Source organism: Dendropsophus ebraccatus, chromosome 2 (genome assembly GCF_027789765.1).
Source record: "Dendropsophus ebraccatus isolate aDenEbr1 chromosome 2, aDenEbr1.pat, whole genome shotgun sequence".
NCBI classification, from domain to species: domain Eukaryota; kingdom Metazoa; phylum Chordata; class Amphibia; order Anura; family Hylidae; genus Dendropsophus; species Dendropsophus ebraccatus.
The window spans coordinates 20,353,508-20,408,115 of record NC_091455.1 but is presented as its reverse complement, the minus strand read 5'-3'; the positions used below and the strand labels follow the sequence as shown (position 1 = coordinate 20,408,115).

Below are 54,608 nucleotides of genomic sequence, written 5' to 3'. Positions count from 1 at the left end.
GATAATGTTATTATTATTTATATATATATATATATATATATATGAGCGCCCTCTAGTGGTTGCTGCGGGAATGCTACTACTATGGCTCACAGAGCAAAGGTTAAAGGGATATTTCCATCACCTAAACTTTTGTTAGGTAATGGGAAATGGAGAAGAAAGCAAATTTGCAATTGCTTTACTTTAGCAAAATTGCTCTCTTTTGCCATTTGGCCCCTTTCTCTGGTTGCCATGTGGACAGTTGTTGCCTATGAGAGCAGCAACAGGACTGGTGGCCCGGAGCTGGTAAGTATTTTTTTATTCTTTTCTATGTACATCCCACATGTCTCCAGGCTTTGGATTGTCCCTGAAGACGTGTAATGTTAGATGGAGACATATCAATACTCATTCAGCTCAGCAGCTCTGCATCCCGTCCTTACTTTACTTACACCAAAACAGAAATTCCCCTATAAAGGTAGCTTCACACTTACCGGATCTGCAGCAGATTTGACTAAGTGAATAAACAAAAGCATTAAATCTGCACTGTAAAGTCTGCTGCGGATCTGCTGAAGATCCACAGCAGATTTGATGCTTTATTTATTCATTCAGTCAAATCTGCTGCAGATCCGCAGCAGAAAAATCAGCTGCCGATCCGGTAAGTGTGAACGTACCCTAATGGTGCGTTCACACCTACAGGATCTGCAGCTGATTTTCTGCTGTGGATCTGCAGCAGATTTGACTGAATGAATAAATAAAGCATCAAATCTGCACCATCAAATCTGCTGCAGATCCTGTAGGTGTGAACGCACCCTTAGTGTTTTTTTTTCCCTTTCGAATCAACGGGGGTCAGAAGATTACACAGATTTTTAATTTACTTTTATTTAAAAATCTCAAGTCTTCCCATACTGCTGCTGTATGTGCTGCAGGAAGTAGTGTATTATTTTGAGTCTGACACAGTGCTCTCTGCTGCCACCTCTGTCCATGTCAGGAACTGCCCAGAGCAGGAGAGGTTTTCTATGGGGATTTGCTCCTGCTCTGGACAATTCCTGACATGGACAGAGATGGCAGCACAGAGCACTGTGTCAGACTGGAAAGAATACACCACTTCCTGCAGGACATATGACATCTGAAGACTTACAGATTTGTAATTTACTTCTATTTACAAATCGTATCACTTTATACAGGAAAAAAAAATAAAAATCAGTGCAACACCAACAATCTTTTTGGCCTTTAGAAAAATGTTGACCTAGGATATAAGTGATAGATCTGGGTCCTATCTTGGAGCCCCCTCCAGTCTGGTTGCATCCATATAATTGTACAGGTCATCCACCAGACTGGACACCTTATTCAATTGCCCTGTACTGATGCACTTATGCATGTTGTAAGCGCTTTCAATGAGATATAAGGTAAGTATGGAACCTAGACATAAGTGATGTCCTGTGGGATGGGACTTTCTCCGTTTACTCTACAGCAGCTCTTCTGTGGGATCGGACCAGATGGGCCGCCCTTCACTCCCCATGAATGAGCCTTGAACGTGTGATCATTCACCAGTTTGCCTTCCTGGTACCAGTTTTGGTCGGTACTAACTACTTTATACAGGGCAAAACCCACAGGAACATACATTCTGGCGATGCTCTGACCCCGGCGTCTACACATCACAATTCGTCCCTCATCCGTCACTCACATTCTTATATTCCAAAGCTCAAGAACTGTCCGATTACTTGCCGTATACTATACCCCCACCCGACATGAGCGATTGCATTGATATACTGTTACATCACCGGCCATTGGTTGTAATGTTATGGCTGTCAGTACAAAGCTGATGGATTTATAGCAGCAGAATTCTAAATGCAGCTCCGGATGTGACAAAAGTAAAAGGACAGGATCGGTAGGTGACACCATCTGCAAGGTTCCTCATGCTCAGTAGATTTTTCTGCCATTGTACAGGACCAAATATAAACTACAATTTTTTAAACCAAAGAAGCGATAATCTGCAGAGTTGGAACAGATACCACATAAAGCGGCCAAACCAATATTCTTCCATCATAAACCAAACAAATAAAAATCCAATTAAATACATTTTAATAAACAAATTTCAGTTTTTTCCCTCCTTACAATGATGGAAGGAACATTGTTTATTCATCTGCAGTCCGTCCGATCTGCTGACACAGGATCCTGCAGAGCATCGCACCGGGGTGAGTCCGCCCTGTGCGTGAATGAGTGAGCCGAGCCCCATAACACTTGGTGGATCTCATTTGTGTTTTCGCTGTGGATGGAGGTGGCGTCCGGCCTGTGGAGGATGACGCTGCGCCCCCGGGGCTGGGTCCGCAGTCTCCTGTACTTCCTGCCTTCTTGCATAAGGTCTTTTACGGGTTAAGTTCAACAGTTCAGAAAGTTACAAAGAAAAGATTTATAAAAGAAAAGTTCTGGATGGTACAAGGCTGGAGGCGTCCTCACTGGTCTCCCAGCCGAAACCCTTGACCCCAGTTGTGCCGCCCGCCGCCTCCTGCCTGATCCTCTGCTGCTCGTCTGGCACTTGCTGGTGGGACACCAAATCCCGATACTCCTCCTCTTCGGCTTGGGAACCAACGATACCTGAGGAGAAGAGCAGATATTGAAGGAAATGATAATACAGAGAACCCTGTGTCTGTGCCGATCCAGTATTTCCATGACGTGATGTGACGTGATCATGCAGCATGGCTGTATACGGGGTCGGGGCTTCAGCTGTTGCAAAACTACAATTCCCATCATGCCTGGAAAGCCAAAGCTTTGGGTGTCCAGACATGATGAGAATTGTAGTTTTGCAACAGCTGAAGGGTCATAAGTCTGACACCTGATCTAGACAAAGCATTTTGCACTGATACATTGTTGCAGACCATCTGGATATCGCTGATGCAAATGTATTCACGTTTTCAGTGATTAAAGCCCCTTAGGCAGGATGGGAGCAGTCATTCCCATTGACGGACAGCATGCAGATATCCCGAACTGAACAGAACTGAAAAAAATACTCACAGAATCTGAGGTGTGGACAGAAAGCTCCGGCCCCCAAGGTCCATTGGATATTTGAACATTAGGAAGAAATAAAGATGTCCGACCAAATTCCCGATCAGCTCATTGACGATTCTGCAACGGAGGAGGATAAATGTCTTCTTGTATCAAGCGCTGCACTTCATCTACATTATTGTATTATATTCTGTATCATACTCCGAAGCTGCACTCACTATTCTGCTGGTGGGGTCACTGTGTACATACACTCACCGGCCACTTTATTAGGTACACCTGTCCAACTGCACGTTACCACTTAATTTCTAATCAGCCAATCACATGGCGGCAACTCAGTGCATTTAGGCATGTAGACATGGTCAAGACAATCTCCTGCAGTTCAAACCGAGCATCAGTATGGGGAAGAAAGGTGATTTGAGGCCTTTGAACGTGGCATGGTTGTTGGTGCCAGAAGGGCTGGTCTGAGTATTTCAGAAACTGCTGATCTACTGGGATTTTCACGCACAACCATCTCTAGGGTTTACAGAGAATGGTCCGAAAAAGAAAAAACATCCAGTGAGCGGCAGTTCTGTGGGCGGAAATGCCTTGTTGATGCCAGAGGTCAGAGGAGAATGGGCAGACTGGTTCGAGCTGATAGAAAGGCAACAGTGACTCAAATAGCCAACCGTTACAACCAAGGTAGGCAGAAGAGCATCTCTGAACGCACAGTACGTCCAACTTTGAGGCAGATGGGCTACAGCAGCAGAAGACCACCCGTTACTAGCATGGTGTACCTAATAAAGTGGCCGGTGAGTGTACATTACTGATCCTGAGTTACATCCTGTATTATACTCCAGAGCTGCACTCACTATTCTGCTGGTGGGGTCACTGTGTACATACATTACTGATCCTGAGTTGCATCCTGTATTATACTCCAGAGCTGCACTCACTATTCTGCTGGTGGGGTCACTGTGTACATACATTACTGATCCTGAGTTACATCCTGTATTATACTCCAGAGCTGCACTCACTATTCTGCTGGTGGGGTCACTGTGTATATACATTACTGATCCTGAGTTGCATCCTGTATTATACTCCAGAGCTGCACTCACTATTCTGCTGGTGGGGTCACTGTGGCCACTGCATTTTACTATAATATATTACTCCATATCAGGTTATAATAAACTATACTACATCATGGAAAACCACACTGCAGACTTGGCACTGATTTGATGTGGAGTTTCCAGCATGGTTGGAGTCTGTGTGAACACTCCCTTATAGGTAACCTGGGTCTGTCTACTATCCACTTACATAACAGACAAGGAAAGTGCGATACTTACGATCCTCCAATGATGTAGTTGAATCCAAGTATGACCCAGGGTAGATAGCAGGCCTGATGTATGGAAGAGAAGAGACTGTGAGGCTGCGGAGGGGAGAAGCCTCCAGGTACAGAACACAACCGGCACTTGTCTCACTATTGTTATCTGTTCAGTCCATGTGATAGAAACCACTATGCACAACACACACACTCTATCGGCTGCAAGCGTCCTTTATTTTCTGACAATAAAGCGCTACTGTCATTTTCAGTAACTTTTTCCAGATAATAGGATTGCTGATAATCAGCCCGTGTGAAGGAGCCTTAAAGGGGCACTGTTGCAAAAGTTTAAGAAATCAACTTTAACAACTTTTCTATGTTTAAATCAATGTTATACATATGGCCACTATGTGTCTCCTTTCACTGTGCATGTGTACAGCTGCTGTGCAGCCACATTCAGTAGCAGAGAATCCTGGGGGGTGCTCGCATTGTATGGTCAGCTCTCCTGTCGCTCAGCATCAAAACCTCTATAACCACACAGTGACATTATGCTGACTGAATTGTTACATAACAAAGAGCTTTGTCTCCTGGTAAGCTGCATAGCTAATAGAATTAGTAAAAGTTAATAATATTATTAGTTTAGGTTTGCCCTGAGTTGATATACAACCTGCATGATGGACAGGTGGCTTCCCTTGTGTGAGCGCTGGGGCGGGGACTTCCTGTGTTTAGTCTCTTTTTTTGAGCAGAGAAAAGACCAATTAGCTCAGAGGGAGCATGGAGGCATGGAGCACAGTTTGGCCGTATTTATAATGTTGATTTAAGCAAAACTGCTTGTGATCACCGGATAACTTCTTTTAAAATAACTGATTTGGGCCGCTATAACTGGTGAACCACAAACACTTCATGTACTTGCTATTCCTATGTTTGGAGTCTCCCTGGTGTCCCTTCCCAAAGTATGGCAGGTTTCACATATTATAATCATCTACCATAAATGTCATCATTGAAAACCCACCAGGTTTTTTTTACTACTTTTCTTTGGCCTCTCATGCACTTCTTCTATTCCTGATGCAACCTGTCTATTGATGTCGTCATTAGCCCAACGTCCTATCTGGTGTACTTCCTGTAAAGGGCTTTTTGTTCCTGCTGTACACTGTAACCAGAAACTCAGCCTACTTTATCTCCCTCTTACTATACCTTGTTGACTACATGCCCTCCCACTACACCCACAGAAACCTCTCACACAGTGAGGCCAAATTGCAAGCTACAGTGTACAGCAGGAACAGGAATTCCATTACAGAAAGTACACTAGACAGGGTGGCTAATTAGGACTCATACACTGATCTCACCCAGTATGACCATATTTACAGCTAGCCGACCTTCCGGCAGCAGGAGTGACAGAAAGCCAACGGGGTAAAGTTGCCTAATGACAGATACACTTACCTATTCACTGAAGTGTTTCTATTTGATGAAGTCAGAAGCACCTATATCATGCTTTAACCACCATCAATACATCTATGGTTGCCTTAAAGGAGAAGACCGGTGCAAATTTTTATTTAAGTATTGTATTGCCCCCCAAAAAGTTATACAAATCACCAATATACACTTATTACTAGAAATGCACATAAAGTGCTTTTTCCCTGGACTAACTACTGCACCAAGGCTTCACTTCCTGGATAACATGGTGATGTCACTTCCTGGATAACATGGTGATGTCACTTCCTGGATAACATGGTGATGTCACTTCCTGGATAACATGGTGATGTCATCATGTTATCCAGGAAGTGGCATCCCTATGTTATCCAGGAAGTGACGTCACGACCCGACTCCCAGAGCTGTGCGGGCTGTGGTTGCTGGAGGGGATGATGGCGGGGGGACACTGAGGGACACAGGGCACTGGAGGGACACTGAGCATCCCTCTGCCATCATCCTCTCCAGCAGCCACAGCCCGCACAGCTCTGGGAGTCGGGTCGTGACATCACCATGTTATCCAGGAAGTGACATCACCATGTTATCCAGGAAGTGAAGCCTTGATTCAGTAGTAAGTCCAGGGAAAAAAGCACTTTATAGGCATTTCCCGTAATAAGTGTATATTGGGGATTTGTATACCTTTTGGGGTCAATACAATACTGTAATTTCACTGGACTTCTCCTTTAATATAGATGATCTATGACCCACGTACCTTAAATCTTGTCCCGAACCAGAATGACACAATCATATCCCTGTTCAGCTGGGACCAGACATACAGAACGGACATGATCAGCGGGATCATCAGCAGCTGGAAGACACAAATGTCACCAAACATGAGATCCTGAACGGAGACGCAGCATGAGCACTAAGTCTTATCATCATGGCACCTAAGTGAGAACTTAAAGGGGTTATCCAGTGCTACAAAAACATGGCCACTTTTCCCCCTACAGTTGTCTCCAGTTTGGGTGGGGTTTTGAAACTCAGTTCCATTGAAGTAAATAGAGCTTAATTGCAAACTGCACCTGAACTGGAGACAACAGTAGGGGGAAAAGTGGCCATGTTTTTGTAGCGCTGGTTAACCCCTTTAAGGGTGCGTTCACACCTACAGGATCTGCAGCTGATTTTCTGCAGCAGATTTCATTTAAATAACTGAACACAGCATCAAATCTGCTGCAGATCTGCTGCAGATCCTGTAGGTGTGAACGCACCCTTAAAAGTGTTTTTTCCCTCTCAAGGCATTATTGGCGTCACTAGACGACACCACTGTGTGAATGGAAACCTTCTCCTCTCCTGCCCCCAGTGCGCCAATACTCCTCAATAGCATAGGAGATCACGGAAACACCGCTGAGGATGACGGTAAGAAACTTACCTTCACCCTCAGCATCCTGTGCACTATAGGGATATATCAGCAGGTTACATATTCCTGACCTGCTGATGGTTTCCCTTTAAATTCTGTAAGACTTGGGTGGGATCAGCGGCAGTGGGTTCACCTGTAGAGATCACAGCTTTTCCAATACATTGATCTTACCTGCATGTCCATTATGACTCCAGTTATCTACCAGGTCAATGTTAAGGAGATTCTGCTACGAGAAAGATTCGATCATGTCCTTAAAGGGAATGTGTCACCTAAATTTTCTTTTACTGTGTACAGTCAGATACTAAAATGTGTTCTGTTATTCTAATCTGTTTCTATTTTCTGACTGTAATTTGTTTTATTTCACTTTTTGTACATTGTTATGGGGGCAGCCATCTTGCCTGGGCTGTTCATAACAGCATTTATTGACATGCTTTACAGCAAGACTCATGGACATAGACGACAATAGAGAGACACTGTAACCTTGGGATGAATGTGAAACATTACTGAGCGCGCTCTGTGACCTGTTAAAAGGTTATTCCACAGGGAGCTGCTATTGTCTCCTCTATCTACTGGTGTCACATGAAGCTGCAATGCTGTATAGATCACTTTACAGCAGCCTCCTCTTATCACCACAGACACAACAGGAAGTCTCAGCTTAGTTTTAGCCCCAGTGGTGAGAATGAGAACTGCAAGATCTCAGGATTATTTTATAATATAGATAGAAAATGGAAAATTTGAAAAAAGGTCACCAAAAATTCTTTAAACAATATGTTTAACATAAAAATTCTTTAAATTCTATTGCAATATGCAAGAACCTAGTGGTCGGACCATCATGGCTCACTCATATGTATTCCGTTATGAACAGATGGGCAATTGCCACAAGTGACGTCTGTTTCCACGCTTCCTACCCGAGCCTGCCTGGCTGCCTCTCCTTCCCCATAACCCCCTGCCTGTAGGCATCTCTGTAGTTTTTCCCCATCAGTAATTTATGACATGTATCAGGCCGAGCGCCATCACACAATCGATGTACTGTGCCTTTAAAGGATACAACAATGCAGATCCAGTTGAAGAGGAGCATGAACATATAATCTGCGGGTCGTCCATCAAATGCACCTGGAAGACACAAGGAAAAGCGGAGAGATGTACATTGCATGAAGGAAACCAATAACAGGCTCGTCAATACGGAGGAAGAGTACACACAGCAACCACCTATACGAATGGGACACGTCATGGGGGAATCACTCAAGTTTACCCCACAGATCCCCCCCCAGCCTGTATCTGGTATATGGAGCGGCTGCCCTCATCTCATACAGATTACAGGGATAGAAAGCAACCTGGGAGTAAGGAGCTCCGCACCCCTATATTGCAATACTACTGTGCCCATCTGTGCAGTGCAAAACCTCACAAGACTGCAGAACGTCCAGCAGAGCATTATGGGAAACCTATATAAAAATTCCTCAAAGCTGTCACACGCACAAAGGCTGGTCTCACAGGGCTGCAACATGACAGCGTTTAAAGGGGAACTCCGGAGGGGAAAAAATGTTTTCAATTGACTGGTGTCAGAAAGTTATAAAGATTTGAAAATTAGTTTATTTAAAATCTCCAGTCTTCCAGTACTTATTAGCTGCTGTATGCCCTGCAGGAAGTGGTGTATTATTTCCAGTCTGACATAGTGCTCTCTGCTGCCACCTCTGCCCATGTCAGGAACTGTCCAGAGTTGTAGCAAATCCCCATAGAAAACCTCTCCTGCTCTGGACAGTTCCTGACATGGACAGAGGTGGCAGCAGAGAGCACTGTGTCAGACAGGAAAGAATACACCACTTCCTGCAGAACATACAGCAGCTGATAAGTACTGAAAACCTTGAGAATTCTCAATAGAAGTAAATTTAAACTAGCAGCCCTGTGTCAAATTGGCATGGCCCCAGGACAGATCTTTGATTAAAAGCAGATATCTGATATTACAAGCAGTTTGGAGTGGGCAAATTGTGGGTACAGAGTGACTTTAAGAGGTTTTTCCAAATAAAATTATTTTCTGTATAAAGTTATAAAAATTTGTAATTTACTTCTATTTAAAAATCTCCAGTCTTCCAGTACTTATCAGGTGCTGTATGTACTGTAGGAAGTGGTGTATTCTTTCCTCTGACACAGTGCTCTCTGCTGCCACCTCTGTCCATGTCAGGAACTGTCCAGAGCAGCAGCAAATCCCCATAGAAAACCTCTCCTGCTCTGGACAGTTCCTGACATGGACAGATGTGGCAGCAGAGAGCACGGTGTCAGATTGGAAAGATTACACCTCTTCCTGCAGGACATACAGCAGCTGATAAGGACTGGAAGACTGGAGATTTTTTAAATGGAAGTACATTACAAATCTGTATAACTTTCTGACACCAATTGGTTTAAAACCATATTTTTCCTCTGGAGTACCCCTTTAAGAATCTATATTACAGCCACAAGGAGCCTCCATGACTCTGTAGAGCTCTGTGTACGATGGGTCTGGATGATGCAGCAATCACACAGTTTTGCTGCGGTTATGGTGCCAAGTGTGAATCCTCATTCCAGTTACTTACCTGTTTCCAGTCTTGATGAATACTGATACAGGAAATAAAGGTTCACCATGTAGAGGAACCCCGAGCCGGGGCCAACCGGGAAATAGAAGGTGGAGGTGACTGGTCTCCATATCTGTACAATAAAGAAGAGAACATTACACAGTGGTTAGTGTGACAGCAGTTCTTTCCTTACACTGCCCCAATAGTCACAGCAGCGTCAGCATCAACGCAGACACTCCCTACCAGTCCCACCAGTACACTCCTAAGCCCACCCATCCCCTCTTAGTGGTTGCAGGAGGGTCTCCCACTGCTGGAAGGTACTTGCATTACCAGCTGCTGTATGTCGCTTCCTGCATTACTTTCCACTATCCAAAAACAAAGGAGAAACCCCCGATGCCACGTGTGGGTCTGCCGGCAGGTGGGCTCTGTGACTACTTCTGCTGGGTAAGACGGATCTTGTTGGGGACCAGCATCCTTTGCAATGGCAGCACCTCACATAGGGTCAGTATTTTCTTATTTCTTGCACTATACAGAGCAGGGTCTTGTACCCCCCCCCCATACATACAGTAGAGGAGGGGGAATCTGTCCAATACAATCGCAGCCTCTACACAGCAAGTCATAAAGCAAGTCAGTGCACCGCTCCTCATCTGTCACACTGCCATCTAATGGCCGATATGAACACTGCAGTGCAGATCACAAAAATGTTAAAGAATATATGTTGTCCCCCCCCCCCCCACTTATCTTGCTGTCACTTTGAGGTGATTCATTCCCCTTAAAGGTGGTATAAAAGTCCCTACTCCTCGCCGCGTTCTGTAATTGTATAGTAAGTGCTGGATCACCTGCTGCTCTTTGCCCCCCGGGGAGCTATATGAAGTAACGCAGGTGCTGCGGTGACGGCCCGATGTAACAGTTTCAGGTTATACATCTGCTTCCTGATATGTAAATCACCGGCCGGAGGGTTTCGTATGTAATGAGGGGAGAATACAACCAAAACTGGTTGTATGGTGGCACCTGCTTACACCAAGGACGGCAGCGGGGCGCTATAATGTTACCATGAGAAGCTGGCTATGTGTGACACCATACTGGCTGGTGACTAGTCGGGTACTGGCCACTGCATATAGGGTTAGTACTGCTGCTCTGTCATTGGGTTACATCAGCCATGGGGGCATGGAAACAACTGGGGCCCCTGCACCCCACCAGGCACTGCAATGGTCCATACTGGTAACGCACGGGTCTTAAAGCGAATATATCATCAGATACACCACTGTGCCTTTCTTTACATTAATTGATCGGCAGTGGCGCGGGGATGCCGGTGGCACGGTCCTCTTTTTGAATTGCCTCCCAGTTCCTGATCTTTTCCCGAGCACCGGCCCACCCCGGAGCACTGAGGGAAGGAGGGAAGGCCCGCAAGGAAGCTCTATCCCCACTTTGATGCAGCTCCATTAATTCTAATGGATCTGTGTCACAGACGGGAGAAGATATCACCACACTGGGGGGCAGCAGGCCTGCCTCCAGTGCTCCGGGGTGGGACGGTGCTCGAGAAAAGATCAGGAACTGGGAGGCAATTCAAAAAGACGACCGTGCCACCGGCATCCCTGCACCACTGCTGTGAAAAAAAGGCCCAGCGGTGTTCCATATTGGTGAAGCGCCGGTCTTAAAGTGACTGTACCACCAGGCCCATCAGAAGCACTGGAGGCAGCCGACTCACCCTTAGTGGGAGGAAACCCTAGCCCCTCTATGATAGGGTTCCATTGATTCTAATGGAGTCATGTCATGGAGGGGCTGGGGTTTCTTCCCACTAAGGGTGAGTCGGCCGCCTCCAGTGCTTCAGCCTGGGCCTGGTGGTACAGTCACTTTAAAGGGGTAGTGCGGCGCTAAAAAGTTATTCACAGAATAACGCACTCTACAAAGTTATACAACTTTGTAATGTATGTTATGTCTGTGAATCGCCCCCTTCCCCGTGTCCCACCACCCCCACCCGTGTACTCAGAAGTGTGGTGCATTATACATTACCTGATCCGTGTCGAGCCCGGCCGCTATCTTGTGCCAATCGCGGCTGAGCGTTTGGCACAAGATGGCGGACGGGCTCGACACGGATCAGGTAATGTATAATGCACCACACACTTCCGGGTACACGGGTGGGGGTGGTGGGACACGAGGAAGGGGGCGATTCAGACATAACATACATTACAAAGTTGTATAACTTTGTAAAGTGTGTTATTATGTGAATAATTTTTTAGCGCCGCACTACCCCTTTAAGGCGCTATTATACTAAATGATTAGCTTACTTGGCCAGTTACCGTCCGTTCAGGCCAATGATCGGTTAGTGTAATAGCACCTGTTGATAAATGATCAGCCGGCACGCACAAAGATGGTGGTCTTTCAACATGCTAAAAAGCACAGTTTGTGTAGTTACAGTCTGCTACGCATTGCTGACTTCAATGGGCCACACAAACAATCTAGGGATTGTTTGGGTGCCCCCTATGGTTGCTCCCCGCTCACTGTCTATGTATGTAAGAGCTTAGGCAGCAAGCAGGGAAAGAGGAAGAAGTGAGCAGGTGTAAATGATGATAAATGAGGCACGGGAGGAGGCCACGCCTCATCACGCCCCCGTAAGCTCCGCCAACCCGCCCATCGGGCGAGCGGGGCGTACGGGAGGCGTACACCAGGGAGAAGGGGCGAATCTGCACCTTCTCCCTGACCTACGCTTTGTAAATCCCCCCCTCAGAGTCCAAACCAGGCTGCTTAACCCCTTAGATGCCACAGGACCCCCCCTCCATGATAGGATGGCAGCATGCGGATAGAGTCATGGTCCATACTGATAACACCCTGATATATAGGGCAGGATACGCTGGGGTAAGTCTATGAGATGAAAAGAATTAAAGAATGAAGCTTGCGTTTCCCATAGTAACCAATCACAGCACAGCTTTCACTTTACTGCTGCAGGGGACAACTTACCTGAGACTGTGGGGGCAAAGCAAGTCATGTGACCTAGGTTTCCATGGGAACCACAGACGTGTCAAATAGAGGGGGGGGGGCTATATTAATATACAGTAACACAGGGTAAGCTGAGGGTGTGTGCTCCCCTATACAGTGTGGGGTGATGGTTGCATCCAGTGACTGCCAAGGCTTGCTGGGAGTTGTAGTTTCCATAGACTCCCGTCAGGCTGTGAGACGTTACCTGGAACTTGTGCAGGAAGTACTCAGGCCACAGGATCAGGTACATGGGGTTGATAAGGCCCAGCTTCCCCAGTAACGGGACGGCAATGGAGCTGGCGAACCAGTACCGGGTGATGAGCGGGATGCTCCGGAACCAGTCCCCGAGGTCCGACATGGTGAGAACGGCGGCGACACCGAGCACCGGCACCTGCGCCCAGCACTGACGTGTCCGCTCAGAATTCGACTGCCGTGATACGTCACCGCCGCTTCCGGTCAGCTGTCATCGTCAGTCCCCGCCCATACCGGATGGACGCTTCTAGGACGGGGGCGTGACTGTGACGTGGTGTAACAGGCGTAAGCGCATCACGTGACGCTATAGCGCTTGTGAGGCCTGCCGGGAGTTGTAGTTTTCCTTTAGGGTAAATTTACGCGTACCGGATCCGCAGCGAAATTTCTGCTGCGGATATGCAGCAAGTTTCATCTAAATAACTGAACACATCAAATCAAATCTGCTGCGGATCCTATACGTGTGAACGCACCCTAAGATAAACTTGTTGTCCCTTCTAATCTGAATTGCTGGACAAAACGGCAGCAGGGGTCGCCTATGTGCGATATTTGTGCGATTTGACGATTAGTTGTCTATAGTAGGGGTAGGAAACCTTGTCTCTCCAGCTGTTGCAAAACTACAACTCCCATCATGCCTGGACAGCCAAAGCTAAAGCTTTGGCTGTCCAGGCATGATGGGAGTTTTAGTTTTGCAACAGCTGGAGGGCCGCAGAGTCCTCATGCCTGATCGAGGACTAGGCTTAGGGCCCTATTACACAGAACGATTATTGTGAAAAATCGTTAAATCGTTCAAATCTAAACAATAATCGTTTTGTGTAATTGCAGGCAACGATCGAAAAATTGTTCGTATGTCGTTGATTTAGATCTGAATCTAAAATTATCGTTAATTGTTTGTTGTAATTCAAGTTCCGCTTTTTTTACTAATCGTTCAGTGTAATTGCGCATTGTCCGTTGTTTTGCTGCGATCAGAAGGAATAAACGATCATAGTAACGAACGTAACTAAAGATTATCGTTCTGTGTAATATGGTAATCGATTTCAGGTTAACGATAAACAATCTCGTTTGCCGTTAATTGTTAAACATCGCTCTGTGTAATAGGGCCCTTAAGAGTCCTATTACACTGAGCGATTTTTAACGATTAACAATCGCAAACGAGATTGTTTATCGTTAACCTGAAATCGTTCACCATATTACACAGAACGATAATCGTTAGTTACGTTCGTTACTATGATCGTTTATTCCGTCTGATCCCAGCAAAACGGACAATGCGCAATTACACTGAACGATTAGTAAAAAAAACGCGGAACTTGAGTGAACGAATGTGGAATTACAGCGAACGATTAACGATAATTTTAGGTTCAGATCTAAGGGCCTTACTCCACGAGACTGTTATCATTCGCATAATCATTAACGATAAACGACACAAACGACCTTTATTGCGAAAGACCTGAAATCCTTCACCCATTTACATGGAACGATAATTGTTACTTATGATCGTTCTTGCGGTCGTCTTGTCGTTGCTATCGCGTTCGTCACTACTGCGAACGACGTCCTATTCAATGCAAACGATTTGCGAACGAGCAACGCTAAAAATAGGTCCAGATCTTATTAAACGATCAACGATTTCTCGTTCGGTTGTTAATCGTTAACTGCTAATCAACCGAACAGTTATCGTTTAGATTCAAACGGCTTAACGATAATCTGAACGATAATTGTCCCGTGGAATAGGGCCCTAAATCAACGATCAACAACATATGAACGATTTTTCAATCGTTACCTGCAATTCCACAGGACGATTATCGTTTAAATTCAAGCGATATAGCGATTTTTCGCACGATAATCGTCCCATGTAATAGGGCCCTTAGGGAGCGGCCGCTAAATAATATAATGTGTCCATACTGTTAGAATACAACCATTTTCCCACTTCATAATAGGATTTAAAGGGATACTGCTACAATTTTATTTTCGATCAAGTTACCTGTTATGTAGATTTGTAATTTACTTCTAAATTAAATTCCAGTCTTCCAGTACTTATCAGCTGCTGTATGTCCTACAGGAAGTGCTGTATTTTTTCCAGTCTGACACAGTGCTCTCTGCTGCCACCTCTGTCCACGTCAGGAACTGCCCAGAGCAGGAAAGGTTTTCTATAGGGATTTGCTGCTGCTCTGGACAGTTCCTGACATGGACAGAGGTTTCAGCAGAGAGCACTATATCAGACTAGAAAGGATACACCACTTCCTGCAGAGCATACAGAAGCTGATAAGTACTGGAAGACTGAAGATTTAAAAAAAAAAAGTAAATTTAAAATCTGTATCTTTCTTACACCAGTTGATTTGAAAGAAAAAAAAATATTCTAAAGTACCCCCAGAACTCCCAGTCTGCTAGGTCCCATCCACTGACAGCAAAATGCAGCTTCTGATTTATGGGGTGATACAAGTCACTCTAAAACAGTCGTGTAACTAAAACAGTTTTTCCACATATTGATGGACTATCCCAGGGGTAGGGAACCTTGGCTCTCCAGCTGTTGCAAAACTACAACTCCCATCATGAATGGACAGCCTAAGCTTTAGCATGATGGGAGTTGTAGTTTTGCAGCAGCTGAAGGGCCGAGGCTCCCTACCCCTGGACTATCCTATATCTGGTCAGAGGGGGGCTTATCAGAGCCACCATCAAGTATGTTTCTTTCCATTGAAAGTCTGGAAGATGGAGTGCTGTACTTGGCTTCTTTATCTCCATCAGAGCCATAGAGGTCAATTGGGCCAGCAACATGTATACTCAAGCCCAACTACATTCTATTGGGGGACTTGGGACCCTCTTCTCATGATCATCACTGCTGGCAGCAATCTGCCAGGGACTTGGTATTTCCCTATAGCACCCCCGCAGGGGAAATGAAGTATTACACCCTTCTCACACAAATCAATGGGCTGTATGTGCAATGTAAGTAGGCGCTGAGTCCTAAGTAGCCATTTTTCTCTCTTGTAAGTGAAGGATTTTTACAAACCACAAACACAACGTTCCTCCTTTATACAGGGTCAATTTAATAAACTATTACACTCTTCTTTTTTTTTTCAGATTTACATTGTTATTCAATAAAAAGAATGTGCCTTGTGTAATGTGATTCTCGGCCGCTCGCCCGCCCGCCCGCCTCCGCCTATGGAAGGGCTGGTATAATACAGGAGAGGAATCTCACAAATACTGGTAATAAAATTACAAAATCAGACAAGTTATCACACAGATATAATATACACTGTGAATTTTAGTTTTTCGCTTTCCAATGCCTAAAAATATTAATAAAGACGAGGTGTTTGTTTTATTATTATTATTTTTTTTTTTTTTTAAGATGATTTTCCTTCTGAACTTTTTTTTGCACCTTCAATAAATAACGAGTTCATATTCTCACTAAATCTTCCTTTAGAACTCAATAAAAAAAAAATAAAAAAAAAAATTAGTGGGCAAAAAAAAAAAAAGGTTTTGGTCCTTGATAAAGTGGCGTCTGAGTGGTTGTGTGTTTTTTTTTGTTTTTTTTTTTAAGTTTTCAAAAAGTTCAGGAACCTGCAGAGGGTGTGTCCTGGGTGATGTCACATGACCACGAGTGTCCAATGGCAGCAGATGTAATCTACAGCCCGGTCACATGACCAAGCCACTAATAAAAAAAAAAATAAACAAAAATTAATGGGAAGCACATTAGAATTTCTATTTTTTTTTTTTTTTTTTTAACCCCAGTTCCTGATCTTTTTGAAAAGCCCATCTAAATCCCAAGAAGCCGTGGGGAGGAGTCCTTCGATCATTTCTTGCTATGGCTGCCCCTAAATCTACGACAGGCATTCTAGGAATGTACAAGAAATGCAGGATATTGGTCACGGGACCCAAGAGTGACCGGTCACAGACTACGCTGCTAAAACAGAACCCACACAGCAGCAATAAATACTAACACCGACAGGGCAGGAGACTCGGGGGTAGCATGCGCAGTGTCAGGCCTGCTCGCTCGCTATGTGCACATGGTGAGCGGAGACCCGAGCCCGACCGTTCCACTCAGAAAGAAGGCCGTCTTGAAATATTAGATTCTTTGAAGGCAGAGGCACGCCGATGTCCGCCGGGCCGGGCTGCGCCAGCATGCACGACGTGCTCGTCTCTGACGTGTGTTCACCTGCCAAGCTGCTTTCCTATGAGAGATGGACAAGAGGGTCAGTGTACAGAGAAGATATGTGTCAGCAAGTTGCATCCATCCTATCCAAGCTCAAAAAAACATGTCTGCTTTCTTCCAGAAACAGCGCCCCTCTTGTCCTCAGTTTGTGTGCGGTATTGCAGCTCACTTCCATTGAAGGGAATGGAGGTGAATTGTAATACCATACACAGCCTGAGGACAGGGGTGGCGCTCTTTTTCTAAGAAAGTAGCTGGGTTAAGGGATAACCCCTTTGGCGCCAGTGTATATACTCCCTGGCATGTAACACTCTGATGTGTCAATGTAGAGATATATATTCACCTGGAATGACTGAACAAAGCTGAGAACCTGAAGGGAAAGCTTGCGGCTGGAGAAAAGGAGATACTGAAGGCTGTAGGGGAGAGAGGAGACACAATCACAGCTTAATATAGTATTACACAGAAGGAGGCCTCAGCCAAATATCCATTCTATATTATCTGCAGACAATGTAATACACCTCCTGGGGAGGGACTATATTTAGATGGATTAACGACCAGCAGACTCTCGCTATCTGAAAGATAGTGATCAGCCGACATCATGCATATCAGCTGATCATTGCCTCTCAGCAGGAGCTACTACACTACACGATTATTGGCCAAGTCTGGCCGATAATCGTTTGGTGTAATAGGGCCCATACAGTCATGACCCGAGTTGCTGACAGTGTTATATAGGTCATAGCACCTGTATCTTATCCGACATAGCAGAAAATGTGCAATCTTAGTGTGACCAAGTGTAGTAGTCATGTGACTTTTGAGTAGGGATGGTCCGAACCCTCGGTAATGATTCCCGCTGTTTGCCCGCTCCGTGCAGCAGGCGCATCCAGCGGGAGGACCGCCTGGAAAACTGGGATACAGCCATAGCCATAGGCTGTAGCCCAGTTGTCAGGGCGTTACTCCCGCTGGATCCGGCCGCTCCACGGAGCGGGCAAACAGCGGGAATCTGCTGCCGAGCGTTCGGGGTTCATACGAACCCGAACCTCGGCAGGTTCGGACCATCCCTACTTTTGAGGATAAGCATACCTGTGTGTGTATTTGGCCATTATATTGCAGATTTTTGCTCTGCCGGATGTCTTTTAGCTGTGTGTCCCCCCATATGTGGCTATTTAACAGCGCCCTTTATCTGCGCAGAGCTTTTATCTCCACAGACAGCTGTCAATCACTCACTAGGACCGCCCACATGACTCTTGACCAAGATTTACCATGAATAAAGAGGTTATCCTGAAGCTTTTTCCACAAAACTATATATCAACCAGTTTAGATCTCTGCAGGGTATACAGCAGGAGGAGCTGAAGAATTTAAAGGGGTTATCCAGTGCTACAAAAACATGGCCACTTTTCCCCCTCTCGTCTCCAGATTGGGGGGGGGGGGGGTTTCAAACTCAGTTCCATTGAAGTAAATGGAGCTTAACTGCAAACCGCACCTGAACTGGAGACAAAAGAGGGGGAAAAGTGGCCATGTTTTTGTAGCACTGGATAACCCCTTTAAGCGGATTCCATTCAATAACGTTATAATTAGTATATGTATATAGTTCTGTGTATCTATGTGTATGTACTGTGATACAACAGAGTGTTAGGGTGGTATTACACAGGCCGATGGGGGCCCGATAATACCTATAAACATGCGCCGATCTGCTAGATCGGCGCTCGTTTACTTGGCCTATCACACGGCCCAATACTCGTTTAACAAGGGCTGCATGGACATCGTTGCCCATGTCCTGGCAGCCCTTGCTTAAACTATATACATTACCTATCCATGCTCCAGGGCTGCTCCTGAGGTCCGCTTCTCCCCGGGTCCCGCACACTCTGTCAACTGACAGGCCGCTTTTAAGCTAGAGCGCGCAGGACCCGGGGAGAAGCCACCGCAGGAGCAGCCCTGGAGCGTGGATAGGTAATGTATATCGTCAGTCGCGCACCGCTATTACACGCAGCAATGCGCAGTCTGTGCCCGACAAATATAGGTTCTAACCTATATCATCGATCAGCCGATGATCGTTGTATTTATTACACTGAGCGATAATCGGCCTAATTGGGCCGATTATCGTTCTGTGTAATAGTACCCTTACAGGTGACAGTGCTGGCCGCTATGTGGTGATCACCTCTCCTTCCCGCATAATCCATGGGCAGCAATTTTTTTGCACACGGTCTGGTTGAGCTCGGAGCTGAAGAGCGGGATTCCATAGCAAAGTTCCAGGGGAACCCAGTCCTTCTCCACCGCTGGAGCTGCAACAAACACAAGAAATGAATGCATCCTCCATATACCATGGCGACTGCCTCTGTATGACTATAAGCAAAACTAAATTCAATAGAAACACGGCTGAGCTTTGTATTGCCACTACATGCCCCTGATCAAATGGGAGCACGGACAGCACAGGTGTAAAACTCGCAGCCCTCCAGCTGTGGCAAATCTACAATTACCATGCTAGCTTTAGCTGTCCAGGCATGATGGGCTTTGTAGTTTTGGAGGGCCGCGAGTTTGACACTGCTGACCTACAGGATGACCATGCTAAAAAGGGAAATAAAAAAATCTTTTCTTTCTGAAACAGTGCCCCTTCCATCCACAGGTTGTGTGTGGTACTGCGGTTTGCACCTATTTACCTCTGTGGGACTGTGTGGCAATACCAGAAGCAACCCACTTACCGGTATGGTTGTTTTCCTGGAAAAAGACGCCAATTTTTTGGAATCATGAACAACCCTTTAACTATTGTTTATGGAGGGGATTTGGTGCTCTGTATAAGAAGTGGCCCTGACCCATATAAAGATCATCTTATAAAATGAATCAGCAATGGGAACATTTTCAGATCTTTCTTTGCTTTAGCCGATGCTGGATGTGACTATACGCAGGACCGTACCTTCACTGGCCTTGTGTCCCGGCTCCACTGCAAACTCTTCAACCACAAGCTCAAAGGACTCGGTGCTGCCATTGACTTCAGAGCCCAACGCTAGACACGACTCATCTGTATGGAGCAATGACAGGTAAGTGTATGCTCTATACCACCCATATCACAAAGGATGAAAAAGATCTATAAGCTTAATAGGAAATCACCTTAAAAAAACTTATAAACCCATAATACAACGTAATACATCCCATAACAAACTTTTCAAACATATCTGTATATCATGGCTGCCTGCCAGATGTATACTTATCCATATCCATTCCTGCACTGCAGGCTAATTTCTTCCATGTAATCATCTGGGCTTTTTTTTTTTAATACACCTAGTCACGGATCGGGGGCTGGGTTTCCCTGTAATCACGCCTCTATGGGTGTAATCGCAGCTCTTTGTCATGCGATCGTCATCAGGTGCGTAGCCGTGTCCGGCAGACATGGCGGTACAGCTGCATCCTAGCTCAGCTGTACTGCGCATGTCCGAAATAGCCCCAGACTGCCAAAACCTGGTAGAGGCTGTCTTTAAAACGGATCGGCTTCCCGCGATCACATCGCGGGAGGTCGGTTTGGCCACTGCACCGTCACTGACAGATTAAATGGAATTGACAGAGGCATTCAAACAGTTGGTATATATAGCCAGATATAGAGATCAATCTGTGTTGGCTATTAGCCGTGGCCCTCGGCTGCTGATAGCAGCCAGGAGACGCCCCTTATGGAGAGGGATAAAAAAAACAGATGCATGCGTTTTGATCAGTTTTCCCTTTGAATTCCATTACGAAAAAAAAAAAACGAATCAAAACGGATCTGTTTTTTTTAAACGTACACAAAAATGTAGTCAACCTCATTTTTGTGTCTGTTTGAAAAAAAAAATTGATCTGTTTTTTCTCTAATGGAATTCAATGGAAAAACAGATGCACACAGATGACAAAAACTGATTGCAAAAATGTAGTGTGAACCCAGCCTAACATGTCAAATGCTTTTATTTATTTAAAGCTTATAAAGCCCCTACACAGAGAACAGAAACATATCAATAGGCCGCTCCTTACCTCTCCCATCAGAAGTATCGCTCAGTCTCCTCGGGCTGACGTGATGACTACTGGGGTTCAGCATGGTGATGTACCCACAGAAGTGCTCCAGGTCTATCCGCTCCCTTAAGACTTTTAAAGCTTTGTGGACGCCCATATTGTGGATGGAGAACTCTGCAGATAACAGACCACACAACTCTCTGTAGTACTATGTCCACAATGGTACAGAAGTCACAAAACTTGTGAGACCCACTCAGGTAAAGACAGTAAGAAGTTCTTACCTCCTTGTAGTTCTGATTCATCGAAGGGAAAGGGAACGTATGCAGTCTCTCCCATTCCGTGCATCCCATGACCCTGTAAAGAGACCCATAGAAAAGTACAATAAGCTCCCTCTGGTGGAGGAGAGGGTACACGCCTACTAGACAGCCGAAGATTCCCCATCCCCCCTGGAAGGCCGAAGGTCCCCCATAACCCCCCCCCGGAAGGCCGAAGGTTCCCCATCCCCCCCGGAAGGCCGAAGGTTCCCCATCCATCCCCCCCGGAAGGCCGAAGGTTCCCCATCCATCCCCCCCGGAAGGCCGAAGGTTCCCCATCCATCCCCCCCGGAAGGCCGAAGGTTCCCCATCCATCCCCCCCGGAAGGCCGAAGGTTCCCCATCCATCCCCCCCGGAAGGCCGAAGGTTCCCCATCCATCCCCCCCGGAAGGCCGAAGGTTCCCCATCCATCCCCCCCGGAAGGCCGAAGGTTCCCCATCCATCCCCCCCGGAAGGCCGAAGGTTCCCCATCCATCCTCCCCGGAAGGCCGAAGGTTCCCCATCCATCCCCCCCGGAAGGCCGAAGGTTCCCCATCCCTGGGTTATCCAGTGTTAGAAAAGCATGGCCACTTTCTACCAGAAGCAACACGACTCTTGTCCCCAGTTCAGGTGCGGTTCGCAATAAAAGTGTACCTGTCTTTTAATTTTTTTTTTTGCAGAAATCAATAGTACGGGCGATTTTAAGAAACTTTGTAATTGGGTTTATTAGCCGAAAATGCATTTTTTTCATGAGCAAGCAGTTTGAAGCTCTCTCCCTGTCTTCATTGTTCTCTATGGAGAAGGGAGGGGTGGAGGGAGATGAGGCACCAAAACAGGTCAACAAAGGGTTAATTTACAGCTACATCTCCTGGCTATCTCTTCTGACAGTCAGCACTGACCTCTGAATAGCAGCTTTCACAAAGCTCCAACTGTGTAATCCTTTGTTCTCTGCTCTCTGCTGCCGACTAATCTCCCCCCTCCCCCCTTCCCTCTCCATAGAACAGACAGGGGCATGTCTGATGCAACAACACATGATTTCCTGATAACGAGCAGTGAATGAGAGAGAGGAGGGAGGGGGACCTGGGGAAAGTCTTTTTGAATGCAGATAATGGCATATTTGCCTAATAAATCCAACTACAAAAGTTTCTTGAAATCGCCTGTACCCGGCTAACATAGTCATCCCATGTCGGTGACTGACCCCCGAACCCCCCACCATATCTGACTAGCTGGCCGAAATCTCCCTTACCCAACGAATGGCGGACCCAATAGCTCTGACTCCAGCGGACGCTGACCATTACAACAAGACCTGGTACTACTGGACGGAGTTTTGACAGGCCCTCCCTGTGGTGGGACAGAAACCCTTCTCCCCCCCCCCCCACCTCTGTTCTGTTCCCGCTCTTCCTCCCCCCCCCCCCTTTCCACCTGCTCTTGCTAACCCTCCTTACCCTGCCCTCTCTCTCTTTGCCTCTATCTCCTTTAGTTCGCCAAGTGTCTGGGTGGACACAACTGCGCGTCAACTGTTGTTACTTACTGCTGCATAAGCCAAATGTGCAATATAAACGCGTATCCCATCATAGACCTGTGGACATTAGTCGCTATTCAGGATAACTTCCTGCCACTATGACACCACAATATGTTTCATCTACCACCGTTTGATTTCATCATTGTCACATGACATTGTTCTTATTCTTATTCCTTATTGATGTTGTGGTGCTACCCGCACCTTGCTTACTCTTGCTGTCATTACCATTATGATGTACTGTCATTTTCCTTTCTGTTCTCAAAATAATAAAAATCTTAAATATGAAAAAAATCGCCTGTACCATTGATTTCTGCAACAAAAAAAAACACAACAGTGACACTTTAGGCTCCATTCACTTCAATGGAAAGGAGTTGCAAAACCTGCACCCAAACTGGAGACAAGAGTGGTGCTGTCTCTGGAAGAAAGTAGCCATGTTTTTCTATTGCTGGAGAACCCCTTTAATGCAATAATCCACCGCAAACATACCTGAATGAGAACGGCGGAGTGAGTCAGTGCGTCGTTCAGCATCACCAGGACATTGGATGTAGGGACCACGCCGGGATCGTGTCCCCACGATGTGATCAATAACCGGTCATAGGCCTACAAAACACATCTGTTCAGATCCATGATAGGAATTAGAATGGATCAAAGCGCCATGGGGAAGGGGAGTTAGTGTCAGATTACGGCCTCGGCTGAACAGAATAGGCGGACTGACATTCGTGATGCTTACCAGGAAGACGTCAGGTAACTTGCGGAGTCTGGTTCCCTTAGACAGCAAGAGAGATGGTGGCCCACAGCCAGAGACGTGGTATATGTAGAGTTTAAACCAGATGGAGCTGACTTCAGGGATGGCCGGGCCAATGTGCTGCAAAAATAAGATGCTTTATGTGTCTTCAATTAAGAGTCCCCAATGTCCCTGCTGATATACGATACTGCCCTGGAGCATCTTACCATCCAGCTGGTCATTACTGTGGCACAATAGCGTACGGTGGGCATCCCAGACCAGACATCATTAGGATAAAACCACAGCAAAACCAACTCATAATCTCAATACTGCAACAGAATTCAATTCAAAGTCATGGGAGGCCTGAAACCCACCTGGGGCGTGCAGCTGCTGATGGGCCGGATCTCATTGGTGAGAGGAGCCATAGACACCAGAAGGGAGTAGTTTTTGTTTAAGACACGACTGCAGGTTGCCGGGTCCAGACCCAGGAGACTCTCACACCGCAACAGATCCAGTGGTAAACCTGCGCTTACAAGACAGGGATATGCTGTAGGTCACAGGCACACCACCGCCATCAGTCCTAGAATAGGGGCAGGGTGTGTCTCCTACCTGCATTCAATTGTTCAGGAAGTGCAATAAGTTCCTTGTTGTGGCGCAGGAAGAGGATTGTATTTCTTAATGTAAGTGCATGATCAAAGTACCGCTGAGCCTCTCCTTCTCCTGTGTTTTGTACCTGCGAGGGACATACAATAACATTATCTATAGGTTCTCTTCTTCAATGTATAGTTCTATAGATTTGTAATTTATTTCTATTTAAAAGTCTCCAGTCTTCCAGTACTTATCAGCTGCTGTATGTCCCACAGGAAGTGGTGTATTCTTTCCAGTCTGACACAGTGCTCTCTGCTACCACCTCTGTCCAGGTCAGGAACTGTCCAGAGCAGTAGCAAATACATCCTAAAAATTCCTAACATTGACAGAGGTGGCAGCAGAGAGCACTGTGTCAGACTGGAGAGAATACAACACTTCCTGCAGGACATACAGCAGATGATAAGTACTGGAGAACAGGAGATTTCTTTTGAATAAAAGTTATTTGCAAATATATATAACTTATAACTAAGCGAGTGACAACAATAAAATTCACTGACCTTCCTGACTCCAGTGCTGCTGCCTGCATCCAGCTACTCCACTCTATGGTCTCCAGACATGTTCTGGTCTGAGACGTGACGTGGGAAACCCTGCTAATCCACGCAGCAGCAGAGGAGGAGGAACACCGCTACAGCCAATGAAAAGCTGAGCAGGCCCACCCATGTCCCGTCTCAGACCAGAACGTGGCCAGACACTGGGGACCAGAGTAGCGGGAAACAGGCGGAAGCGCTGGAGCCAGGGACGTCAGTGGATTTTATTATTTTCACTCATCCCCTTCCCACTAAGGGGATGTCTGGGGGTTCAGAAGGCGACTGAAGCCTTCTGCTCCCCAGAGTTCATGTCTTGGAAGGGGCCTATTCGGCCGATTATCGCTCCATGAAATAGAGACAACAATCAGCCGATGATCATGTCATTGGCTGATCGTTAATTTAGGTTCAAACCTAAAATCATCGGGCATCGACCAGGCATCGCTGTGTTGAATAGTGATGTGTGGCGGGCGACCGACGATTTCGCAAGCACCATACATTATTTAAACATGTTGCGGGTCTTCTCCTGTGCTCCTTCTCTCCCGGTCCCGCGCGCAGCAGCAGCAGCAGCTTCGGTGCGGCCTGTCTTAGGGGTCTATTCCACAGGAACGATAATCGGCCCCATTTGGCCGATTATTGCTCGGTGGAATAGAGAGAACGATCAGCCGATGATCGTGTCATCGGCGGATCGTTCATTTAGGGCCAGACCTAAAATCATCGTTCCCCCACCGTGCATCGCTATGGTGGAATAGTGGTGCGTGGCGGGCGACCGACGATTTGAGAAGCGCAGCATACATTACCTGCAGGGCTTCTCCTGCACTCCGTCTTCCTCCCTGGGTCCTGCGCGCTCTAGCTTCAGAATGACCTGTCAGCTGGCAGGCCACTCAGCCAATCACAGGCCGCGACCACCACTGCCTGTGATTGGCTAAGTGGCCTGTCAGCTAAGTTGCCTGTCAGCGTCATTCTGAAGCTAGAGCGCGCGGGACCCGGGGAGGAAGACGGAGCGGAGGAGAAGACCTGACAGGTAATATATGCTGCAAGGGCTGAAAGGACATCGGTAACGATGTCCCTGCAGCCCTCGCTCAACAATCATCGGGCCGTGGAATAGGCCCAGTAAATGAGCGGCGATCTAGCAGATCGGCGCTCTATACATTGTTGATCGAGCCCCCATCGGCCCGTGGAATAGGGCCCTTAGCTGACAGACAGCTCAGCCAATCACTGGCCAGGACCGCCGCAGCCAGTAATTGGCTGAGCGGTCTGTCCGCTACAAGCAGCACCGAAACTGCTGCTGCGCACGGGACCAGGAGAGAAGACCTTCAACAAGTTTAGGTAAAGTATGGTGTTTAAACAAGGGCTACAAGGACATCGGTAACAATGTCCCTGCAGCCCTCGCTAAACAATTATGGGGCCCGTGGAATAAGACCCTAAGCCTTATGAGATATGGGGGGGGGGGGGCATATATCCCAATAACCACGTGTGGACAAAACCACGTCTGCAAGCAATGTCCAATAGCTGCACAATGTGGCTGCATCACGCAGAGGTTACATAACATTTCTTAGTAGAATAGGAGCCGTTTACACACAGGCAGCGCACCTTTTCTAGTTCCACAAGGAAACTGTCCAGAGTCTCATCCGACAACTTGCCGACTTCAAACATAGTCACTGCGTGGCTCTTCAGGTTCTGTGAAACATGAAAGGATGATAGTAGAGAAAATGGAGAGACCATTGTCACGCCTTCCCAAAGGGAGGACCATGGCAGCTAAGTCATGGTTTACTACTGTAATGATACATCCAGCCTATGGGAGAATGTTTTTTTTTTTTAATTAATAGGCTTTTATTTATCAAACATACAAAACCATAAAAGACAAAAATATAAAACATATCAAAATATTCTTTTCAGCGAAGAAAAAAAAATTTAAATAATTAAAGTAATCAATATGTTACATATAACCCAAAATGAAGGCAATAAAAAAGCAGCTTGCAAACTCTCATACCAGCTTAAATCCTGAAATGCATTGATGAAAAACAGGCTGGCTCTTAATGGGTTAAACAGCCAGGATCTGAGTTTTCTCCTTTCCCAGCTGTTTGTGTTAAGAAGTCGGTTGTCAATCTCAGCCGCCCCCTTAGCACGAGATCACGCAGTTACGGCTTCTGTACTCCACGTGCTTCCTATTATGTACAATACATATAGATGCAGGAAAGTGCCCCTCCCTGCAGCATGCGCGCATGTAATGATGCTGGAAGGGGTTAATAGTTCACCGACATGTTTTTCTTTCAAATCAACTGGTGCCAAAAAGTGCCAGAGATTTGTAATTTACATCTATTTAAAAATCTCAAGTATTCTAGTACTTATCAGCTGCTGTATGTCCTGCCAGAAGTGGTGAATTAATTCCAGTCTGACACAGTGCTCCCTGCTGCCACCTCTGTCCATGTCAGGAACTGTCCAGAGCAGCAGCAAATCCCCATAGAAAATCTCCCGCTCTCCAGACTGGAAAGAATACACCACTTCCTGCATGACATACAGCAGCTGATAAGTACTGGAAGACTTGAGTTTTTTTTTTTTAAGAAGTAAATGACAATTCTCTGGCACTTTCTCGTTGATATAAAAGAACTTTTTTGGGTGGTGAAACACCCCTTTAATGACATATCAGCGCTGGGTGGTACATGAGCTCATAAGTTTGCAATTGCTCCATCTGTCGTCTTGTTTCATGGCTTGGATGACAGATGGCAAAAAAACGGAAACCTTGGAAGAGCTTAGACGCCACCCCCAGCAACGTTTTTTTTCCCCCTCCAATGTCTCATTGACGACAGATGGAAAAAAATGTTATGGCTCACTGACTCCAATAATGTTTGCTTGTTTTCCATCCATCTTCGGTTACACTGAACTGAGAGGAATGACAACTGTGAAGGTAAGCCTTACCGGTGACAGATTGCCCATCATGAGGAAGGCCGTGAGAGTGGAGTCAAACAAGAAGGCAATGCGCTTGGTGTGTCCGCTGGTCAGGTTCAGGCTGCTCACACTGGAGGTCTCCGCTATTAGGGAGGGGCAAACACATGCGTCATAAACACTCTGAAAACCATTGTTGGACAAAACCTAAGGGGGTATTCACACATTTCATAAAAAGGGACGATGTGCTACGGAAAAGAATTTCTATTAAAAAATATTAATTATTCCAGTACTTATCAGCTGCTGTATGTCCAGCAGGAAATTGTGTATTCTCTCCAGTCTTATACAGTGCTCTGTGCTGCCACCTCTGTCCATGTCAGGAACTGTCCAAATCAGTAGCAAATCCCCATAGAAAACCTCTCCTGCTCTCCAAACTGGAAAGAATACACCACTTCCAGCAGGACATACAGTAGCTGATAAGTACTGGAAGACTTGATGTTTTTTTCTGGTGCACTACCCCTTAAAATTTTAGAGCTACTGTACTGACATGGCAGTTCAGCAGTGCAAAGATTTAAACAGTTTTAGACCTGCCGGCATCATGATGAATGATTATGCCGGAGCTCCGAATTCCATTCTGTATTTATGAAAGGTGTGACTACCCCTTAAAGTGTTACTGTCATTTAATTTTTTTTTTGCAAAAGTCAATAGTACAGGCAATTTTAAAGCGACTCTGTACCCACAATCTGCCCCCCCCCCCCCCAAACCACTTGTACCTTCGGATAGCTGCTTTTAATCCAAGATCTGTCCTGGGATCCGTTCGGCAGGTGATGCAGTTATTGTCCTAAAAAAACAACTTTTTAACTTGCAGTCCCGTGCTCAACGGCCGTGGCTTAAATTGTGTATGCATTAGGCTGGCACACCCTCCCTCATCATGAGGAATGCTCCAGGCAGATTGCCTCCAATTCCTCACCTGTGTCATCACGGCACATGGGCTGGATCGTTAAGGCACCTATGCAACGTTCAGACAGGAGAAAATGTTCTACGGGCATTTCTAATGATGAAGCGGGTGGGGAGGAGGGAGGAAGAGGCGGTGCAAGCCTAGGGCACAGACACTCTAGGCCACGGCCGTTTGACACGGGGCTGCAAGTTTAAAAGTTGTCTTTTAGGACAGATCTTGGATTAAAAGCAGCTATCCGAAGGTACAAGTGGTTTGGGGGGGGGGGTCAGATTGTGGTACGGAGTCACTAAGAAACTTTGTAATTGGGTTTATTACTCGAAAAAGGCATTTTTATCATGAATAAGGAGTTTTTTAGTTCTCCCCCCTGTCTTCATGGTTCTCTTATGGAGAGTGGAAGGAGATGAGGCACCAAAACAAGACAAAGAGTAAATTTACAGCTACATCACCAGGCTCTCTCCTCTGATGTCAGCACTGACCTCTGTGACCTCTGATTATCGGCTTTCACACAGGTCCCTGTTTAATCCTTTGTTCTCTGCTGATGACTAATCTCCCTCCTTCCCCTACATAAGTTACACAGGGCCCAACTGATGTAAAAGAGCCGAGATTTCCTGATAATGAGCAGTGGATAAGAGAGGAGGGGGAGGGGACCTGGGGAAAGTCTCTTTCAATGCAGATAATGGCATATTTGCCTAATAAACCCAATTACAAAGTTTCTTAAACTCGCCTGGACTATTGGTTTCTGCAAAAAAGCAAAAAACGACAGTAAGGGTCCTATTCCACGGGCCGAGGAGGGCCCGATCAACAATGTAAACGAGCGGCGATCTGCTAGATTCCACGGCCCGATGATCGTTGAGCGAGGGCTGCAAGGACATCGTTACCGATGTCCTTGCAGCATCATACATTACCTGGCTGCAGGGCTTGTCCTCCGCTACGTCTCCTCCCCGGGTCCCCCAAGCTCTATCTTCTGAATGGCCGGTCAGCTGACAGGCCACACTCAGCCAATCACAGGCCGCGGCGGTCCCAGCCTGTGATTGGCTGAGCGCTCCGTCAGCTGACCGACCATTCAGAAGATAGAGCGCGCGGGACCCGGGGATGAAGACCGCGCAGAGGAGAAGCCCTGCAGCCAGGTAATGTATGATGATGCTGCTGCTGTTTCTTCTCAAATCGTCGGTCGCCCGCCGCGCACCGCTATTCAACCGTAGCGATGCGCGGTGGGGGAACGATGATTTTAGGTCTGGGCCTAAATGAACGATCAGCCGATGACACGATCATCGGCTGATCGTTCTCTCTATTTCACCGAACGATAATCGGCCGAATCGGGCCAAATGGGGCTGATCCGGCCGATTATCGTTACTGTGGAATAGGGCCCTAACACTTTAAGATCACTGTGTTTTAGTGCAGTCTCAATGGAATGGGAGGTTCGTCATCAGGACTGTCCCTGGGTCCTGTCCCAGATTTTCCTTCTTTAGTCTTACAGTCGTATTACCCGCGTCATCTTGGCTGTTTGTGTCGGTGTCGGTGGCTGAAGAGGCCAGATCTTGCACAGGACTCTTGCTCTCTGTGCTCTCCCAGGAAAGCAGCATCTTCTGTGGATCCAGCGTAGTTCTGCCCATCAGAGATCACACATATTACAACTGTTGCCGCTTCGTGACATAAATATAACCATATCGTATAGCGGAGGTGAATACTTACTTCAGTCTGTTCACAGATGGGACGTTCCTCCATGACGGGTGCAGCTGATCGGGATTGATCACTTGTCCCTTTTTAATGGCGAACCCCAAGCGGCAGTACATGGAGACTGCATTCTGGAGACGGGAAGAAGATCAATGCACGTCCCATATCACATGTGTTGCTGTATTTCACATTATGCGTGTGTGGGCTGTCATGCGGTTGTTCCAACATCAGTGCTGAAGTATCTATCCTCTATATCAGAGGTAGGGAACCTTTGGCCCTCCAGCTGAAGCTTTGGCTGTCCAGGCATGATGGGAGTTGTAGTTTTGCAACAGCTGGAGGGCCGAAGGTTCCCGACCTCTGCTCTATAGGTTAGGTTCCTATTCCACAGGCCGATGGGGGCCCGATCAATATTGTAAAAAAGCGCAGACACTGCCCGATAATCATTTAGCGAGGGCTGCAGGGACATCATTACCAATGTCCTTGCAGCTCTTGTTTAAACACCATACATTACCTACACATGTTGCAGGTCTTCTCCCACGCTCCTTCCACCCGGTCCTGTGTGCAGCAGCAGCTTCGGTACAGCCTGTCTGAGCTGACAGAGCGCTCAGCCAATCACTGGCCGCAGTGCACCTGGCCAGTGATTGGCTGAGAGGGCTGTCTGCTCAGACAGGCCGCACCGAAGCTGCTGCTGCACACAGGACCGGGTGGAAGGAGCGTGGGAGAAGACCTGCAACATGTGTAGGTAAAGTATGGTACTTGTGAAATTGCCGGTCGCCCGCCGCACATCGCTATTCCACGCAGCAATGCACGGTTGGTGCCCGATGATTTTAGGTTTGAACCTAAATAAAGATCAGCCGATGAAACAATCATCGGCTGATGATTGTCTCTATTCCACGGAGCGATAATCGACCGAATCGGGCCAATTCGGCAGATTATCGCTCCATGGAATAGGACTCCCCTGCATGGACCTAGAATATAGAGATAAGGGAAGAACATCCCCGTACGTACCTTTACTAAAGACAAGTCAATCTCCAAGACATTTGCAAGCTGAAAGAGAAAAGCGATGGGTAAGACGTGTGATGTAAGCCTGGACGGAAATCACATCATCGAAGAACGCTATAGTCACAGTCCTGTGGTGCTTAGCGGTATTGTATTCTAACTATTGTAGAGGTCAGCAATAAGCCATCACTAGCAGCTCCATAGACAATGAATGATATGGTGGCACTCACGTAAAGGGGTAGTACACGAAAAAAAAAATTATTTCAAATCAACTGGTCCCAGCATGAGCCAGAGAATTGTAATTTACTTCTATTAAAAAAATCTTGAGAGTTTCCCAGTACTTATTAGCTGCTGTATGTCATGCAGGAAGTGGTGTATTCTTTCCAGTCTGACACAGTGCTCTCTGCTGCCACCTCTGTCCAGTGCAGTAGCAAATCCCCATAGAAAACCTTTCCTGCTCTCCAGACTGGAAAGAATACACCAATTCCTACAGGACATACAGCAGCAGATAAGTACTGAAAGACAATATTTTTTTAAATAGTAAATTAGTAAGTAAATTACAAATCTCTGGCACCAGTTGATTTAAAAGAAATGTTTTTTTTTGTGAGCTTCCCCTTTAAGACTTAACAAACATAGGAGTCAGGCAGTGATTTTTCATCACGCCCAACCCAATTATCCCTGACATCATCTGTCCATGATCGATCTAGAGAGCTCCATGCACCATAGACTGTTGAGGCGTTCAGCAGAGGATTTTGTGAGTACTCGCGTAATATCCCTTTCTTGAAGTTTATTGGGGGACACAGACTGTGTGTGCGAGCCGTGTCCCCGAATGACACGAGTGAGAAAGTATAAGGTGTATGGGGACCTTAAATACACATTGAAATATCCCTCCTGGAGATTAACAACTCATTCCATACTTGTTATTATCTATTCAGTCTCCTTACCTCTGTTCTGAGCTGCTGCTTTCTGCTGAAGACACAAATCTGTGTGTGATTGTCATCAACCCTCCCGGGATTAGAGGGTGCAGAGACAGCCGGCCAGGGACAATGTTTACATGAGCCGTCTTGAGTGGAAAGGGACAGGAGGGGAGCGGAGATGGAGAGAACAGCTTACACACAGTTTTCTGTGACTTCAGCAGAAAGCAGCAGCTCAGGACTAGGGGAAAGAGACTGAAAAGATAATAAGTATGGAAGGAATTATTAGTCTCCAAGAGGGGGATGATTCCACATGTATGTTACCCAAGCGGAATAGCCCTTTAAGGTCCCTGTCCTCAGATAGCAGGGGGCCCCCTATCCTTTGGGAAATGTTGCCCTATTGTTCATGATAGCAATATAATAGGATACAGGACAGAGGCTTTACAAGGTACAGATCTGCTTAAAGGGGTAATCCCGCTTATAAATAAATATTTATTCATATATATATTTTTTATACATTTATATTACTTGACAATATAACTTTAATGAATGTAAATGTTTACTCATACAACTCATGCAATGGCCGCTACTGCAGCTTTGTCCTGTTTCTGTGCATGATACAAAGCAGCAATAGCAATCTGCTACTAGGGGGTGCCTTTACACAGAGAGATTTATCGACAGATTTTTGAAGCCAAAGCCAGGAATAGACTAAAATCAAGGAACAGGTCATAAAGGAAAGACTGAGATTTCTCCTCTTCTCAAATCCATTCCTGGCTTTGGCTTCAAAAATCTGTCAGATAAATCTCTCTGTGTAAAGACCCCCTTACAGTACGTTGACTGCAAGAAGGAGCAAAGATGAACTCTAAAGACACAGGTGCTGCAGTCCCTTTAAAAAGTTTATCAGAAGAGTTGCTAAAGTAGGAGTTGGGCCCCCCTCCCCCCAATCTATTATTGATGGCCTATCCTAAAAATTGTGCAAGTATGGAAAACCCCGCTCTAGAGGACACAGGAGCTGTGGAAATTGTTCTATGTCTCCCTTACCTCTGCCACGTTGGTGTGTTCATCTATAGAAACAAAGATCTTGTATAGCAGCGTTTCAAAGTAGTCTCCTTGTAGCCGGTTCATCACAAACCCTTCGAGGGGAGGGACTGAAAATGGCAAAATTAGGGTTATTGTTATCAACTTGTTACAACTTAAAGAGGTACTCCGAGCTAGGGGTATTTTTATTATATGGATGGGGAGGGAGAATATAGACGCTGCCGTCCACTTAAATCCCCGTTTCCAGATCGTGCCACCCCATTCTCCTGTCCTGCTGATGCTTCATGGTCTTAGTTGCGGCTTGAAACGTGACGTCTCAAGGCCGCTCAGTGATTCAGCGCTCATAGCGGAGTCCCGCCTCGGCCGCTGAATGGCTGAGCTGCCTTGAGATGTCGCGTTTCAAGCCGCAGCTCTGACCATGAAGCGGAGGCCGGATGGGAGAATGGGGCAGTGCGATCCGGGACCTGGCGCTAGAACCAGGGAGGTAAGTGACCGGCTGCCTCTATTTCCACCCCCTCCCCGTCCATACAGTAAAAATACCCCCCTAGCGTGGAGTACCCCTTTAAGGAGAATGTCCCATCACTACGATTCTAAACACATCAGAAAGTCAGTAAAGACATCACCCAATACTAGCACTACAGTATGATACCATTGGAAAAGCTCATCCAGAGACACGAGCACCTCCCTCCATACCCAAAGGGTTCTTGTAATAGCCAGAGTTTCCCAATATTGGACATTCCCACCATTTCATCACACCTCTAGGGGTGCTCACTCAGCTTTCTGCAGACCCTGAAAGTATTGTACACGTGGCACCAACCTGCTATGCAGCTGTCATCTGAGATCGGTACATCCAGATATATAAATCCTTTATTATAAAGGCCTGAAAGAGAGGAAATCAGAGTCACAGGTGGACAAAATGGAATAGATCACATGGTAGGATACATCCATTAACCCTTTAAGGACGGGGACAATTTTCCTTTTTGCTTTTTCATTTTTTCCCCCTTGTGTTTAAAAAGGCCATAGCACTTGCACTTTTCCACCTAGAAACCCACATGAGCCCTTATTTTTTGCGTCACTGATTGTACTTTGCAATGACAGGCTGAATTTTTGCATAAAGGACACTGCGAAACCAGAAAAAAAATCAAAGTGTTGTGAAATTGAACGAAAAAAAATGCATTTCTTTTATTTGAGGGGACTATGTTTTTACGCCATTCACCCTGGGGTAAAATTTACTTGTTATATATGTTCCTCAAGTTGTTACAATTAAAACGATATATAACATGTATAACTTTTCTTTTATCTGATGGCCGGTAAAAAATTCAAACCATTAACAAATATACGTTCCTTAAAATCGCTCCATTCCCAGGCTTATAGCGCTTTTATCCTTTGGTCTATGGGGCTGTGTCAGGTGTCATTTTTTGCGCCATGGTGTGTTCTTTCTATCGGTACCTTGATTGCGCATATACGACTTTTTGATCGCTTTTTATTACATTTTTTCTGGATTTGATGCGACCAAAAATGCGCAATTTTACACTTTGGGATTTTTTTGTGCTTACGCCATTTACCGTGCGAGATCAGGAATGTGATTAATTAATAGTTCGGGTGATTACGCACACGGCGATACCAAACATGTTTATTTATTTACTTTTATTTAAAACCTGGGAAAAGGGGGGAGATTCAGACTTTTATTAGGGGAGGGGGCTTTTTACTTATAACACTTTTTTTTATTTTTTTACACATATACTAGAAGCCCCCCTTAGGTTAGGGTTATTCCCTCTGGGGGACTTCTAGTATATATACACTTTGATCTCTCATTAAGATCTTTGCTGTATAGATATACAGCAAAGATCAATGAGATCGGCACTTGTTTGCTTTCGGCTGCTGCAGCCGAAAACAAACGAGTGCCGAGCCGGGGACGGCGCCATCTTGGAGTGGTCCCCGGCCGGCAGCAGAGGGAAGTGCTCCATCCGGTAATCGGATGCAGCTGTCATGTTTGACAGCTGCATCTGATTACTGTTTTAGCGGGCACGGCGAGCAGACCGTGCCCGCTAATACCCGCTGTCCTGGGCTACAAGGGGCACCCAGACCGCACGGCGACCCCACTCTGAAGACCTCTTACGGGCGCATGACGTACGGGTACGTCATGTGTCCTTAAGAGGTTAAAGGAGAAGTCCGTCGAAAATTTTTATTAAACTATTGCATTGCCCCCGAAAAGTTATACAAATCACCAATATACACTTACTACGGGAAATGCTTTTTTCCCCTGCACTCACTATTGCATTAAGGCTTCACTTCCTGGATGACATGGTGATGTCACTTCCTGGATGACATGGTGATGTCACTTCCTGGATGACATGGTGATGTCACTTCCTGGATGACATGGTGATGTCACTTCCTGGATGACATGGTGATGTCACTTCCTGGATGACATGGTGATGTCACTTCCTGGATGACATGGTGATGTCACTTCCTGGATGACATGGTGATGTCACTTCCTGGATGACATGGTGATGTCACTTCCTGGATGACATGGTGATGTCACTTCCTGGATGACATGGTGATGTCACTTCCTGGATGACATGGTGATGTCACTTCCTGGATAACCCGGTGATGTCACTTCCTGGATGACATGGTGATGTCACTTCCTGGATAACCCGGTGATGTCACTTCCTGGATGACATGGTGATGTCACTTCCTGGATAACCCGGTGATGTCACTTCCTGGATAACCCGACTCCCAGAGCTGTGTGGGCAGTGGCTGCTGGAGAGGATGATGGCAGGGGGATGCTCAGTGTCCCTCCAGTGCCCTGTGTCCCTCAGTGTCCTCCTGCCATCATCCTCTCCAGCAGCCACAGCCCACACAGCTCTGGGAGTCGGGTCGTTACATCGCCATGTTATCCAGGCAGTTACATCGCCATGTTATCCAGGCAGTGACATCACCATGTTATCCAGGCAGTGACATCACCATGTTATCCAGGAAGTGACATCACCATGTTATCCAGGAAGTGACATCACCATCTTATCCAGGAAGTGACATCACCATCTTATCCAGGAAGTGACATCACCATCTTATCCAGGAAGTGACATCACCATCTTATCCAGGAAGTGACATCACCATCTTATCCAGGAAGTCAACACAAAAACACATGCAACAGCTCACCGCATTTTCATATCTGTAGTGGGTCTACATCTTGTCATTGCGGTGAGCTGTTGCATTTTTCTGTGTTTTTGAGTTTACAATTTCAGCCATAGCAACGCGCTACTGCCTAGTGTGAATGGTGTTCTAGGAGAGCTGACCAAATTTGTCTTTTTTTTCCTGTATCCAGGAAGTGACATCACCATGTTATCCAGGAAGTGACATCAACATGTTATCCAAGAAGTGAAGCCTTGATGCAGTAGTAAGTGCAAGAAAAAAAGCATTTTATAAGCATTTCCCGTAATAAGTGTATATTGGGGATTTGTATAACTTTTGGGGGGCAATACAATACCTTAATAAAATTTTTCACCGGACTTCTCCTGTAATAGTTAAAAATCGCTTAGTGTAATAAAACCCTAAGATCTTGGATAAATGTAAGATGCCCATACACCCTATACTATAGTCAGTACTGGAGGTTTGTCCAACAGTATAAGGTGTATGGGAGACTCTTCATTCCCCACTGACAGATGATGGATTTTTAATGCCTTCGGTTCTGGAAGGTATAAGCCGCCACCAAAGCTGTCTGGTGGTAGCTTACCTCCACAGGAAAGAGAAGGACACTGACATCAGAGGATTCAGACAACTTTTTCTAATGTGCATGGGGACCTAAAAAGGAAGAGACACAGGACAGCTTCCCTGTTACTTACTATGGACTACATTATGCTCCAGAGAACCCGCCAGCTGAGGCCCAGAATCAATGATTTTATCAATAGTTTTTTTCTCCGCAGTGCTGCAAATCTAAAGAGAATTAAGGAAAAGAAAAGTCACCGGAAGAGGAAATCCTGGAGATACAGCATGAGCTTGCAGGATATCTAAAAGAGGGGGCACTAAACCTACACATGGATACAAACAAGAGTCTTACATACCATGCTCCAGCTGGTGTACTGAAGAAGGTGGGACTGAGCCTGACCATTTACTGCAGGGATGGGGAACCTCCAGCCCCCCTGCTGTCGCAAAACTACAATTCCCATCATGCCTGGACAGCCTTTGGCTGTCCAGGCATGATGGGAATTGTAGTTTTCCAACAGCTGGAAGGCTGCAGTTTTCCAAAAATTTTAGACATGTCAAAGGTTTTAATCGATTGAGGTCTGAGTGTTCACACCCCAACCAATCATTACTTTGCTAAAAGGAGTTCAATCCCAGCCATAACTCTATAAGAGGAGTCTAGAGATGGGAAATGTTGGTTACGTGTAATCTCCGGTAGTGAGGAATGAGATAGAAATTAGATACCTTGATGTCATCCTCTGTGATGTACCCGGCCTGCACCACCCACCAGGCCTCTACGGTGATGTCCACTGGCTTCACTGGCAGTAAGTCACGGGCCGTTTTCCTCCTGAAGAATTTCTGCAAAGGAACAGAAGGTCAGACTGAAGGTCACCGCACAGAGAGAAAAACAAATATGGCCGACACACATCAGTGACAGCAAAAGGCAAACGTCCTGCTGGTAATCTGTTACTACTATGGCCATGATAGAGGAGTCTTCCAGCCTAATATGTCTATTATTAGAGATGAGCGAACCTCGAGCATGCTCGAGTCCATCCAAACCCGAACTTTCGGCATTTGATTAGCGGTGGCTGCTGACCATGGATAAAGCCCTAAGGCTATGTGGAAATCATGGATATAGTCATTGGCTGTATCCATGTTTTCGAGACAACCTTAGAGCTTTACCCAAGTTCAGCAGCCCCCGCTAATCAAATACCGAACGTTCGCTCATCTTTATCTATTATCTATATACTGTAGGGGGCGCTCCGCTATGGCCAATAATAACCTGACTGAATAGACCTCAGAGCAGTAGTGTGAGCAGCCTCAGGTATGGGAATCTAAAGCCCTTACTACACAGGCCGCGCTCGCTTGCTCCTTGTTCCCCCCTCGCTGTCGGCACTATTACACGCGCCATAGGACCCTTAGTCTTTAAACATGTTGAGAGACAACGATCAGCCAACATTGCGCACATCAGCTGATTGTTGCCTTTTATAACACTAAGCGGGTATCGGCCGTAATAGGCCCTTATGCAGATACAACAAAAGGTACAAAGAGACTGGAAGCTCTGGATTCAGGAAGCAAATTCCTCCAGCCTTGTGTCTGACATGACCGGGCATGTGACTTGTCTAGTCTAGTGAATGCTCAGAGGGATTGCCAACATGTTAATGTCAATTACACAGGGTGTGTGTATTAATTTGGCACTATACGTAATAATAAGATGTCCTTTTAGTGCTCAGGACTCTACAGCATTAACACAATCTGCCCCACAATCCACACCAGCAAATGGGCAACTAAACCTGCAGAGAAGCAGTAATACTGAGCGAGGCGGGGGGGGGGCGCTCAAAGCCAGTCTGTGATTCTTCTACCCCATTGTCCTTGCTGCTTGCAGTAATAAGTACTGTCAGGCCTATGTCTGAGTGGTTTACAGCCTGCCCCCAATTCCTTGGCTGGGAAAGAATGGAAATTCCCTCGTGCTGTAATCCCCTGTGGAATCTGCCACCGTGGAGTTAAGAATCAGATTCTCAGTCACTGCTGCTGCCACAGACCTTGTTTTGGTGAATTTATTGCGCGTAAAGTCTCTGTGTGGGGAATAATCACTTTATAATGACACGTTCTTCACATTCCTAATATACTGTGTGTTTCTTCCCATGTTATCCATCTCTGCTTGCTGACAGTGAAAGGGAATCGGCATTCATCCAGTAAGGGTGGTATTACACGGGCAGATGGGGGCCCGATAATACCTGTAAACAAGCAGCGATCTGCTAGATCGTTGCTCGTTTACTTGGCCTATTACACGGCCCGATAATTGTTAAATAAGGGCTGCAGCGACATCGTTACCGATGTCCTTGCAGCCTTTGTTTCAACTGTATACATACCTAATCCATGGTCCAGGGTTCCTCTTCTTCTTAACTTCTCCACGGGTCCGCGCACTTCAGCTTCACAGCGGCTTGTCTCTGCTGACAGGCCGCTCGGCCAATCACTGGCTGCGGCGGTTCCGGCCTGTGATTGGCCGAGGGGCCTGTCAGCTGACACAGGCCGCTGAAAAGCCGGAGCGCACGGGACCTGGTAAGAAGCTCTGAGGAAGAGGAACCCTGGACCATGGATTAGGTATGTATTCTTCTTTGCTAATCGGCAGCGTCGGCCGCGCACCGCTATTACACGTAGCGGTGCACGGTCGGCGCCCGACGATTATAGGTCTGAGCTTATATCAACGATCAGCCGATGACAACGATCATCGGCTGATCGTTGTCTTTAGTACACGGAACGATAATCGGCCGAATCGGGCCTATTCGGCCGATTATCGGTCCGTGTAATAGTACCCTAAGTCTCCACAATTGTATCCAGTCAGTGCAGCCTTCTAGGAGGAACACCCATCAGCGGCACAGACTGCTCTTTTGTCCTGAGGGTTTGTTACATTGTACCAGTGCAGGTGAAATGTATCAGACTGGAGTTTACACACAAGGAGTTATTACAAGGAGTTACTTGGACTTGCAACATTGTAACAAACCCTCAGGGCGTCAGGAAGAGAATGGGGACAAAAGGGTTTCAAAATTAAACAATGTCGACAATTTCCAAAGAATCAGGGATAACGTACTGAGAGGGGAATACCCCTTTAAGTGATATTTCTTGTTGGTTTCTAACCGCCTCTTAAAAGGAATCTGTCACTAGTGACTGAGCAGATTGGTGTATTATGTACATCCTTCTGTTCAGCCGTTCTCTAAATATGCAGGAGAATGGGCTTTAGGCCGTACCACCAACTCCACCACTGGCTGCTGATTGATAGCTGCCTACCTATACAAAGTATGGATAGATAACTGCCAGTGCGTGCTGGTGCTCATGAATATCGAGGACTACTGAGCACACTAATAATGGAAAGGACTACTTTTTGTTATCTCTGGATCAGCAGCACAGAACAGTGTGAATGATTCATCATTCTGTTCAGCTTCTCTGTCACTAGTTTATGCCACCCTGAGATAGGACAGCATAAACCTGCTGACACAGTTCCTTTAAGGAGCTCCCCCGGGTTGACGGCATAAGATCCGCATTATTAATAACAAACATCTCCATCACAAGGTACAGGCAACAGCCCCACAGAAGGACAAAAGCTAAGGACCGGTGTAAGAGAATCCTTCTCCTTACCTTGGATGATCGACACTGGTTCATCAGATCAATGTACTGGTTCCTTCCTATACCGAGGAGCCTTAAGCCTTAAAGGAGGAATATATAAACAATTCACAATGGCAAAATTTTATATTTTATTTTACATTGCATAAATTGTGGCACTGATTTCACTCGAAGGAGTCTTTTCTTGAACAACAAAACAAACGATAAATGTCTCATCTTTAAAGGTTTAGTGATTGGGACCCCGGTCTGCAGTACAGCAGTCAATCAAACAGATCTGTAAATCAGAGTATGGGCCCTTGCACACGACGGAAATCACGCAGATAACATGCCGTGGATTCCATCGCTCACCAACACCCACCCTGCGTGCTCCAGCTTGAAGTTCTGCTAGTCCAATAGGCTCTATTCTATGGTCAGGCGGAATCCACCATCCGCCCAAACAATTGACATGTCAATTCTTTGGCGGATGACCGAATCCGCCTAAGCCTAGAATTAAGCCTATGGTAGTCACATGTTCAAGAGGAAGCATGCACAGAAACCACTGGAGGTTATCCACGTGATTTCTGTAGTGTGCAAGGGCCCCAAAAGTGTAACTGTGCCTGATGAAGGGCCCCTAAAATAACAATCAGGGGTGTTAACAAAGCAGCACTGGGCCAGTGGAGTCACTTACATGATCTTTGCTGGCCAATCAGAAGCTCAGAAAATATCACGTGACATACACCAGGAACAGCTGACTGGCTGGGATGGATCATGTGTAGTGTGTGCCTGGAAAATCTGGAAATCTTATTAGATTAGTGGGGGGTGATGATACCAACTAATATGGCTCTATAGGGGCCATTCTGGTGTGTTTGAAAGCTCCCTGTAACATTTGGTTACTTGGTGTTCAAACTCCCACTGATCATTAGAGAGTCAGGAGAAGCACTCAGCCAAGTGCTTCCTCCTACAGTCCATTGTGATCTCCATCTCACTGCAGGAGACGGGTCCCATAGATATACATTGCAGTGACTCATAATAGAAAGGCAATGGAGAGTGAAGCGCTCAGCTGGGCGCTTTTTTTCATCTCATTTCACCAATCAGTGGGAGTCCGAAGATCCAGACCGCTCAATCAAAAACCTCTAACATGTCTGTAATGACAGTGGCCATTTATTAGTGACAGTGTGGTATTCTTGCAGTGGTTCTCTATAGACTGGACAGCCGTACTCACAGTCTGCGGCAGTAAAGTTGGGCAGGGAGTCGTAGCTTTTCTCGCTGTTCATTATGTCCTGTAAAAAAAATAAAATAAATTAAAATGATAATGAATAGCACCAACACAGTGATAAGGTAAAGAGGATACTCTTACATCAGGGATTAGACACCCTCAGAACTATCAACCAATTCTGAAGACCTCTGTGCGTCAAGGGTCTTCACTGTTTACTCCAAGTGGATACCAGTCTGTCCTGGTCATGTGACGGATATAGAAGTGTGATAACCGTACCGTACTATAACCACCCATATACATACACCTAATCCTGATTCTACAAACTAGTCTTCCCCAACCACAACTCCCGCCATGTGACTACAGCATGATGGGAGTTGTACTTTGGCCTGTTGTTCTGCATCTATTGGAGAAGTCGCAGCTTCCTACAAACCCTAGCTTACCATCAACAGGGGACAGGCAGCCATCACTACATAATAGAAATACATCTTACCTCCATTATCCCCACATAGTAGGAGAAGGGGGTAATCCGGAGGCCTTTCACCATGATATCGGACAGATGGTACGGGTACAGCATCAGGTGCTCCCTGCTGTATTTCAGGAGTTCCTCATAATACTTCCGCTCATCCTTCTTCACGTGTTTCACTGGATGCAGAAAAACAAAACAAAACAGATCATTGGCTATAGGTCAGGCATAGAAACAGGTAACAGGTATATAAAATCAGCCTGATATCCCCACAACAAGCTGCCACATCGGCGCCGAGAGCTGCACAACATTTGAGCAAGAACAGAGACTGAACAGAAAATTATTAGAGGGGACTTAGTCGTAGTCACATTGCACAAAGATGGCAAGTGTCCTTGCTCCCAAAAGTATTCTATAAACGTATTCAATCAATAAAGCACAGTGTACTGTAACCACTCTTACATTACATACAGCTCCATAGACAATACAGTGCCATAGACTTCTACATATAGTGCGCCCCCTGCTGGACACTCCATTGGAATTACAGCTGATTTGTGACATCACAGTTTTTACGGAATCTGAAGACTGTCTGATCTACTAAATTAAGGGAAATAGCAGTATATGAGCATTTCCCATAATTAATGTACATTAGGAATTTGTCTAACTCTCTATAAGTAATAACATATTAAAAAGTACTTTTGGCCGGACTTCTCCTTTAAAGCTTTAGCTGTGCAGACATACTAGGAGTTGTAGTTTTGCAACAACTGGAGAGCCAAGGTTCCGTACCCTTGCTCTATACCCATCCTCCATTCTCAATCCTATATATATAACCCACATCCATCTGACAGTGTCTGCACAGAAGGCCATAACTGAGAAGGACTGAGCAGCGGAGTGGAGCCGGCCTGCAGTGTTTGCCCTTGAACATGTTGACTCAGTCTTGAGTAAACTTCACATCTCATTGCCACAATAATCTGCTGATGTCAGTACAGGACGGCCTGGCCTTCATGTTAATGGGATTTTTACTCCACAGCAGATTCTCTCCACCATATCCAGCTCTGAGTAATTGTGAGGGTCTCGTTCCTCTGTAGTTCCCATGGCCAAAACATAGTCAGCTAGGTCAGGTCTTATAGAGGTTTTGACCAAGGCCATGAACCCTGGTTTGCTGCACTTTTTCAGTAGCTGACCATGAAGTCAATGGGGCCGTGCCCGTATGTGCGCGTACACGTCAGCATCTCATTCTGATGGGATGCCAAGGTCTATGTGTAACGTACTGTGGTGTGAATGTACCCTTAGAGAAAATAAGTCAATAAAAAAAAAAAAAAAACGATTTTATCGATGGGGTGTTCCTTATCACCAGAACGTAACTGTAGGAGGCTTCAAAGAGGGGTCCACGGTGACCCGGCTCTGAACCGTCGCGCTCCCGGCTGCTATTAGTGGATGTGATCGATCACCACACCTGCTAATTAGCTATTTAGATGCAGCTGTCAAAATTGACAGCTGCATTTAAATGACTCTAAATAGCCCCCCCCCCCAGAGGAGTGATCCCTCCATCTTACCTCGCCAGGCCTCAGTGTCGCACTGACGCTGATCCCAGCAAGGTAATCCACAGATCTGGGGTGCAAAATTGCTGATTTTTCTTTACATCAAATCCAGACAAATTCAAAATATCAAAAAGTCGAATATAACAAGGTACCGATAGAAAGTACAGATCATGGCGCAAAAAATGACACCTCACACAGCCCCCATAGACCAAAAAATAAAAGCGCTATAAGGAGGGTCATTGAGCAATTTTTAACACATTTAATTTTTTTTGAAGTGGGTACCACTTTAGCTGTACTGTGTCAGCACAGCTAAAAATCTAAGGAAATAGTTACATTTTCTTAAGAAAGAAAAGTTATTGCACAGTTATACACCCTGTCTATATGTTCTCTGTCTTCCTATATAACAGCATGAATCTGCTACATACTCTACTCATACCCTAAAGTCTATAGAAATGGAAGCCAACCTCCAGCTATCCAGCAGAACTGATTCCCAGTATGCCGACAGCTGGAGGAATACAGCGCTCTACAGTCATGTGCCGGTCCATGTGTACAGCACTGTGCCCACCCCGCTGGCATCCCCTTACCCAGGTTGTTGCGGTATCGGAGCTGGTTGCGGATGCTGTACAGTACAACGTGCTTCTCATATTCCTTCTGTGAGTTGCCCAGGCTCTGAGGAGGAGATGGAGAGTCACAGGAATTACAGGTGCAATAATCAGATCAACAAGATCAGGAGGAAAGAGAGGAAGAAGATGCCACAGCCAGAAATACTAGAGATCAGTATGATCAGCCACATCCAGGGCACCAGTGACTAGCAGAGACATGGGGGCATGGTGGCAGGGGATAGGAGAGGTCAGCCCTGGACAAATGATAGGCAGTGTATGTCTGGTGAAAGGAGAACATGGTGCCCAATGGTATGTGATAGGTGGCAGGGGACATAGAGCAGTGGGTGGCAGGGGGCAGGACGTGGAGCAGAGGGGCAGGCGACATAGAGCAGTGGGAGGCAGGGGACAGGACGTGGAGCAGAGGGGCAGGGTACATAGAGCAGTGGGTGGCAGGAGACAGGACGCGGAGCAGAGGGGCAGGGGACAGGACGCGGAGCAGAGGGGCAGGGGACACAGTGCAGTGGGTGGCAGGAGACAGGACATGGAGCAGGGGACACAGTGCAGTGGGTGGCAGGAGACAGGACATGGAGCAGAGGGGCAGGGGACAGAGAGCAGGGGGTGGCAGGAGACAGGACGTGGAGCAGGGGACACAGAGCAGGGGGTGGCAGGGGACAGGACGTGGAGCAGAGGGGCAGGGGACAGAGAGCAGTGGGTGGCAGGGGACAGGACATGGAGCAGAGGGGCAGGGGACAGAGAGCAGTGGGTGGCAGGGGACAGGACGTGGAGCAGTGGGTGGCAGGGGACAGGACGTCGAGCAGTGGGTGGCAGGGGACACAGAGCAGTGGGTGGCAGGTGACAGGACGTGGAGCAGAGGGGCAGGGGACAGAGAGCAGTGGGTGGCAGGGGACAGGACGTGGAGCAGAGGGGCAGGGGACACAGAGCAGGGGGTGGCAGGAGACAGGACGTGGAGCAGAGGGGCAGGGGACACAGAGCAGTGGGTGGCAGGAGACAGGACGTGGAGCAGAGGGGCAGGGGACACAGAGCAGTGGGTGGCAGGGGACAGGACGTGGAGCAAAGGGGCAGGGGACAGAGAGCAGTGGGTGGCAGGGGACAGGACGTGGAGCAGAGGGGCAGGGGACAGAGAGCAGTGGGTGGCAGGGGACAGGACATGGAGCAGAGGGGCAGGGGACAGGACGCGGAGCAGAGGGGCAGGGGACAGAGCAGGGGGTGGCAGGGGACAGGACGTGGAGCAGAGGGGCAGGGGACAGGACGCGGAGCAGAGGGGCAGGGGACAGGACGCGGAGCAGAGGGGCAGGGGACAGAGCAGGGGGTGGCAGGGGACAGGACGTGGAGCAGAGGGGCAGGGGACAGACAATATGCTGCAGTGTCAAGATATGCAGGATGTGGTGGCAGGTGGCAAGCAGCATGTGGTGCTTAGTGGCAGGCAGGATGTGGTGACTGGTGCCCAGGGACAGGCGGGACATGGTGCCCAGTGGCAGATGATGGGTACAGGGTGACAGGCAGGACGTGGTGGCAAGTGATGGGTGCAGGGTGGCAGATATTAGGTGACAGGCAGGATGTGATGCCTTGTGGCAGGTCAGGGATGCAGGGTGGCAGGTGATGGGTGCAGGGTGGCAGGCAGGATACAATGCTGACGACAGGTACAGGGTGGCAGGTGACAGGCGGGATGTGATGGCCGGTGACAGGTCAGGGGTGCTGGGTGGCAGTATTAGGTGGCAGGCAAGATGTGATGCCCGGTGGCAGGCACTAGGTGATACACTGGCAGCTCTGGGATCACGTGACCCGGGCATTACCTGCTTGACATTGGCCGGTAGTTTGGCCCATTGGTAGTTTTGTCGGATGTGGAACTCCACGTCAATATTCATGGCGCCCGCTATAACCGCACGTCAGAGCGGAGCCCCAGCCAGCACATAGCGCGTTACCGCATCCTCAGTCCCGGGCCGCCTCTTCTCTGTCTCCTGGAACTTCTCGGTAGGAACTTACTTCCTCATTGGAGAGCAGCCGGGATGACAAACGTAACGTCACGTCCGTCAGGGGGCGGGGATTCAACTGTTTGCGTCACGTGCTCCTTCTTCTGTTAGAGGTCAAATAATCTGTTTATTACTGTCTCTAATCACGGGGGCGGCCATGTTTCTGTAGACATTCTTGTCCTCAGGAAGCTGCTTACTGATATTATCCTGATAATTATGAAACTCTGGATTAATATCCCATCTGGTGCCACATAATAAAACTGGGTAGGGAGATGGCTGGAAGTAGGTTCCCCTGAGTAAGAAGGTTGTTGCTCCAGGTAGGTAGGTGACCCCACAAAATAGGTAGTTTCCCCATTAGGTATCCCCAGTAGCTATGTAGGTAGGTGTCTTAAAGAGACTGTACCACTAGGCCCAGGCTGAAGCACTGGAGGCGGGCCGACCCACCCTTAGGGTGCCTTCACACCTACCGGATCCGCAGCGGATTTTCATGCTGCGATTTTGCAGTGAAATCAGCTGTGGATCCTGTACTGTGAAGCTCAATGGGTCCCATACACACAGCGGAATCGCTGCCTTCATGGGACCCGGCCCCTTTAACCCCTGCGCCGCCGCTGGCCGCCCGCAGCTTCCAGCCCCAGCCCCCTTAAACCCCCTGCCTGCATGCCGGATCGCCGCCCCGGCCTCCCGCACGCTCGATCACCACCCCGGCCCCCCGCACACCTGATCGCCATACATCACCTGATGCTCCCTGCTCCCCTGCACGGCAGCACTGATGCTGATGGGCAGCAGCGGCTCGGTGATCAGGCGTGAGGGGGGGGGGGGGGGGAGCGTTTGTCGATCGGGCGTACGGGTCCCATGCAGGCGGCGGATCCGCTGCGTGTATGGGACCCTTTAAGCTTCTCAGTACAGGCTCCGCAGCTGATTTCGCTGCAAACATCATGGAGGGGCTGGGATTTCTTCCCACTGGGGGGGGGTCGCCCAGCCTCCAGTGCTTTAGCCTGGGCCTGGTGGTACAGTCACTTTAAAGAGGTTGTCCGGGCAAAATCAACTTTTTCCCTATCCCCTCGCTGATCTCCATATCGGGGCCCCGGCCTCTGTTTTATAGAGATTCAGGTACAGCACGTGACCCATGGCTATATTCATTCCTATGGAACTGCTGCAAAGAGCCACACCTCCATAGGAATGAATAGAACTGCTGGTTATGTGCTGTACCTGCGTCTATTGATAACCGGGGCCCAATACGGAGATCAGCGAAGGGAATGGAGGTCGGACCCCCGCAATCTCTTACTTTTCACCTTTCTTGTGGATAGGGAAAAAGTTCCTTTTGCCCAGACAACCTTTTTAAAAGGAGAAGTCAGGCGAAAATTTTAATTAAAGTATTGTATTGCCCCCAAAAGTTATACAAATCACCAATATACACTTATTACGGGAAATGATTATAAAGAGCTTTTTTCCTGCACTTACTACTGCATCAAGGCTTCACTTCCTGGATAACGTGGTGATGTCACTTCCTGGATAACATGGTGATGTCACTTCCTGGATAACATGGTGATGTCACTTCCGGGATAACATGGTGATGTCACTTCCGGGATAACATGGTGATGTCACTTCCGGGATACCATGGTGATGTCACTTCCGGGATAACGTGGTGATGTCACTTCCTGGATAACGTGGTGATGTCACTTCCTGGATAACATGGTGATGTCACATCCTGGATAACATGGTGATGTCACTTCCTGGATAACATGGTGATGTCACTTCCTGGATAACATGGTGATGTTACTTCCTGGATAACGGGAGCTGTGCAGGCTGTGGCTGCTGGAGAGGATGATGGCAGAGGGATGCTCAGTGTCCTCCTGCCATCATCCTCTCCAGCAGCCACAGCCCGCACAGCTCTGGGAGTCGGGTCGTGACATCACTATGTTATCCAGAAAGTGACATCACCATTTTATCCAGGAAGTGACATCACCATTTTATCCAGGAAGTGACATCCCCATGTTATCCAGGAAGTGACATCACCATTTTATCCAGGAAGTGACATCACCATGTTATCCAGGAAGTGAAGCCTTGATGCAGTAGTAAGTGCAGGAAAAAAAGCACTTTATAAGCATTTCCTGTAATAAGTGTATATAGGCAGTCTCCTCCATTAAGTAGGTAGGTCCCCCCAGTAGGCATAGTAATAAATTTTCCTTTTTGTATAGGTTTGTTTCCACAATAGGTAGAAGGCAAGTTCCCCTATGAGTTTGGTCCTCCCATTAGATATCTAGGTATCACAGCAGGTAGGTTCCCTCTCTCATGTAATAAGTGGTTTGTCCCCTTAGGTAAGTAGGTTTCCCCACTGGGTAGGTAGGTCCATTTAGGAAGTAGATAGGTCTCACTAGTAGGTAGTCTCCTCCATAAGTTGGTGGGTAAATGCCCCAATGGGTAGAACAGCCCCCAGTAGGTTGTTAGTTTTTCCACATTTGATAGATCCCCCCCAGTAGGTTTGTAGTTTTTGCCAGCAGATTTCCCATATTAGGTAGGTTCCCCAGTAGGTATTATCCCAAACTTACATCCCCCATTTCCATGCCAAGTGCACGGTCTTATTCCTTCTCTGATACTCTCTATGGAATTTAGAAAATCAACCAAACCAAGACTGCATGATCCCCTGGGGGGAAGGGGGTCTATGGATAAATTCACCATATACCTAGAGAGATTTCCAGGCACATATGGTAAACAGGTACAACGTAAACAGAGGCTTCGCTCTCGTCAGGCCAGACGTCACGTGGGTTGGCACAGCTTTTGAATCAGAAGTTATAAATAAAATAACATATTACTTCATTTTGATAGTGATCACCACCGGTGGAAGGGGGATCTAAAATCTGCGGCTTTACGACGACATATTGCTCTTCTGTATTGTACTGTGTCAAGCATCGCTCAACACGCATTAGCAGTTTGCAATAAGGGCAGGAGGGGATATGCCATGTTGCAGCCTGTATTTCCTCCACCAGCCTGTAGAGGTCGACATTGTCTTGCTCTTATTGTGCAGGGTTTTTTTTTTTTGTAGACCATATTCATATTGATTTTGTGTATACTGTATGCTGCTATAATGGAATAGGCAAGCAGGCAGCAAAAGTGAGAGGTGATGAGTGCTGAGATTTGTGACCTGTGGTGGGCTGCAGCTAAGGTGCCCAGGTGTATGCCAGGGCAGGGGCCTATCTGAGCAAAAGGCCCCAGGTGGTCTTGACTGTTAGACAACTGAAGCTGTGATAGTGAGCGCCATGGTGGGCGGGCAACTGGACTAGTGAAGTGTCAGGATGTGTATGGAAGGCAGCAGGGGACTGAGACACTGAGACCTGCGCCTCCACGTACCTGTGTGCTATTCCTCCCAGTGAGAACCATTACGCTTCTGTACCCCATGTATATTTCTGTATGCAATGAGCACATAAGCAGGGGACTGCAACCATATGCTTGTGAGCTCTGTAAATAAGTAAATACTGAAGCAACCATCAAGCTTGATTGTAGATGACTGAGAAATAAGTCATTTTGCTATATTGGGCTCCCTGTTTGCTCTGTGTCCGCACCTATACCTTACATATCAATAAGATCATAGTGGATCATATACCTTCATCTAACATAAAAGGAGATCCCAGAGCACAGGAACACAGATGTCAGCCTAATTATCTTTTCCTATTATGGTCTATTTGTCATCCAGACATACTTTCTTCTCTTACCACTTCTTCCTTACTTATCTCTCTTCCTTATTCTATCCTTCCATTCTTCCCTGCTTCTTTCTGTCAGAAGAGACAGTGGACCCTAAGGCTGAACCCACCCACTGTCCCTACCTACTTGCCACAGTTGGCCCTAGACGGCCGCAGACAACCACGAAGATGTGCCTTACACTTAGTAAGTGTAACGCCGAACAAGACAGACAGACAAACACAGCAAAAGAGAGTCGACAAGCCAAGTCAGAACCATACGGGTAACGCAGTAAAAAATCAGGGATCAAACGGATATTCAAAGGTCAGGCGGGAGGTCAGGTAACGAGTCAAGCAAGCAGAGGAATTAGGAACGGGGATCGCAGGAGTAGAAGGGGAGCTGGGATCAGGGTATAAACCATAATTGCCAGCAGGGAATAACTGGCTCTGCATTTATGAGGATCAAGAGCCCGGTTCGGATCCCCATTGGACTGGCGCTCTGATCCTCAAGGTTAAGGACAGATAGAGGAAATGTCAATCAAAAAACACTGCTCAGCTGCAGCAATCAAGGCTAGCAGTGAGCAGTGTGCAGTGGGTGTGTCAGTTCACACCAGGCTCACTGCACATTCCTCACACTTTCCTTCCCTTTTCCTTCCTTCCTTCACCTTCTCCTTCCTTCATATTATTTCTCATTTCTTCCTTCAATTTCTCCTTCCTTCTCTCCCTCTTCCTCCCTCCCTCTTTCCTTCTCTCCCTCTTCCTCCCTCCCTCTTTCCTTCTCTCCCTCTTCCTCCCTCCCTCCCTCCTTCCTTATCTCCCTATTCCTGCCTCCCCCCATCCTTCTCTCCCTTCCTGTGTCTCCTTCTGTTTTTTTTTTCCTTTCCATGCCTTTCTTCCTTCCTTTTCTCCTTCCTTATTTCCTTCCTTTTTGTAGTGACCCGGTATGGCCCCTAAGCTTAGTTGCACCTGGGTAAGTTAACTCTCTCGGGCTTACACAGGTGGGATGAGGCGTCCGCTGTACTTAGCGTGTTTTCCCACTAGGTGTCACTACTTTGTTTTATGTAACCTTCCTGTGTTTCCTTCTTACCTTCCCTTTCTACTTCTTTCTTTCTTTTTTCCTCCCTTTTCTTACTTCCTTTCTTCCTCCTTCCCTTTCTCTTTTCTTCTCTCCCTACTCCTCCCTCCTTCCCTCCCTTCCTTATTTCCCCCACTCTTATCCCTCTCTCCTCTTTCTTGTGTCTTCTTCTGTATCTTCCTTCCCATTCCTTTCTTCTCTTTCCCCATCGTTTCCTCCTTCTCTCCATACTCCTTCCTCTCTCCTTTCCTCCTCCTCCCATTTTTTTTAATCTTATTCTTTATTCCTTCCTTCTTTCCGTCTTTCCCTACTCCTCCCTCACTCCAATCTCCTTCCTTCCTTTCTTCTCCTACTTTTTTTTTACTCCATCCTTCCTTATATTCCTACCCATTCATTTTTCTTTACATATATGTCCCTTTAGGCCTCTTTTATACGTCAGTATTATAGTATACAGTATAGCACCCATTGATTTCAGCAGACCCCCTTACACAGCCATCATTTTACAGATCCGTAAAAGGGGCCGTAATCCTTGGTGCAAAAAAATTGGTAAGCCATTATATGGCGTATATGTGCATTGTGGGCATTATAAATAATTTATTAGGGGCTTTATTTACTAGCTTCCCCTAGTGGCAGGTACAGGCCAGAAATAGAGGAAGGTGGTGACTTCTGGGTCCTAGAGTTAGTGGTCCAGTCTATAGTAAGTGCCCCATGCATTAGTCACTGGGGTGCCCTGGGGACTATAGAAAGTCACATACTGTATATTGGGAAGAAGTGATAAGGACCGCGTAATGCAAAACTCCTGTGATCTCAGTGACTATGAACAATAGGTGGGAAAGATCAGTCACAGGTGAACTATGTTATTACCCACAGGACACAAAGGGGAAGATCGATTGCAGCTGTCATGGAGACTGTCACAAAGTACAGCAGGTTACCTGGTACTGTCTGTTTGCTCAGTCTGATAAGGGCCATATAGTCCTTTACCTATCAGATACACTAATCCAGTCCTATCAGACCACTCCCCAGTCCACAAATAGACTGTCTGTCCTCTGTGCCGTGGCTCCAACCAAGGAGGACACCGACATTTAATATATAAAATAAGATATATTGGTACATTTAATCAGGCTACAAAAAGGTAAAGGCTCCATACAGTGTCATGGATGCTCTTGTACAGAGTTCTGGCCCTAACTCTACACAACCTAAACAATATGTCATGTGCTGCTACCAGGGAATAAACAGGATCATTGATTGGCTGAGCTCCACAAAAATTCTGTGGAGTCGGTCAACCCCATATAATGCTCACTTACCTCCACCCTGCAGTGTCATCTGTTTCATCCCAGCTCTGCTTTATCCATATATCTCATTACTACAGCTGGGTCATGTGACTATTGATCAACCACCATCTTGACTTTCAGATTTCAAACTAGATTCTCTCCCCTGTTGTCAGTCCCATGATGCATCAGCGCAGCATTACTGGGGCCAGTAGGGCCAGTACCATCTCTGCCTGCTGAGAGGACAGTGTAATAACCCTTATCACTATATTCTCTTCAATAAGATATAAGACAATGGGGGAGATTTATCAAACATGGTGTAAAGTTAAACTGGCTCAGTTGCCCCGAGCAACCAATCAGATTCCACCTTTCATTTCCCAAAGAGTCTGTGGGGAATGAAAGGTAAAACCTGATTGGTTGCTAGGGGCAACTGGGCCAGTTTAACTTTATACCATATGTTTGATAAATCTCCACATATAAGAATACAGTCAGAGAGGATAAACTGTCATCAAATCCATTATAACTTTGTGACAGGAGTCGCACCCCTTGCCGACGCCATGGATTTATTTAGACACAGGGCAAACAACCACCTAAAGAAAGGAGAGGACTATAAAGGCTGTACTGCAGTAGAGCACAGTGCAGGTAAGGCTAGGTTCACACTGCATTTTTGCAATTCGTTTTTTGCAAAAAAAAAAAAAAACGGATGAAATAAAAAAAGCGGATGCATTTCTGTGCATCTGTTTTGATCTGTTTTTCCATTGACTTCCATTATTTAAAAAAAAAAAAAAAAAAAACAGATCAAAACTGATCCGTTATTTTTTGATGAACACAAAAGTAGTGTCAACACTACTTTTGTGGCCGTTAAAAAAAACGGATCCGTTTGATCCGTTTTTTTTATAATGGAAGTCAATGGAAAAACAGATGAAAACAGATGCACACAAATGCATCCGTTTTTTTCATCCATTTTTCATCCAATATTTTGCAAAAAAAAAGGATGAAAAAAACGGATTGCAAAGACGCAGTGTGAACCTAGCCTTAGCAGCTCTCTACTGACTTACGCTCGGACGAGTAGGTAGGATACTACTAGCCAGCTTCACCCACTGACAGGAGACCTGGGACTCGTACTACCCCATTAGGACGGAAACCCGACACTGAGTAACCCATTTGGACGGAAACCCGACACTTAGGTGCAGAAGGCGGTCATATATGCAGAGCATATATATATATACATGAGTACAAGGATTACTACAGAACACTATAGAGACACTTCACCATATCCCGGCAGAGTACTTACTATCCGGTCCCTGACACTTTCTTTATTCCTCTATCATCTCACCTATTCCTATTGCTATCCTCCTATTGCTATCCTCCTATTGCTATCCTCCTATTCCTATTGCTACTGTTGATTTTTTAAGTTTTGGACGTTGCCGTGTGTCCGGGGGTGGGTGTTACCCACCAGCAGGCCCTGCAACCCGGGCCACGGCAAAAGGAATTATAAGAATTAGAAATAATGGACATAAAATAAGATGCGGCGAGGTGAAGATCCTCTGATGCAGTGTAACGTGCTGTGAGTCCCTTTATCTAGATTATATACTATGTTATCAAGCCGGGGAGTAAGGGTCGATTATTGCCGAGAATTCCCTAACTCTGGGTCATGGCTTCAGGAGACATTCCTGGAGGAGACACCTGCGATAGTAAGGTAATGTATATACACTGTGACACCACCAGCAGAATAGCCTTATCCATAAACTAAATCTAAAGGACTTTCCATAATGATAATAGAGGTTAGGCCTTCCATCTTAAAGACATGGTGAAGCAGGATCCTTGAAGAACTTTAGGAAGCCAAATGTGATCCACTAAAGTGCATGGCGCAGGTACACACAGGGCAATCGCTGGAAAAATACCACATTAACGATTGCCAAAAAAACATTAGACTGCCCGACAGACTAATTGGCAGAAAAAAACAAATTTATTAGACGTAGCGACGCGTTTCGGCACTATAATCCATGAGTGCCTTTCTCCAGCTTACTTAAAGTCATAAGAAAAAACAGATTACTGATCTCAGGGAGCCCAGCCAAAGATAACACTGTTGGCTGCCGGCTAAAGCGCAGTGAAATCCTGGGTGCATTGCTCCTTGGGAAACATGAATATTTAAGAGTCTGGAAACACAGGACTAGCCAGATATCCCTCTGGGAAGGACCTAGCCAGAGGACGGCTCCTGTAGGGAAACCACCAAAACCACCATATTAAGTGGCCCTATAAGTCAATGTAATAACAAGGGAAAAACCAAGGCCAAGTAACCACATACAGCTGTTTTAGAGTGTTGCCCCTCATCAGTGTGG

At 46.7% G+C, this 54,608-nt stretch overlaps 2 protein-coding genes across 3 annotated transcripts; both read right to left on the bottom strand.

Annotated features, from left to right (window-relative positions):
• Positions 1 to 2,041: 2,041 nt before the first annotated feature.
• Positions 2,042 to 13,094, bottom strand: DERL1 (derlin 1). Its single transcript, XM_069957139.1, has 8 exons — positions 12,825 to 13,094; positions 9,665 to 9,776; positions 8,146 to 8,210; positions 7,269 to 7,295; positions 6,453 to 6,548; positions 4,299 to 4,351; positions 2,989 to 3,099; positions 2,042 to 2,571 (listed from the first exon to the last, which is right to left on the bottom strand). The coding sequence occupies exons 1-8, from the start codon at positions 12,975 to 12,977 to the stop codon at positions 2,430 to 2,432; spliced, it is 759 nt and encodes a 252-aa protein (XP_069813240.1). The 5' UTR covers positions 12,978 to 13,094; the 3' UTR covers positions 2,042 to 2,429.
• Positions 13,095 to 15,886: 2,792 nt separating this feature from the next.
• FAM91A1 (family with sequence similarity 91 member A1) lies at positions 15,887 to 46,339 on the bottom strand. 2 transcript variants are annotated; one of them, XM_069957135.1, is made up of 25 exons: positions 46,073 to 46,339; positions 44,241 to 44,325; positions 42,146 to 42,297; positions 41,662 to 41,719; positions 40,476 to 40,543; positions 37,584 to 37,697; positions 37,001 to 37,091; positions 33,976 to 34,038; positions 33,162 to 33,268; positions 31,216 to 31,254; positions 30,226 to 30,338; positions 30,020 to 30,138; positions 27,609 to 27,721; positions 26,283 to 26,369; positions 24,127 to 24,250; positions 23,892 to 24,040; positions 23,524 to 23,658; positions 23,280 to 23,393; positions 21,260 to 21,332; positions 21,000 to 21,152; positions 19,918 to 20,022; positions 19,165 to 19,288; positions 17,353 to 17,422; positions 16,801 to 17,031; positions 15,887 to 16,511 (listed from the first exon to the last, which is right to left on the bottom strand). In XM_069957135.1, exons 1-24 carry the CDS (start codon positions 46,142 to 46,144, stop codon positions 16,840 to 16,842), a joined length of 2,520 nt encoding a protein of 839 aa, XP_069813236.1. In that variant the 5' UTR covers positions 46,145 to 46,339; the 3' UTR covers positions 15,887 to 16,511; positions 16,801 to 16,839. The 2 variants fall into 2 exon arrangements, with proteins under 2 accessions (XP_069813236.1, XP_069813235.1); XM_069957134.1 differs by having other exon boundaries at positions 15,887 to 17,031; positions 46,073 to 46,338.
• Between the last annotated feature and the right edge of the window lie 8,269 nt (positions 46,340 to 54,608).

Bases quoted from the DNA above. Each gene is read 5' to 3' on its own strand.
- DERL1 (XM_069957139.1), bottom strand. From the start codon at position 12,977: ATGTCGGACCTCGGGGACTGGTTCCGGAGCATCCCGCTCATCACCCGG. The intron at 7,296-8,145 runs GTATCCTTTAAA...TTGACCTGGTAG, and splicing joins TCAACTGGATCTGCATTGTT to ATAACTGGAGTCATAATGGA. The intron at 2,572-2,988 runs GTGAGTATTTTT...TCTTCTCCTCAG, and splicing joins CTGTCCACACCTCAGATTCT to GTATCGTTGGTTCCCAAGCC.
- FAM91A1 (XM_069957135.1), bottom strand. From the start codon at position 46,144: ATGAATATTGACGTGGAGTTCCACATCCGACAAAACTACCAATGGGCC. The intron at 41,720-42,145 runs GTAAGATGTATT...TTTTTTTTACAG, and splicing joins ACTATGTGGGGATAATGGAG to GACATAATGAACAGCGAGAA. The intron at 21,333-23,279 runs GTATGTTTGCGG...GTCTCTTTACAG, and splicing joins ACTCCGCCGTTCTCATTCAG to GGTCATGGGATGCACGGAAT.